At 39.1% G+C, this 70,161-nt stretch overlaps 5 pseudogenes; all 5 read left to right on the top strand.

The window, feature by feature from the left end:
* Positions 1 to 39,205: 39,205 nt before the first annotated feature.
* LOC131846914 (uncharacterized) lies at positions 39,206 to 39,719 on the top strand (annotated as a pseudogene).
* A 4,098-nt stretch (positions 39,720 to 43,817) lies between these two features.
* On the top strand, positions 43,818 to 44,331 carry LOC131846913 (uncharacterized; annotated as a pseudogene).
* Positions 44,332 to 48,428: 4,097 nt separating this feature from the next.
* LOC131846912 (uncharacterized) lies at positions 48,429 to 48,942 on the top strand (annotated as a pseudogene).
* Positions 48,943 to 53,039: 4,097 nt separating this feature from the next.
* On the top strand, positions 53,040 to 53,553 carry LOC131846911 (uncharacterized; annotated as a pseudogene).
* Positions 53,554 to 61,690: 8,137 nt separating this feature from the next.
* On the top strand, positions 61,691 to 62,204 carry LOC131846910 (uncharacterized; annotated as a pseudogene).
* Positions 62,205 to 70,161: the final 7,957 nt, after the last annotated feature.

The raw sequence follows: 70,161 nt of genomic DNA, 5'->3' as shown, positions 1-70,161 counted from the left end.
CCCCCCCCCCCCCCCCCCCCCCCCCCCCCCCCCCCCCCCCCCCCCCCCCCCCCCCCCCCCCCCCCCCCCCCCCCCCCCCCCCCCCCCCCCCCCCCCCCCCCCCCCCCCCCCCCCCCCCCCTTATTCTGGAATGGAGAACGATCCCGAGCTAAGACATCCAAGTGAGCCAGACTTGGAGCTAGTTCAAATATCGTAGTACGCTTAGTTAGGTCCATACCAAAGAATAAAAATTACAAATTATTCTTTGATAATTATTATACATCACCAGAATTGATTGCTCATTTGGCCAAACAGGGACCAACTATTACACCTATATCTTGAGATATGTTAGGCACAATGTAAGCCTTTAAATCTTTACACATGGCTTCATCAGCTTTTATAGTAATCAAAACCTCGCCAAGAGGTGTAACAATTGATCCACCGAAACCTTTATTACATTATTTTCTGCACACGGTTGAATGTCCAGCAATAGTTGATTAGCCACCGACTCCGTTATCGTAATGCATGTACTTCCAAAATCTATAAAAGCATTTACTTTTATGTCATTAATAATTATGGGCATAAAATACTTTGAACCTTCATCACGATCAGTAATCAATTGTACCTTTTGCGGAGGCATAGAGTTTTTTGTATTACGACTTTTAAGTTTGAAGCATTCCTCCTTAATGTGACCCATTTTATTACAATATGAACATTTACGTATTTTTTAAAAAAACAATTATTTTCATTATGTCCCTTTTTACTACAAAACGAACAATTACTTACTAATTTTTCACGCATTTTATAAGTACAACGATTGGCAGTATGACCGCGCCTTTGCAAGTGTGACATTTAACATTATTAGAATACCTAACGTCCGTACTCTCATATTTGTGAGACACTGGAACGGCTAAAGCTGAGGTTCTCAATGATGACAAATAATTTAATAATGAATTTGGTTCACGACAACCCGCCGATATCGCTCCTATTTCTACCAACTCGTTACCTATCGTACCTATAATTGCCTCTGTTATTAACGATGGTTGTATGTTACATGCATTACCTAGCGCCAGTTTATCATAGTAAAATGGTAAATAATCCATATCGGGACGCCTAATGGTATTTACTAAATCACGTAACATACTTAATTTACTTTTATGGGACGGAAAAGCTGTTAACAATTTATTTTTAAATTCCGCCCAAGGGCGGTTTATATCTTGCAGTTGTAATTGATTATACCAACTACGAGCATAACCTTTTAATTTTGAAGCGCAATTAAATAGTAATGTTTTCTCATCCCAGCCATACATGTTGGAAATGCCCTCTACCTTACGGAGCCACAACTCCATGGTTATTAACGACGTTTGAGGGTCGTATTCAGGTACTGGGTCACTCCGACCTACATAACGAATATTAGTATTGAAAGAACTATTATTACAATGTTCATCATACGTAAATCCCTCTTGAGATGACAGCTGTGGTCTGCCTGTGATAGTCGTTGAGTCCTGTGCGACTACAACAGGCAGCGAACCAATTGTGCACGAAGGAGTCTGCACTGTAGACTGTGAGTGCGCGGCCCGCTCACTAACAATCACAGACGGCATGGCCTGTAATGTAATGAGGTCGACTGCAACCCTCCGTCAATTGGAACATGCCGAGCTTTGTAAATTTCATTTTCCAAATTATGTAACCGTTGTGCCAACCGACGGTTTTCTATTTCGGCAAGCAACCGACGACGTAAACGCTTTTCCCGTCTTGCACTTGATTTGTCTTTTTTTGACTTCGACCCCATAGTCACAATATTAGTACTATAAATATCACAGTTACGTCGTAAACAAACACAATAACAAGCGTTCTTCGGCTAACTACGCAGTTAAATTGTCTATCCCGGAAACACAAGAACAAGCGTTCATCGGTTAACTACGCAGTTAAATTGTCCATCGCACTTCTGAACTGTAAGAGTATATAATAAAATTAAACTATAGTTCATTCTATTAATTTATGAACACAGTTTATCACTCGTATATATATTAACAAAAAAACAATAAAACATAATTGTGGACGAGTAGCAAGAACGCAAAAGTAGTAGATTTGGGGTGTCCTTCACACCGGGCGACGGATGTCGAACTAACTCGGCTCACCAAGGACGTGCGTAGCAAGCGCCGATTCGGATACTCGAGAACAATAGGTGTTAGGCTGCCATCCCCACTATGGTCGCGTCCTCGTTCACTATAAACTCGCATTAAATATGTCATCGTTTGCAAAGTTATTGCATATCATAGTTCATATATACCGCTTTTTAAATAAATTATCAAATAAGAAATGCATGTCATCTGGAGCAAGTTCAGAAATGTTACCTGAAGCTGCTAAATCAATCAATTTTAAGCCTTCGCCTAACTTTAAATACATAAGAAAGTAATTAAAATCTAAGTTTGAGGAAGCAGATAAGATAGCGTCAACGTCTAGTGTACCGTCAGGGTCTGCGCCTTCGTCTGTGTCAAATGAAATAACTGAAAACGACAGTAAGATAAAAATGACGGTACAACCACCTCTACCACCAAATTCTCCACCACCAATCCTTTGAATTTTGAAATTAAGACCGAAGTTGTGGATGATATGTATGAAGTTAACACAGAAGAAAGACCAAATAGGGGACAGACAGTAGAATATTCTATAGAGTTTGAGTCCTAAGCAGAAAACCTAAAAAAACAATGTGCAATGCAAGGATTTCATTCGTGGTACATGCAAGAGAGGAGAAACCTGCAATTATGTGCATGTGCTGGATTTGGACAACTACTTTTGAAAAGGAAAGCTTCTTTAGAACTGGTTATTTGCCACCACATACGTTACGCCATTTGAAATAATGCATCCAGTTTATCCTACCCTACCAACGGAAATGCAAGCTGGATCCTATTCGGGACCACCAGGATCAAGAAACGAAAGACGAGACAGTCCTGTTCAAAACGGGACTTGTGGTCATGTTGCATATACACCATTCCGTGCGGCTGTCTCTCCGCCTACTTATGCTTGGTGTTGAAAATACAGACCAACCGGTATACAAGAAATGTCTGAATTGTGAATTCCATAAGGTCAGATACCAATAAAATCAAGCAAAGATAGACATATCGATAAAATCCACTAAAACATTGGATGAAAATATTGCAAAATTGTTGAATAAGAAGAACTGGCTTACCACTGTGCTCAAAGTTATATTGTCCTGTCCAGACACTTATTACAATAGCGATGTAACTGCCTGAATTTATACTACTAATATACGGTATAATATTTTTTGTAAACATACCATTACGTACATGAAAATATACTGTACTTATTTTAATTTTATGCCTTGCTGTGCGATGGTTCTTTTACGATGATTATGATTTCAGTATTTTATAATTTTAAATATATTAACCCTACAAGAGAACCATAGAAGAACCATATGCGGAACACCGACTTTAATCGTTCCTGTAGCTATAAAAGTATTAGTAGCGACATCTTTTGACTTGACTTGATAGAAGCTACTGATTTTTAGCAATATAGTAATACGATCCATTACCGAAAGATGTTGTTCGTGTTTTTGTTATAGTGAACTCAGGGTGAAATTTGAATGAAAGTGTTGCGTTAGTAAGTTGTTTTTTATATTACAATAGTAAACGTATCAGTAAATCATATTTTTATATATGTTGTTGTTTTATATGTGTTGCTGTCCTTGTGAATACTTTGATTTTATTATAGATAATGTCGCGAAGAAGATTGTGTGATGCAGATATTGAGGGTTTCTTGAATATTCCTCCTGGAAGCGAAGATGAACAAGATTTCTATGACGCTGAAAGTGATGATGACATCGAAAAAGTTCAATCAATCCGAAACATTTTATCCGAGGCGCTTAGCGACGTGGAAACTTCCTCATCTCCGCAGAAACGTCAGTGTTCGTCTCCTGTTAACGAGGTTGTTACGAATATTGAAAATTATCAACCAGAAATATTAGAGCCTCAGTCTAGTACATCAGGAATGACTTCCGGGACAACTACAGGTACCATTACACAATGTCGGGCATCTAGACGATCATGGAGTATGAGTAACACAATCGGTCATAGATCTAGAATCCCTGGCTCTGTCACTCAAAGAAAAAAGAGGAGATTTATTTGGAAGAAAACTTCTTTCCAATCACTTCCTTTATCATGTACTGGAAACACAAATTTACAGTCACCGATTATAGACTTCGAAACTCCCCTGCAATATTTTTCATGGTTTTTTGATAATGAATTATTTCAACATATCGTAGAAGAAATGCACAAATTTAGTATACAAAAAATCCATCAAAGCCGTATATAATAACAACTAATGAATTGGAAAAGTTTACAGGTATCTGTGTGATTATGAGTCTGGCGCCACTGCCAAATATTCGAATGTATTGGGCATCTGAATTAGGTATTCCTTTGATTATAAAGACGATGTCGCTAAATCAATTCAAAAAAATCTGTCAATTCCTACATTTTAACGATAATTCTACGCAACCGCCATCAGATAGTCCAGGGTATGACCGTTTGCATAAAATTAGGCCCATATTGGAAACATTAAAAAAAATGTCAAAGCGTGCCGAAAAGAGAAGCACTATCAGTCGACGAGCAAATGTGCGCGACAAAAGCCTGTAATCTTCTTCGACAATACCTACCTAATAAGCCACACAAACGGGGCTATAAACTGCTTATTCTCTGCGACGATCGTGGCTTTGCTTACGATTTTGAAATTTATTCTGGAATGGAGAACGATCCCGAGCTAAGACATCCAAGTGAGCCAGACTTAGGAGCTAGTTCAAATATCGTAGTACGCTTAGTTAGGTCCATACCAAAGAATAAAAATTACAAATTATTCTTTGATAATTATTATACATCACCAGAATTGATTGCTCATTTGGCCAAACAGGGACCAACTATTACACCTATATCTTGAGATATGTTAGGCACAATGTAAGCCTTTAAATCTTTACACATGGCTTCATCAGCTTTTATAGTAATCAAAACCTCGCCAAGAGGTGTAACAATTGATCCACCGAAACCTTTTATTACATTATTTTCTGCACACGGTTGAATGTCCAGCAATAGTTGATTAGCCACCGACTCCGTTATCGTAATGCATGTACTTCCAAAATCTATAAAAGCATTTACTTTTATGTCATTAATAATTATGGGCATAAAATACTTTGAACCTTCATCACGATCAGTAATCAATTGTACCTTTTGCGGAGGCATAGAGTTTTTTGTATTACGACTTTTAAGTTTGAAGCATTCCTCCTTAATGTGACCCATTTTATTACAATATGAACATTTACGTATTTTTAAAAAACAATTATTTTCATTATGTCCCTTTTTACTACAAAACGAACAATTACTTACTAATTTTTCACGCATTTTATAAGTACAACGATTGGCAGTATGACCGCGCCTTTTGCAAGTGTGACATTTAACATTATTAGAATACCTAACGTCCGTACTCTCATATTTGTGAGACACTGGAACGGCTAAAGCTGAGGTTCTCAATGATGACAAATAATTTAATAATGAATTTGGTTCACGACAACCCGCCGATATCGCTCCTATTTCTACCAACTCGTTACCTATCGTACCTATAATTGCCTCTGTTATTAACGATGGTTGTATGTTACATGCATTACCTAGCGCCAGTTTATCATAGTAAAATGGTAAATAATCCATATCGGGACGCCTAATGGTATTTACTAAATCACGTAACATACTTAATTTACTTTTATGGGACGGAAAAGCTGTTAACAATTTATTTTTAAATTCCGCCCAAGGGCGGTTTATATCTTGCAGTTGTAATTGATTATACCAACTACGAGCATAACCTTTTAATTTTGAAGCGCAATTAAATAGTAATGTTTTCTCATCCCAGCCATACATGTTGGAAATGCCCTCTACCTTACGGAGCCACAACTCCATGGTTATTAACGACGTTTGAGGGTCGTATTCAGGTACTGGGTCACTCCGACCTACATAACGAATATTAGTATTGAAAGAACTATTATTACAATGTTCATCATACGTAAATCCCTCTTGAGATGACAGCTGTGGTCTGCCTGTGATAGTCGTTGAGTCCTGTGCGACTACAACAGGCAGCGAACCAATTGTGCACGAAGGAGTCTGCACTGTAGACTGTGAGTGCGCGGCCCGCTCACTAACAATCACAGACGGCATGGCCTGTAATGTAATGAGGTCGACTGCAACCCTCCGTCAATTGGAACATGCCGAGCTTTGTAAATTTCATTTTCCAAATTATGTAACCGTTGTGCCAACCGACGGTTTTCTATTTCGGCAAGCAACCGACGACGTAAACGCTTTTCCCGTCTTGCACTTGATTTGTCTTTTTTTGACTTCGACCCCATAGTCACAATATTAGTACTATAAATATCACAGTTACGTCGTAAACAAACACAATAACAAGCGTTCTTCGGCTAACTACGCAGTTAAATTGTCTATCCCGGAAACACAAGAACAAGCGTTCATCGGTTAACTACGCAGTTAAATTGTCCATCGCACTTCTGAACTGTAAGAGTATATAATAAAATTAAACTATAGTTCATTCTATTAATTTATGAACACAGTTTATCACTCGTATATATATTAACAAAAAAACAATAAAACATAATTGTGGACGAGTAGCAAGAACGCAAAAGTAGTAGCCGTGAGGTGTCCTTCACACCGGGCGACGGATGTCGAACTAACTCGGCTCACCAAGGACGTGCGTAGCAAGCGCCGATTCGGATACTCGAGAACAATAGGTGTTAGGCTGCCATCCCCACTATGGTCGCGTCCTCGTTCACTATAAACTCGCATTAAATATGTCATCGTTTGCAAAGTTATTGCATATCATAGTTCATATATACCGCTTTTTAAATAAATTATCAAATAAGAAATGCATGTCATCTGGAGCAAGTTCAGAAATGTTACCTGAAGCTGCTAAATCAATCAATTTTAAGCCTTCGCCTAACTTTAAATACATAAGAAAGTAATTAAAATCTAAGTTTGAGGAAGCAGATAAGATAGCGTCAACGTCTAGTGTACCGTCAGGGTCTGCGCCTTCGTCTGTGTCAAATGAAATAACTGAAAACGACAGTAAGATAAAAATGACGGTACAACCACCTCTACCACCAAATTCTCCACCACCAATCCTTTGAATTTTGAAATTAAGACCGAAGTTGTGGATGATATGTATGAAGTTAACACAGAAGAAAGACCAAATAGGGGACAGACAGTAGAATATTCTATAGAGTTTGAGTCCTAAGCAGAAAACCTAAAAAAACAATGTGCAATGCAAGGATTTCATTCGTGGTACATGCAAGAGAGGAGAAACCTGCAATTATGTGCATGTGCTGGATTTGGACAACTACTTTTGAAAAGGAAAGCTTCTTTAGAACTGGTTATTTGCCACCACATACGTTACGCCATTTGAAATAATGCATCCAGTTTATCCTACCCTACCAACGGAAATGCAAGCTGGATCCTATTCGGGACCACCAGGATCAAGAAACGAAAGACGAGACAGTCCCGTTCAAAACGGGACTTGTGGTCATGTTGCATATACACCATTCCGTGCGGCTGTCTCTCCGCCTACTTATGCTTGGTGTTGAAAATACAGACCAACCGGTATACAAGAAATGTCTGAATTGTGAATTCCATAAGGTCAGATACCAATAAAATCAAGCAAAGATAGACATATCGATAAAATCCACTAAAACATTGGATGAAAATATTGCAAAATTGTTGAATAAGAAGAACTGGCTTACCACTGTGCTCAAAGTTATATTGTCCTGTCCAGACACTTATTACAATAGCGATGTAACTGCCTGAATTTATACTACTAATATACGGTATAATATTTTTTGTAAACATACCATTACGTACATGAAAATATACTGTACTTATTTTAATTTTATGCCTTGCTGTGCGATGGTTCTTTTACGATGATTATGATTTCAGTATTTTATAATTTTAAATATATTAACCCTACAAGAGAACCATAGAAGAACCATATGCGGAACACCGACTTTAATCGTTCCTGTAGCTATAAAAGTATTAGTAGCGACATCTTTTGACTTGACTTGATAGAAGCTACTGATTTTTAGCAATATAGTAATACGATCCATTACCGAAAGATGTTGTTCGTGTTTTTGTTATAGTGAACTCAGGGTGAAATTTGAATGAAAGTGTTGCGTTAGTAAGTTGTTTTTTATATTACAATAGTAAACGTATCAGTAAATCATATTTTTATATATGTTGTTGTTTTATATGTGTTGCTGTCCTTGTGAATACTTTGATTTTATTATAGATAATGTCGCGAAGAAGATTGTGTGATGCAGATATTGAGGGTTTCTTGAATATTCCTCCTGGAAGCGAAGATGAACAAGATTTCTATGACGCTGAAAGTGATGATGACATCGAAAAAGTTCAATCAATCCGAAACATTTTATCCGAGGCGCTTAGCGACGTGGAAACTTCCTCATCTCCGCAGAAACGTCAGTGTTCGTCTCCTGTTAACGAGGTTGTTACGAATATTGAAAATTATCAACCAGAAATATTAGAGCCTCAGTCTAGTACATCAGGAATGACTTCCGGGACAACTACAGGTACCATTACACAATGTCGGGCATCTAGACGATCATGGAGTATGAGTAACACAATCGGTCATAGATCTAGAATCCCTGGCTCTGTCACTCAAAGAAAAAAGAGGAGATTTATTTGGAAGAAAACTTCTTTCCAATCACTTCCTTTATCATGTACTGGAAACACAAATTTACAGTCACCGATTATAGACTTCGAAACTCCCTGCAATATTTTTCATGGTTTTTTGATAATGAATTATTTCAACATATCGTAGAAGAAATGCACAAATTTAGTATACAAAAAATCCATCAAAGCCGTATATAATAACAACTAATGAATTGGAAAAGTTTACAGGTATCTGTGTGATTATGAGTCTGGCGCCACTGCCAAATATTCGAATGTATTGGGCATCTGAATTAGGTATTCCTTTGATTATAAAGACGATGTCGCTAAATCAATTCAAAAAAATCTGTCAATTCCTACATTTTAACGATAATTCTACGCAACCGCCATCAGATAGTCCAGGGTATGACCGTTTGCATAAAATTAGGCCCATATTGGAAACATTAAAAAAAATGTCAAAGCGTGCCGAAAAGAGAAGCACTATCAGTCGACGAGCAAATGTGCGCGACAAAAGCCTGTAATCTTCTTCGACAATACCTACCTAATAAGCCACACAAACGGGGCTATAAACTGCTTATTCTCTGCGACGATCGTGGCTTTGCTTACGATTTTGAAATTTATTCTGGAATGGAGAACGATCCCGAGCTAAGACATCCAAGTGAGCCAGACTTAGGAGCTAGTTCAAATATCGTAGTACGCTTAGTTAGGTCCATACCAAAGAATAAAAATTACAAATTATTCTTTGATAATTATTATACATCACCAGAATTGATTGCTCATTTGGCCAAACAGGGACCAACTATTACACCTATATCTTGAGATATGTTAGGCACAATGTAAGCCTTTAAATCTTTACACATGGCTTCATCAGCTTTTATAGTAATCAAAACCTCGCCAAGAGGTGTAACAATTGATCCACCGAAACCTTTTATTACATTATTTTCTGCACACGGTTGAATGTCCAGCAATAGTTGATTAGCCACCGACTCCGTTATCGTAATGCATGTACTTCCAAAATCTATAAAAGCATTTACTTTTATGTCATTAATAATTATGGGCATAAAATACTTTGAACCTTCATCACGATCAGTAATCAATTGTACCTTTTGCGGAGGCATAGAGTTTTTGTATTACGACTTTTAAGTTTGAAGCATTCCTCCTTAATGTGACCCATTTTATTACAATATGAACATTTACGTATTTTTAAAAAACAATTATTTTCATTATGTCCCTTTTTACTACAAAACGAACAATTACTTACTAATTTTTCACGCATTTTATAAGTACAACGATTGGCAGTATGACCGCGCCTTTTGCAAGTGTGACATTTAACATTATTAGAATACCTAACGTCCGTACTCTCATATTTGTGAGACACTGGAACGGCTAAAGCTGAGGTTCTCAATGATGACAAATAATTTAATAATGAATTTGGTTCACGACAACCCGCCGATATCGCTCCTATTTCTACCAACTCGTTACCTATCGTACCTATAATTGCCTCTGTTATTAACGATGGTTGTATGTTACATGCATTACCTAGCGCCAGTTTATCATAGTAAAATGGTAAATAATCCATATCGGGACGCCTAATGGTATTTACTAAATCACGTAACATACTTAATTTACTTTTATGGGACGGAAAAGCTGTTAACAATTTATTTTTAAATTCCGCCCAAGGGCGGTTTATATCTTGCAGTTGTAATTGATTATACCAACTACGAGCATAACCTTTTAATTTTGAAGCGCAATTAAATAGTAATGTTTTCTCATCCCAGCCATACATGTTGGAAATGCCCTCTACCTTACGGAGCCACAACTCCATGGTTATTAACGACGTTTGAGGGTCGTATTCAGGTACTGGGTCACTCCGACCTACATAACGAATATTAGTATTGAAAGAACTATTATTACAATGTTCATCATACGTAAATCCCTCTTGAGATGACAGCTGTGGTCTGCCTGTGATAGTCGTTGAGTCCTGTGCGACTACAACAGGCAGCGAACCAATTGTGCACGAAGGAGTCTGCACTGTAGACTGTGAGTGCGCGGCCCGCTCACTAACAATCACAGACGGCATGGCCTGTAATGTAATGAGGTCGACTGCAACCCTCCGTCAATTGGAACATGCCGAGCTTTGTAAATTTCATTTTCCAAATTATGTAACCGTTGTGCCAACCGACGGTTTTCTATTTCGGCAAGCAACCGACGACGTAAACGCTTTTCCCGTCTTGCACTTGATTTGTCTTTTTTTGACTTCGACCCCATAGTCACAATATTAGTACTATAAATATCACAGTTACGTCGTAAACAAACACAATAACAAGCGTTCTTCGGCTAACTACGCAGTTAAATTGTCTATCCCGGAAACACAAGAACAAGCGTTCATCGGTTAACTACGCAGTTAAATTGTCCATCGCACTTCTGAACTGTAAGAGTATATAATAAAATTAAACTATAGTTCATTCTATTAATTTATGAACACAGTTTATCACTCGTATATATATTAACAAAAAAACAATAAAACATAATTGTGGACGAGTAGCAAGAACGCAAAAGTAGTAGATTTGGGGTGTCCTTCACACCGGGCGACGGATGTCCAGCTAACTCGGCTCACCAAGGACGTGCGTAGCAAGCGCCGATTCGGATACGCGAGAACAATAGGTGTTAGGCTGGCATCCCCACTATGGTCGCGTCCTCGTTCACTATAAACTCGCATTAAATATGTCATCGTTTGCAAAGTTATTGCATATCATAGTTCATATATACCGCTTTTTAAATAAATTATCAAATAAGAAATGCATGTCATCTGGAGCAAGTTCAGAAATGTTACCTGAAGCTGCTAAATCAATCAATTTTAAGCCTTCGCCTAACTTTAAATACATAAGAAAGTAATTAAAATCTAAGTTTGAGGAAGCAGATAAGATAGCGTCAACGTCTAGTGTACCGTCAGGGTCTGCGCCTTCGTCTGTGTCAAATGAAATAACTGAAAACGACAGTAAGATAAAAATGACGGTACAACCACCTCTACCACCAAATTCTCCACCACCAATCCTTTGAATTTTGAAATTAAGACCGAAGTTGTGGATGATATGTATGAAGTTAACACAGAAGAAAGACCAAATAGGGGACAGACAGTAGAATATTCTATAGAGTTTGAGTCCTAAGCAGAAAACCTAAAAAAACAATGTGCAATGCAAGGATTTCATTCGTGGTACATGCAAGAGAGGAGAAACCTGCAATTATGTGCATGTGCTGGATTTGGACAACTACTTTTGAAAAGGAAAGCTTCTTTAGAACTGGTTATTTGCCACCACATACGTTACGCCATTTGAAATAATGCATCCAGTTTATCCTACCCTACCAACGGAAATGCAAGCTGGATCCTATTCGGGACCACCAGGATCAAGAAACGAAAGACGAGACAGTCCCGTTCAAAACGGGACTTGTGGTCATGTTGCATATACACCATTCCGTGCGGCTGTCTCTCCGCCTACTTATGCTTGGTGTTGAAAATACAGACCAACCGGTATACAAGAAATGTCTGAATTGTGAATTCCATAAGGTCAGATACCAATAAAATCAAGCAAAGATAGACATATCGATAAAATCCACTAAAACATTGGATGAAAATATTGCAAAATTGTTGAATAAGAAGAACTGGCTTACCACTGTGCTCAAAGTTATATTGTCCTGTCCAGACACTTATTACAATAGCGATGTAACTGCCTGAATTTATACTACTAATATACGGTATAATATTTTTTGTAAACATACCATTACGTACATGAAAATATACTGTACTTATTTTAATTTTATGCCTTGCTGTGCGATGGTTCTTTTACGATGATTATGATTTCAGTATTTTATAATTTTAAATATATTAACCCTACAAGAGAACCATAGAAGAACCATATGCGGAACACCGACTTTAATCGTTCCTGTAGCTATAAAAGTATTAGTAGCGACATCTTTTGACTTGACTTGATAGAAGCTACTGATTTTTAGCAATATAGTAATACGATCCATTACCGAAAGATGTTGTTCGTGTTTTTGTTATAGTGAACTCAGGGTGAAATTTGAATGAAAGTGTTGCGTTAGTAAGTTGTTTTTTATATTACAATAGTAAACGTATCAGTAAATCATATTTTTATATATGTTGTTGTTTTATATGTGTTGCTGTCCTTGTGAATACTTTGATTTTATTATAGATAATGTCGCGAAGAAGATTGTGTGATGCAGATATTGAGGGTTTCTTGAATATTCCTCCTGGAAGCGAAGATGAACAAGATTTCTATGACGCTGAAAGTGATGATGACATCGAAAAAGTTCAATCAATCCGAAACATTTTATCCGAGGCGCTTAGCGACGTGGAAACTTCCTCATCTCCGCAGAAACGTCAGTGTTCGTCTCCTGTTAACGAGGTTGTTACGAATATTGAAAATTATCAACCAGAAATATTAGAGCCTCAGTCTAGTACATCAGGAATGACTTCCGGGACAACTACAGGTACCATTACACAATGTCGGGCATCTAGACGATCATGGAGTATGAGTAACACAATCGGTCATAGATCTAGAATCCCTGGCTCTGTCACTCAAAGAAAAAAGAGGAGATTTATTTGGAAGAAAACTTCTTTCCAATCACTTCCTTTATCATGTACTGGAAACACAAATTTACAGTCACCGATTATAGACTTCGAAACTCCCCTGCAATATTTTTCATGGTTTTTTGATAATGAATTATTTCAACATATCGTAGAAGAAATGCACAAATTTAGTATACAAAAAATCCATCAAAGCCGTATATAATAACAACTAATGAATTGGAAAAGTTTACAGGTATCTGTGTGATTATGAGTCTGGCGCCACTGCCAAATATTCGAATGTATTGGGCATCTGAATTAGGTATTCCTTTGATTATAAAGACGATGTCGCTAAATCAATTCAAAAAAATCTGTCAATTCCTACATTTTAACGATAATTCTACGCAACCGCCATCAGATAGTCCAGGGTATGACCGTTTGCATAAAATTAGGCCCATATTGGAAACATTAAAAAAAATGTCAAAGCGTGCCGAAAAGAGAAGCACTATCAGTCGACGAGCAAATGTGCGCGACAAAAGCCTGTAATCTTCTTCGACAATACCTACCTAATAAGCCACACAAACGGGGCTATAAACTGCTTATTCTCTGCGACGATCGTGGCTTTGCTTACGATTTTGAAATTTATTCTGGAATGGAGAACGATCCCGAGCTAAGACATCCAAGTGAGCCAGACTTAGGAGCTAGTTCAAATATCGTAGTACGCTTAGTTAGGTCCATACCAAAGAATAAAAATTACAAATTATTCTTTGATAATTATTATACATCACCAGAATTGATTGCTCATTTGGCCAAACAGGGACCAACTATTACACCTATATCTTGAGATATGTTAGGCACAATGTAAGCCTTTAAATCTTTACACATGGCTTCATCAGCTTTTATAGTAATCAAAACCTCGCCAAGAGGTGTAACAATTGATCCACCGAAACCTTTTATTACATTATTTTCTGCACACGGTTGAATGTCCAGCAATAGTTGATTAGCCACCGACTCCGTTATCGTAATGCATGTACTTCCAAAATCTATAAAAGCATTTACTTTTATGTCATTAATAATTATGGGCATAAAATACTTTGAACCTTCATCACGATCAGTAATCAATTGTACCTTTTGCGGAGGCATAGAGTTTTTTGTATTACGACTTTTAAGTTTGAAGCATTCCTCCTTAATGTGACCCATTTTATTACAATATGAACATTTACGTATTTTTAAAAAACAATTATTTTCATTATGTCCCTTTTTACTACAAAACGAACAATTACTTACTAATTTTTCACGCATTTTATAAGTACAACGATTGGCAGTATGACCGCGCCTTTTGCAAGTGTGACATTTAACATTATTAGAATACCTAACGTCCGTACTCTCATATTGTGAGACACTGGAACGGCTAAAGCTGAGATTCTCAATGATGACAAATAATTTAATAATGAATTTGGTTCACAACTCGCCGATATCGCTTCTATTTCTACCAACTCGTTACCTATCGTACCTATAATTGCCTCTGTTATTAACGATGGTTGTATGTTACATGCATTACCTAGCGCCAGTTTATCATAGTAAAATGGTAAATAATCCATATCGGGACGCCTAATGGTATTTACTAAATCACGTAACATACTTAATTTACTTTTATGGGACGGAAAAGCTGTTAACAATTTATTTTTAAATTCCGCCCAAGGGCGGTTTATATCTTGCAGTTGTAATTGATTATACCAACTACGAGCATAACCTTTTAATTTTGAAGCGCAATTAAATAGTAATGTTTTCTCATCCCAGCCATACATGTTGGAACTGCCGTCTACCTTACGGAGCCACAACTCCATGGTTATTAACGACGTTTGAGGGTCGTATTCAGGTACTGGGTCACTCCGACCTACATAACGAATATTAGTATTGAAAGAACTATTATTACAATGTTCATCATACGTAAATCCCTCTTGAGATGACAGCTGTGGTCTGCCTGTGATAGTCGTTGAGTCCTGTGCGACTACAACAGGCAGCGAACCAATTGTGCACGAAGGAGTCTGCACTGTAGACTGTGAGTGCGCGGCCCGCTCACTAACAATCACAGACGGCATGGCCTGTAATGTAATGAGGTCGACTGCAACCCTCCGTCAATTGGAACATGCCGAGCTTTGTAAATTTCATTTTCCAAATTATGTAACCGTTGTGCCAACCGACGGTTTTCTATTTCGGCAAGCAACCGACGACGTAAACGCTTTTCCCGTCTTGCACTTGATTTGTCTTTTTTTGACTTCGACCCCATAGTCACAATATTAGTACTATAAATATCACAGTTACGTCGTAAACAAACACAATAACAAGCGTTCTTCGGCTAACTACGCAGTTAAATTGTCTATCCCGGAAACACAAGAACAAGCGTTCATCGGTTAACTACGCAGTTAAATTGTCCATCGCACTTCTGAACTGTAAGAGTATATAATAAAATTAAACTATAGTTCATTCTATTAATTTATGAACACAGTTTATCACTCGTATATATATTAACAAAAAAACAATAAAACATAATTGTGGACGAGTAGCAAGAACGCAAAAGTAGTAGATTTGGGGTGTCCTTCACACCGGGCGACGGATGTCCAGCTAACTCGGCTCACCAAGGACGTGCGTAGCAAGCGCCGATTCGGATACGCGAGAACAATAGGTGTTAGGCTGGCATCCCCACTATGGTCGCGTCCTCGTTCACTATAAACTCGCATTAAATATGTCATCGTTTGCAAAGTTATTGCATATCATAGTTCATATATACCGCTTTTTAAATAAATTATCAAATAAGAAATGCATGTCATCTGGAGCAAGTTCAGAAATGTTACCTGAAGCTGCTAAATCAATCAATTTTAAGCCTTCGCCTAACTTTAAATACATAAGAAAGTAATTAAAATCTAAGTTTGAGGAAGCAGATAAGATAGCGTCAACGTCTAGTGTACCGTCAGGGTCTGCGCCTTCGTCTGTGTCAAATGAAATAACTGAAAACGACAGTAAGATAAAAATGACGGTACAACCACCTCTACCACCAAATTCTCCACCACCAATCCTTTGAATTTTGAAATTAAGACCGAAGTTGTGGATGATATGTATGAAGTTAACACAGAAGAAAGACCAAATAGGGGACAGACAGTAGAATATTCTATAGAGTTTGAGTCCTAAGCAGAAAACCTAAAAAAACAATGTGCAATGCAAGGATTTCATTCGTGGTACATGCAAGAGAGGAGAAACCTGCAATTATGTGCATGTGCTGGATTTGGACAACTACTTTTGAAAAGGAAAGCTTCTTTAGAACTGGTTATTTGCCACCACATACGTTACGCCATTTGAAATAATGCATCCAGTTTATCCTACCCTACCAACGGAAATGCAAGCTGGATCCTATTCGGGACCACCAGGATCAAGAAACGAAAGACGAGACAGTCCCGTTCAAAACGGGACTTGTGGTCATGTTGCATATACACCATTCCGTGCGGCTGTCTCTCCGCCTACTTATGCTTGGTGTTGAAAATACAGACCAACCGGTATACAAGAAATGTCTGAATTGTGAATTCCATAAGGTCAGATACCAATAAAATCAAGCAAAGATAGACATATCGATAAAATCCACTAAAACATTGGATGAAAATATTGCAAAATTGTTGAATAAGAAGAACTGGCTTACCACTGTGCTCAAAGTTATATTGTCCTGTCCAGACACTTATTACAATAGCGATGTAACTGCCTGAATTTATACTACTAATATACGGTATAATATTTTTTGTAAACATACCATTACGTACATGAAAATATACTGTACTTATTTTAATTTTATGCCTTGCTGTGCGATGGTTCTTTTACGATGATTATGATTTCAGTATTTTATAATTTTAAATATATTAACCCTACAAGAGAACCATAGAAGAACCATATGCGGAACACCGACTTTAATCGTTCCTGTAGCTATAAAAGTATTAGTAGCGACATCTTTTGACTTGACTTGATAGAAGCTACTGATTTTTAGCAATATAGTAATACGATCCATTACCGAAAGATGTTGTTCGTGTTTTTGTTATAGTGAACTCAGGGTGAAATTTGAATGAAAGTGTTGCGTTAGTAAGTTGTTTTTTATATTACAATAGTAAACGTATCAGTAAATCATATTTTTATATATGTTGTTGTTTTATATGTGTTGCTGTCCTTGTGAATACTTTGATTTTATTATAGATAATGTCGCGAAGAAGATTGTGTGATGCAGATATTGAGGGTTTCTTGAATATTCCTCCTGGAAGCGAAGATGAACAAGATTTCTATGACGCTGAAAGTGATGATGACATCGAAAAAGTTCAATCAATCCGAAACATTTTATCCGAGGCGCTTAGCGACGTGGAAACTTCCTCATCTCCGCAGAAACGTCAGTGTTCGTCTCCTGTTAACGAGGTTGTTACGAATATTGAAAATTATCAACCAGAAATATTAGAGCCTCAGTCTAGTACATCAGGAATGACTTCCGGGACAACTACAGGTACCATTACACAATGTCGGGCATCTAGACGATCATGGAGTATGAGTAACACAATCGGTCATAGATCTAGAATCCCTGGCTCTGTCACTCAAAGAAAAAAGAGGAGATTTATTTGGAAGAAAACTTCTTTCCAATCACTTCCTTTATCATGTACTGGAAACACAAATTTACAGTCACCGATTATAGACTTCGAAACTCCCCTGCAATATTTTTCATGGTTTTTTGATAATGAATTATTTCAACATATCGTAGAAGAAATGCACAAATTTAGTATACAAAAAATCCATCAAAGCCGTATATAATAACAACTAATGAATTGGAAAAGTTTACAGGTATCTGTGTGATTATGAGTCTGGCGCCACTGCCAAATATTCGAATGTATTGGGCATCTGAATTAGGTATTCCTTTGATTATAAAGACGATGTCGCTAAATCAATTCAAAAAAATCTGTCAATTCCTACATTTTAACGATAATTCTACGCAACCGCCATCAGATAGTCCAGGGTATGACCGTTTGCATAAAATTAGGCCCATATTGGAAACATTAAAAAAAATGTCAAAGCGTGCCGAAAAGAGAAGCACTATCAGTCGACGAGCAAATGTGCGCGACAAAAGCCTGTAATCTTCTTCGACAATACCTACCTAATAAGCCACACAAACGGGGCTATAAACTGCTTATTCTCTGCGACGATCGTGGCTTTGCTTACGATTTTGAAATTTATTCTGGAATGGAGAACGATCCCGAGCTAAGACATCCAAGTGAGCCAGACTTAGGAGCTAGTTCAAATATCGTAGTACGCTTAGTTAGGTCCATACCAAAGAATAAAAATTACAAATTATTCTTTGATAATTATTATACATCACCAGAATTGATTGCTCATTTGGCCAAACAGGGACCAACTATTACACCTATATCTTGAGATATGTTAGGCACAATGTAAGCCTTTAAATCTTTACACATGGCTTCATCAGCTTTTATAGTAATCAAAACCTCGCCAAGAGGTGTAACAATTGATCCACCGAAACCTTTTATTACATTATTTTCTGCACACGGTTGAATGTCCAGCAATAGTTGATTAGCCACCGACTCCGTTATCGTAATGCATGTACTTCCAAAATCTATAAAAGCATTTACTTTTATGTCATTAATAATTATGGGCATAAAATACTTTGAACCTTCATCACGATCAGTAATCAATTGTACCTTTTGCGGAGGCATAGAGTTTTTGTATTACGACTTTTAAGTTTGAAGCATTCCTCCTTAATGTGACCCATTTTATTGCAATATGAACATTTACGTATTTTTAAAAAACAATTATTTTCATTATGTCCCTTTTTACTACAAAACGAACAATTACTTACTAATTTTTCACGCATTTTATAAGTACAACGATTGGCAGTATGACCGCGCCTTTTGCAAGTGTGACATTTAACATTATTAGAATACCTAACGTCCGTACTCTCATATTTGTGAGACACTGGAACGGCTAAAGCTGAGGTTCTCAATGATGACAAATAATTTAATAATGAATTTGGTTCACGACAACCCGCCGATATCGCTCCTATTTCTACCAACTCGTTACCTATCGTACCTATAATTGCCTCTGTTATTAACGATGGTTGTATGTTACATGCATTACCTAGCGCCAGTTTATCATAGTAAAATGGTAAATAATCCATATCGGGACGCCTAATGGTATTTACTAAATCACGTAACATACTTAATTTACTTTTATGGGACGGAAAAGCTGTTAACAATTTATTTTTAAATTCCGCCCAAGGGCGGTTTATATCTTGCAGTTGTAATTGATTATACCAACTACGAGCATAACCTTTTAATTTTGAAGCGCAATTAAATAGTAATGTTTTCTCATCCCAGCCATACATGTTGGAAATGCCCTCTACCTTACGGAGCCACAACTCCATGGTTATTAACGACGTTTGAGGGTCGTATTCAGGTACTGGGTCACTCCGACCTACATAACGAATATTAGTATTGAAAGAACTATTATTACAATGTTCATCATACGTAAATCCCTCTTGAGATGACAGCTGTGGTCTGCCTGTGATAGTCGTTGAGTCCTGTGCGACTACAACAGGCAGCGAACCAATTGTGCACGAAGGAGTCTGCACTGTAGACTGTGAGTGCGCGGCCCGCTCACTAACAATCACAGACGGCATGGCCTGTAATGTAATGAGGTCGACTGCAACCCTCCGTCAATTGGAACATGCCGAGCTTTGTAAATTTCATTTTCCAAATTATGTAACCGTTGTGCCAACCGACGGTTTTCTATTTCGGCAAGCAACCGACGACGTAAACGCTTTTCCCGTCTTGCACTTGATTTGTCTTTTTTTGACTTCGACCCCATAGTCACAATATTAGTACTATAAATATCACAGTTACGTCGTAAACAAACACAATAACAAGCGTTCTTCGGCTAACTACGCAGTTAAATTGTCTATCCCGGAAACACAAGAACAAGCGTTCATCGGTTAACTACGCAGTTAAATTGTCCATCGCACTTCTGAACTGTAAGAGTATATAATAAAATTAAACTATAGTTCATTCTATTAATTTATGAACACAGTTTATCACTCGTATATATATTAACAAAAAAACAATAAAACATAATTGTGGACGAGTAGCAAGAACGCAAAAGTAGTAGCCGTGAGGTGTCCTTCACACCGGGCGACGGATGTCGAACTTACTCGGCTCACCAAGGACGTGCGTAGCAAGCGCCGATTCGGATACGCGAGAACAATAGGTGTTAGGCTGGCATCCCCACTATGGTCGCGTCCTCGTTCACTATAAACTCGCATTAAATATGTCATCGTTTGCAAAGTTATTGCATATCATAGTTCATATATACCGCTTTTTAAATAAATTATCAAATAAGAAATGCATGTCATCTGGAGCAAGTTCAGAAATGTTACCTGAAGCTGCTAAATCAATCAATTTTAAGCCTTCGCCTAACTTTAAATACATAAGAAAGTAATTAAAATCTAAGTTTGAGGAAGCAGATAAGATAGCGTCAACGTCTAGTGTACCGTCAGGGTCTGCGCCTTCGTCTGTGTCAAATGAAATAACTGAAAACGACAGTAAGATAAAAATGACGGTACAACCACCTCTACCACCAAATTCTCCACCACCAATCCTTTGAATTTTGAAATTAAGACCGAAGTTGTGGATGATATGTATGAAGTTAACACAGAAGAAAGACCAAATAGGGGACAGACAGTAGAATATTCTATAGAGTTTGAGTCCTAAGCAGAAAACCTAAAAAAACAATGTGCAATGCAAGGATTTCATTCGTGGTACATGCAAGAGAGGAGAAACCTGCAATTATGTGCATGTGCTGGATTTGGACAACTACTTTTGAAAAGGAAAGCTTCTTTAGAACTGGTTATTTGCCACCACATACGTTACGCCATTTGAAATAATGCATCCAGTTTATCCTACCCTACCAACGGAAATGCAAGCTGGATCCTATTCGGGACCACCAGGATCAAGAAACGAAAGACGAGACAGTCCCGTTCAAAACGGGACTTGTGGTCATGTTGCATATACACCATTCCGTGCGGCTGTCTCTCCGCCTACTTATGCTTGGTGTTGAAAATACAGACCAACCGGTATACAAGAAATGTCTGAATTGTGAATTCCATAAGGTCAGATACCAATAAAATCAAGCAAAGATAGACATATCGATAAAATCCACTAAAACATTGGATGAAAATATTGCAAAATTGTTGAATAAGAAGAACTGGCTTACCACTGTGCTCAAAGTTATATTGTCCTGTCCAGACACTTATTACAATAGCGATGTAACTGCCTGAATTTATACTACTAATATACGGTATAATATTTTTGTAAACATACCATTACGTACATGAAAATATACTGTACTTATTTTAATTTTATGCCTTGCTGTGCGATGGTTCTTTTACGATGATTATGATTTCAGTATTTTATAATTTTAAATATATTAACCCTACAAGAGAACCATAGAAGAACCATATGCGGAACACCGACTTTAATCGTTCCTGTAGCTATAAAAGTATTAGTAGCGACATCTTTTGACTTGACTTGATAGAAGCTACTGATTTTTAGCAATATAGTAATACGATCCATTACCGAAAGATGTTGTTCGTGTTTTTGTTATAGTGAACTCAGGGTGAAATTTGAATGAAAGTGTTGCGTTAGTAAGTTGTTTTTTATATTACAATAGTAAACGTATCAGTAAATCATATTTTTATATATGTTGTTGTTTTATATGTGTTGCTGTCCTTGTGAATACTTTGATTTTATTATAGATAATGTCGCGAAGAAGATTGTGTGATGCAGATATTGAGGGTTTCTTGAATATTCCTCCTGGAAGCGAAGATGAACAAGATTTCTATGACGCTGAAAGTGATGATGACATCGAAAAAGTTCAATCAATCCGAAACATTTTATCCGAGGCGCTTAGCGACGTGGAAACTTCCTCATCTCCGCAGAAACGTCAGTGTTCGTCTCCTGTTAACGAGGTTGTTACGAATATTGAAAATTATCAACCAGAAATATTAGAGCCTCAGTCTAGTACATCAGGAATGACTTCCGGGACAACTACAGGTACCATTACACAATGTCGGGCATCTAGACGATCATGGAGTATGAGTAACACAATCGGTCATAGATCTAGAATCCCTGGCTCTGTCACTCAAAGAAAAAAGAGGAGATTTATTTGGAAGAAAACTTCTTTCCAATCACTTCCTTTATCATGTACTGGAAACACAAATTTACAGTCACCGATTATAGACTTCGAAACTCCCCTGCAATATTTTTCATGGTTTTTTGATAATGAATTATTTCAACATATCGTAGAAGAAATGCACAAATTTAGTATACAAAAAATCCATCAAAGCCGTATATAATAACAACTAATGAATTGGAAAAGTTTACAGGTATCTGTGTGATTATGAGTCTGGCGCCACTGCCAAATATTCGAATGTATTGGGCATCTGAATTAGGTATTCCTTTGATTATAAAGACGATGTCGCTAAATCAATTCAAAAAAATCTGTCAATTCCTACATTTTAACGATAATTCTACGCAACCGCCATCAGATAGTCCAGGGTATGACCGTTTGCATAAAATTAGGCCCATATTGGAAACATTAAAAAAAATGTCAAAGCGTGCCGAAAAGAGAAGCACTATCAGTCGACGAGCAAATGTGCGCGACAAAAGCCTGTAATCTTCTTCGACAATACCTACCTAATAAGCCACACAAACGGGGCTATAAACTGCTTATTCTCTGCGACGATCGTGGCTTTGCTTACGATTTTGAAATTTATTCTGGAATGGAGAACGATCCCGAGCTAAGACATCCAAGTGAGCCAGACTTAGGAGCTAGTTCAAATATCGTAGTACGCTTAGTTAGGTCCATACCAAAGAATAAAAATTACAAATTATTCTTTGATAATTATTATACATCACCAGAATTGATTGCTCATTTGGCCAAACAGGGACCAACTATTACACCTATATCTTGAGATATGTTAGGCACAATGTAAGCCTTTAAATCTTTACACATGGCTTCATCAGCTTTTATAGTAATCAAAACCTCGCCAAGAGGTGTAACAATTGATCCACCGAAACCTTTTATTACATTATTTTCTGCACACGGTTGAATGTCCAGCAATAGTTGATTAGCCACCGACTCCGTTATCGTAATGCATGTACTTCCAAAATCTATAAAAGCATTTACTTTTATGTCATTAATAATTATGGGCATAAAATACTTTGAACCTTCATCACGATCAGTAATCAATTGTACCTTTTGCGGAGGCATAGAGTTTTTTGTATTACGACTTTTAAGTTTGAAGCATTCCTCCTTAATGTGACCCATTTTATTACAATATGAACATTTACGTATTTTTAAAAAACAATTATTTTCATTATGTCCCTTTTTACTACAAAACGAACAATTACTTACTAATTTTTCACGCATTTTATAAGTACAACGATTGGCAGTATGACCGCGCCTTTTGCAAGTGTGACATTTAACATTATTAGAATACCTAACGTCCGTACTCTCATATTTGTGAGACACTGGAACGGCTAAAGCTGAGGTTCTCAATGATGACAAATAATTTAATAATGAATTTGGTTCACGACAACCCGCCGATATCGCTCCTATTTCTACCAACTCGTTACCTATCGTACCTATAATTGCCTCTGTTATTAACGATGGTTGTATGTTACATGCATTACCTAGCGCCAGTTTATCATAGTAAAATGGTAAATAATCCATATCGGGACGCCTAATGGTATTTACTAAATCACGTAACATACTTAATTTACTTTTATGGGACGGAAAAGCTGTTAACAATTTATTTTTAAATTCCGCCCAAGGGCGGTTTATATCTTGCAGTTGTAATTGATTATACCAACTACGAGCATAACCTTTTAATTTTGAAGCGCAATTAAATAGTAATGTTTTCTCATCCCAGCCATACATGTTGGAAATGCCCTCTACCTTACGGAGCCACAACTCCATGGTTATTAACGACGTTTGAGGGTCGTATTCAGGTACTGGGTCACTCCGACCTACATAACGAATATTAGTATTGAAAGAACTATTATTACAATGTTCATCATACGTAAATCCCTCTTGAGATGACAGCTGTGGTCTGCCTGTGATAGTCGTTGAGTCCTGTGCGACTACAACAGGCAGCGAACCAATTGTGCACGAAGGAGTCTGCACTGTAGACTGTGAGTGCGCGGCCCGCTCACTAACAATCACAGACGGCATGGCCTGTAATGTAATGAGGTCGACTGCAACCCTCCGTCAATTGGAACATGCCGAGCTTTGTAAATTTCATTTTCCAAATTATGTAACCGTTGTGCCAACCGACGGTTTTCTATTTCGGCAAGCAACCGACGACGTAAACGCTTTTCCCGTCTTGCACTTGATTTGTCTTTTTTTGACTTCGACCCCATAGTCACAATATTAGTACTACAAATATCACAGTTACGTCGTAAACAAACACAATAACAAGCGTTCTTCGGCTAACTACGCAGTTAAATTGTCTATCCCGGAAACACAAGAACAAGCGTTCATCGGTTAACTACGCAGTTAAATTGTCCATCGCACTTCTGAACTGTAAGAGTATATAATAAAATTAAACTATAGTTCATTCTATTAATTTATGAACACAGTTTATCACTCGTATATATATTAACAAAAAAACAATAAAACATAATTGTGGACGAGTAGCAAGAACGCAAAAGTAGTAGCCGTGAGGTGTCCTTCACACCGGGCGACGGATGTCGAACTAACTCGGCTCACCAAGGACGTGCGTAGCAAGCGCCGATTCGGATACTCGAGAACAATAGGTGTTAGGCTGGCATCCCCACTATGGTCGCGTCCTCGTTCACTATAAACTCGCATTAAATATGTCATCGTTTGCAAAGTTATTGCATATCATAGTTCATATATACCGCTTTTTAAATAAATTATCAAATAAGAAATGCATGTCATCTGGAGCAAGTTCAGAAATGTTACCTGAAGCTGCTAAATCAATCAATTTTAAGCCTTCGCCTAACTTTAAATACATAAGAAAGTAATTAAAATCTAAGTTTGAGGAAGCAGATAAGATAGCGTCAACGTCTAGTGTACCGTCAGGGTCTGCGCCTTCGTCTGTGTCAAATGAAATAACTGAAAACGACAGTAAGATAAAAATGACGGTACAACCACCTCTACCACCAAATTCTCCACCACCAATCCTTTGAATTTTGAAATTAAGACCGAAGTTGTGGATGATATGTATGAAGTTAACACAGAAGAAAGACCAAATAGGGGACAGACAGTAGAATATTCTATAGAGTTTGAGTCCTAAGCAGAAAACCTAAAAAAACAATGTGCAATGCAAGGATTTCATTCGTGGTACATGCAAGAGAGGAGAAACCTGCAATTATGTGCATGTGCTGGATTTGGACAACTACTTTTGAAAAGGAAAGCTTCTTTAGAACTGGTTATTTGCCACCACATACGTTACGCCATTTGAAATAATGCATCCAGTTTATCCTACCCTACCAACGGAAATGCAAGCTGGATCCTATTCGGGACCACCAGGATCAAGAAACGAAAGACGAGACAGTCCCGTTCAAAACGGGACTTGTGGTCATGTTGCATATACACCATTCCGTGCGGCTGTCTCTCCGCCTACTTATGCTTGGTGTTGAAAATACAGACCAACCGGTATACAAGAAATGTCTGAATTGTGAATTCCATAAGGTCAGATACCAATAAAATCAAGCAAAGATAGACATATCGATAAAATCCACTAAAACATTGGATGAAAATATTGCAAAATTGTTGAATAAGAAGAACTGGCTTACCACTGTGCTCAAAGTTATATTGTCCTGTCCAGACACTTATTACAATAGCGATGTAACTGCCTGAATTTATACTACTAATATACGGTATAATATTTTTTGTAAACATACCATTACGTACATGAAAATATACTGTACTTATTTTAATTTTATGCCTTGCTGTGCGATGGTTCTTTTACGATGATTATGATTTCAGTATTTTATAATTTTAAATATATTAACCCTACAAGAGAACCATAGAAGAACCATATGCGGAACACCGACTTTAATCGTTCCTGTAGCTATAAAAGTATTAGTAGCGACATCTTTTGACTTGACTTGATAGAAGCTACTGATTTTTAGCAATATAGTAATACGATCCATTACCGAAAGATGTTGTTCGTGTTTTTGTTATAGTGAACTCAGGGTGAAATTTGAATGAAAGTGTTGCGTTAGTAAGTTGTTTTTTATATTACAATAGTAAACGTATCAGTAAATCATATTTTTATATATGTTGTTGTTTTATATGTGTTGCTGTCCTTGTGAATACTTTGATTTTATTATAGATAATGTCGCGAAGAAGATTGTGTGATGCAGATATTGAGGGTTTCTTGAATATTCCTCCTGGAAGCGAAGATGAACAAGATTTCTATGACGCTGAAAGTGATGATGACATCGAAAAAGTTCAATCAATCCGAAACATTTTATCCGAGGCGCTTAGCGACGTGGAAACTTCCTCATCTCCGCAGAAACGTCAGTGTTCGTCTCCTGTTAACGAGGTTGTTACGAATATTGAAAATTATCAACCAGAAATATTAGAGCCTCAGTCTAGTACATCAGGAATGACTTCCGGGACAACTACAGGTACCATTACACAATGTCGGGCATCTAGACGATCATGGAGTATGAGTAACACAATCGGTCATAGATCTAGAATCCCTGGCTCTGTCACTCAAAGAAAAAAGAGGAGATTTATTTGGAAGAAAACTTCTTTCCAATCACTTCCTTTATCATGTACTGGAAACACAAATTTACAGTCACCGATTATAGACTTCGAAACTCCCCTGCAATATTTTTCATGGTTTTTTGATAATGAATTATTTCAACATATCGTAGAAGAAATGCACAAATTTAGTATACAAAAAATCCATCAAAGCCGTATATAATAACAACTAATGAATTGGAAAAGTTTACAGGTATCTGTGTGATTATGAGTCTGGCGCCACTGCCAAATATTCGAATGTATTGGGCATCTGAATTAGGTATTCCTTTGATTATAAAGACGATGTCGCTAAATCAATTCAAAAAAATCTGTCAATTCCTACATTTTAACGATAATTCTACGCAACCGCCATCAGATAGTCCAGGGTATGACCGTTTGCATAAAATTAGGCCCATATTGGAAACATTAAAAAAAATGTCAAAGCGTGCCGAAAAGAGAAGCACTATCAGTCGACGAGCAAATGTGCGCGACAAAAGCCTGTAATCTTCTTCGACAATACCTACCTAATAAGCCACACAAACGGGGCTATAAACTGCTTATTCTCTGCGACGATCGTGGCTTTGCTTACGATTTTGAAATTTATTCTGGAATGGAGAACGATCCCGAGCTAAGACATCCAAGTGAGCCAGACTTAGGAGCTAGTTCAAATATCGTAGTACGCTTAGTTAGGTCCATACCAAAGAATAAAAATTACAAATTATTCTTTGATAATTATTATACATCACCAGAATTGATTGCTCATTTGGCCAAACAGGGACCAACTATTACACCTATATCTTGAGATATGTTAGGCACAATGTAAGCCTTTAAATCTTTACACATGGCTTCATCAGCTTTTATAGTAATCAAAACCTCGCCAAGAGGTGTAACAATTGATCCACCGAAACCTTTTATTACATTATTTTCTGCACACGGTTGAATGTCCAGCAATAGTTGATTAGCCACCGACTCCGTTATCGTAATGCATGTACTTCCAAAATCTATAAAAGCATTACTTTTATGTCATTAATAATTATGGGCATAAAATACTTTGAACCTTCATCACGATCAGTAATCAATTGTACCTTTTGCGGAGGCATAGAGTTTTTGTATTACGACTTTTAAGTTTGAAGCATTCCTCCTTAATGTGACCCATTTTATTACAATATGAACATTTACGTATTTTTAAAAAACAATTATTTTCATTATGTCCCTTTTTACTACAAAACGAACAATTACTTACTAATTTTTCACGCATTTTATAAGTACAACGATTGGCAGTATGACCGCGCCTTTTGCAAGTGTGACATTTAACATTATTAGAATACCTAACGTCCGTACTCTCATATTTGTGAGACACTGGAACGGCTAAAGCTGAGGTTCTCAATGATGACAAATAATTTAATAATGAATTTGGTTCACGACAACCCGCCGATATCGCTCCTATTTCTACCAACTCGTTACCTATCGTACCTATAATTGCCTCTGTTATTAACGATGGTTGTATGTTAATGCATTACCTAGCGCCAGTTTATCATAGTAAAATGGTAAATAATCCATATCGGGACGCCTAATGGTATTTACTAAATCACGTAACATACTTAATTTACTTTTATGGGACGGAAAAGCTGTTAACAATTTATTTTTAAATTCCGCCCAAGGGCGGTTTATATCTTGCAGTTGTAATTGATTATACCAACTACGAGCATAACCTTTTAATTTTGAAGCGCAATTAAATAGTAATGTTTTCTCATCCCAGCCATACATGTTGGAAATGCCCTCTACCTTACGGAGCCACAACTCCATGGTTATTAACGACGTTTGAGGGTCGTATTCAGGTACTGGGTCACTCCGACCTACATAACGAATATTAGTATTGAAAGAACTATTATTACAATGTTCATCATACGTAAATCCCTCTTGAGATGACAGCTGTGGTCTGCCTGTGATAGTCGTTGAGTCCTGTGCGACTACAACAGGCAGCGAACCAATTGTGCACGAAGGAGTCTGCACTGTAGACTGTGAGTGCGCGGCCCGCTCACTAACAATCACAGACGGCATGGCCTGTAATGTAATGAGGTCGACTGCAACCCTCCGTCAATTGGAACATGCCGAGCTTTGTAAATTTCATTTTCCAAATTATGTAACCGTTGTGCCAACCGACGGTTTTCTATTTCGGCAAGCAACCGACGACGTAAACGCTTTTCCCGTCTTGCACTTGATTTGTCTTTTTTTGACTTCGACCCCATAGTCACAATATTAGTACTATAAATATCACAGTTACGTCGTAAACAAACACAATAACAAGCGTTCTTCGGCTAACTACGCAGTTAAATTGTCTATCCCGGAAACACAAGAACAAGCGTTCATCGGTTAACTACGCAGTTAAATTGTCCATCGCACTTCTGAACTGTAAGAGTATATAATAAAATTAAACTATAGTTCATTCTATTAATTTATGAACACAGTTTATCACTCGTATATATATTAACAAAAAAACAATAAAACATAATTGTGGACGAGTAGCAAGAACGCAAAAGTAGTAGCCGTGAGGTGTCCTTCACACCGGGCGACGGATGTCCAGCTAACTCGGCTCACCAAGGACGTGCGTAGCAAGCGCCGATTCGGATACGCGAGAACAATAGGTGTTAGGCTGGCATCCCCACTATGGTCGCGTCCTCGTTCACTATAAACTCGCATTAAATATGTCATCGTTTGCAAAGTTATTGCATATCATAGTTCATATATACCGCTTTTTAAATAAATTATCAAATAAGAAATGCATGTCATCTGGAGCAAGTTCAGAAATGTTACCTGAAGCTGCTAAATCAATCAATTTTAAGCCTTCGCCTAACTTTAAATACATAAGAAAGTAATTAAAATCTAAGTTTGAGGAAGCAGATAAGATAGCGTCAACGTCTAGTGTACCGTCAGGGTCTGCGCCTTCGTCTGTGTCAAATGAAATAACTGAAAACGACAGTAAGATAAAAATGACGGTACAACCACCTCTACCACCAAATTCTCCACCACCAATCCTTTGAATTTTGAAATTAAGACCGAAGTTGTGGATGATATGTATGAAGTTAACACAGAAGAAAGACCAAATAGGGGACAGACAGTAGAATATTCTATAGAGTTTGAGTCCTAAGCAGAAAACCTAAAAAAACAATGTGCAATGCAAGGATTTCATTCGTGGTACATGCAAGAGAGGAGAAACCTGCAATTATGTGCATGTGCTGGATTTGGACAACTACTTTTGAAAAGGAAAGCTTCTTTAGAACTGGTTATTTGCCACCACATACGTTACGCCATTTGAAATAATGCATCCAGTTTATCCTACCCTACCAACGGAAATGCAAGCTGGATCCTATTCGGGACCACCAGGATCAAGAAACGAAAGACGAGACAGTCCCGTTCAAAACGGGACTTGTGGTCATGTTGCATATACACCATTCCGTGCGGCTGTCTCTCCGCCTACTTATGCTTGGTGTTGAAAATACAGACCAACCGGTATACAAGAAATGTCTGAATTGTGAATTCCATAAGGTCAGATACCAATAAAATCAAGCAAAGATAGACATATCGATAAAATCCACTAAAACATTGGATGAAAATATTGCAAAATTGTTGAATAAGAAGAACTGGCTTACCACTGTGCTCAAAGTTATATTGTCCTGTCCAGACACTTATTACAATAGCGATGTAACTGCCTGAATTTATACTACTAATATACGGTATAATATTTTTTGTAAACATACCATTACGTACATGAAAATATACTGTACTTATTTTAATTTTATGCCTTGCTGTGCGATGGTTCTTTTACGATGATTATGATTTCAGTATTTTATAATTTTAAATATATTAACCCTACAAGAGAACCATAGAAGAACCATATGCGGAACACCGACTTTAATCGTTCCTGTAGCTATAAAAGTATTAGTAGCGACATCTTTTGACTTGACTTGATAGAAGCTACTGATTTTTAGCAATATAGTAATACGATCCATTACCGAAAGATGTTGTTCGTGTTTTTGTTATAGTGAACTCAGGGTGAAATTTGAATGAAAGTGTTGCGTTAGTAAGTTGTTTTTTATATTACAATAGTAAACGTATCAGTAAATCATATTTTTATATATGTTGTTGTTTTATATGTGTTGCTGTCCTTGTGAATACTTTGATTTTATTATAGATAATGTCGCGAAGAAGATTGTGTGATGCAGATATTGAGGGTTTCTTGAATATTCCTCCTGGAAGCGAAGATGAACAAGATTTCTATGACGCTGAAAGTGATGATGACATCGAAAAAGTTCAATCAATCCGAAACATTTTATCCGAGGCGCTTAGCGACGTGGAAACTTCCTCATCTCCGCAGAAACGTCAGTGTTCGTCTCCTGTTAACGAGGTTGTTACGAATATTGAAAATTATCAACCAGAAATATTAGAGCCTCAGTCTAGTACATCAGGAATGACTTCCGGGACAACTACAGGTACCATTACACAATGTCGGGCATCTAGACGATCATGGAGTATGAGTAACACAATCGGTCATAGATCTAGAATCCCTGGCTCTGTCACTCAAAGAAAAAAGAGGAGATTTATTTGGAAGAAAACTTCTTTCCAATCACTTCCTTTATCATGTACTGGAAACACAAATTTACAGTCACCGATTATAGACTTCGAAACTCCCCTGCAATATTTTTCATGGTTTTTTGATAATGAATTATTTCAACATATCGTAGAAGAAATGCACAAATTTAGTATACAAAAAATCCATCAAAGCCGTATATAATAACAACTAATGAATTGGAAAAGTTTACAGGTATCTGTGTGATTATGAGTCTGGCGCCACTGCCAAATATTCGAATGTATTGGGCATCTGAATTAGGTATTCCTTTGATTATAAAGACGATGTCGCTAAATCAATTCAAAAAAATCTGTCAATTCCTACATTTTAACGATAATTCTACGCAACCGCCATCAGATAGTCCAGGGTATGACCGTTTGCATAAAATTAGGCCCATATTGGAAACATTAAAAAAAATGTCAAAGCGTGCCGAAAAGAGAAGCACTATCAGTCGACGAGCAAATGTGCGCGACAAAAGCCTGTAATCTTCTTCGACAATACCTACCTAATAAGCCACACAAACGGGGCTATAAACTGCTTATTCTCTGCGACGATCGTGGCTTTGCTTACGATTTTGAAATTTATTCTGGAATGGAGAACGATCCCGAGCTAAGACATCCAAGTGAGCCAGACTTAGGAGCTAGTTCAAATATCGTAGTACGCTTAGTTAGGTCCATACCAAAGAATAAAAATTACAAATTATTCTTTGATAATTATTATACATCACCAGAATTGATTGCTCATTTGGCCAAACAGGGACCAACTATTACACCTATATCTTGAGATATGTTAGGCACAATGTAAGCCTTTAAATCTTTACACATGGCTTCATCAGCTTTTATAGTAATCAAAACCTCGCCAAGAGGTGTAACAATTGATCCACCGAAACCTTTTATTACATTATTTTCTGCACACGGTTGAATGTCCAGCAATAGTTGATTAGCCACCGACTCCGTTATCGTAATGCATGTACTTCCAAAATCTATAAAAGCATTTACTTTTATGTCATTAATAATTATGGGCATAAAATACTTTGAACCTTCATCACGATCAGTAATCAATTGTACCTTTTGCGGAGGCATAGAGTTTTTGTATTACGACTTTTAAGTTTGAAGCATTCCTCCTTAATGTTACCCATTTTATTACAATATGAACATTTACGTATTTTTAAAAAACAATTATTTTCATTATGTCCCTTTTTACTACAAAACGAACAATTACTTACTAATTTTTCACGCATTTTATAAGTACAACGATTGGCAGTATGACCGCGCCTTTTGCAAGTGTGACATTTAACATTATTAGAATACCTAACGTCCGTACTCTCATATTTGTGAGACACTGGAACGGCTAAAGCTGAGGTTCTCAATGATGACAAATAATTTAATAATGAATTTGGTTCACGACAACCCGCCGATATCGCTCCTATTTCTACCAACTCGTTACCTATCGTACCTATAATTGCCTCTGTTATTAACGATGGTTGTATGTTACATGCATTACCTAGCGCCAGTTTATCATAGTAAAATGGTAAATAATCCATATCGGGACGCCTAATGGTATTTACTAAATCACGTAACATACTTAATTTACTTTTATGGGACGGAAAAGCTGTTAACAATTTATTTTTAAATTCCGCCCAAGGGCGGTTTATATCTTGCAGTTGTAATTGATTATACCAACTACGAGCATAACCTTTTAATTTTGAAGCGCAATTAAATAGTAATGTTTTCTCATCCCAGCCATACATGTTGGAAATGCCCTCTACCTTACGGAGCCACAACTCCATGGTTATTAACGACGTTTGAGGGTCGTATTCAGGTACTGGGTCACTCCGACCTACATAACGAATATTAGTATTGAAAGAACTATTATTACAATGTTCATCATACGTAAATCCCTCTTGAGATGACAGCTGTGGTCTGCCTGTGATAGTCGTTGAGTCCTGTGCGACTACAACAGGCAGCGAACCAATTGTGCACGAAGGAGTCTGCACTGTAGACTGTGAGTGCGCGGCCCGCTCACTAACAATCACAGACGGCATGGCCTGTAATGTAATGAGGTCGACTGCAACCCTCCGTCAATTGGAACATGCCGAGCTTTGTAAATTTCATTTTCCAAATTATGTAACCGTTGTGCCAACCGACGGTTTTCTATTTCGGCAAGCAACCGACGACGTAAACGCTTTTCCCGTCTTGCACTTGATTTGTCTTTTTTTGACTTCGACCCCATAGTCACAATATTAGTACTATAAATATCACAGTTACGTCGTAAACAAACACAATAACAAGCGTTCTTCGGCTAACTACGCAGTTAAATTGTCTATCCCGGAAACACAAGAACAAGCGTTCATCGGTTAACTACGCAGTTAAATTGTCCATCGCACTTCTGAACTGTAAGAGTATATAATAAAATTAAACTATAGTTCATTCTATTAATTTATGAACACAGTTTATCACTCGTATATATATTAACAAAAAAACAATAAAACATAATTGTGGACGAGTAGCAAGAACGCAAAAGTAGTAGCCGTGAGGTGTCCTTCACACCGGGCGACGGATGTCGAACTAACTCGGCTCACCAAGGACGTGCGTAGCAAGCGCCGATTCGGATACGCGAGAACAATAGGTGTTAGGCTGGCATCCCCACTATGGTCGCGTCCTCGTTCACTATAAACTCGCATTAAATATGTCATCGTTTGCAAAGTTATTGCATATCATAGTTCATATATACCGCTTTTTAAATAAATTATCAAATAAGAAATGCATGTCATCTGGAGCAAGTTCAGAAATGTTACCTGAAGCTGCTAAATCAATCAATTTTAAGCCTTCGCCTAACTTTAAATACATAAGAAAGTAATTAAAATCTAAGTTTGAGGAAGCAGATAAGATAGCGTCAACGTCTAGTGTACCGTCAGGGTCTGCGCCTTCGTCTGTGTCAAATGAAATAACTGAAAACGACAGTAAGATAAAAATGACGGTACAACCACCTCTACCACCAAATTCTCCACCACCAATCCTTTGAATTTTGAAATTAAGACCGAAGTTGTGGATGATATGTATGAAGTTAACACAGAAGAAAGACCAAATAGGGGACAGACAGTAGAATATTCTATAGAGTTTGAGTCCTAAGCAGAAAACCTAAAAAAACAATGTGCAATGCAAGGATTTCATTCGTGGTACATGCAAGAGAGGAGAAACCTGCAATTATGTGCATGTGCTGGATTTGGACAACTACTTTTGAAAAGGAAAGCTTCTTTAGAACTGGTTATTTGCCACCACATACGTTACGCCATTTGAAATAATGCATCCAGTTTATCCTACCCTACCAACGGAAATGCAAGCTGGATCCTATTCGGGACCACCAGGATCAAGAAACGAAAGACGAGACAGTCCCGTTCAAAACGGGACTTGTGGTCATGTTGCATATACACCATTCCGTGCGGCTGTCTCTCCGCCTACTTATGCTTGGTGTTGAAAATACAGACCAACCGGTATACAAGAAATGTCTGAATTGTGAATTCCATAAGGTCAGATACCAATAAAATCAAGCAAAGATAGACATATCGATAAAATCCACTAAAACATTGGATGAAAATATTGCAAAATTGTTGAATAAGAAGAACTGGCTTACCACTGTGCTCAAAGTTATATTGTCCTGTCCAGACACTTATTACAATAGCGATGTAACTGCCTGAATTTATACTACTAATATACGGTATAATATTTTTTGTAAACATACCATTACGTACATGAAAATATACTGTACTTATTTTAATTTTATGCCTTGCTGTGCGATGGTTCTTTTACGATGATTATGATTTCAGTATTTTATAATTTTAAATATATTAACCCTACAAGAGAACCATAGAAGAACCATATGCGGAACACCGACTTTAATCGTTCCTGTAGCTATAAAAGTATTAGTAGCGACATCTTTTGACTTGACTTGATAGAAGCTACTGATTTTTAGCAATATAGTAATACGATCCATTACCGAAAGATGTTGTTCGTGTTTTTGTTATAGTGAACTCAGGGTGAAATTTGAATGAAAGTGTTGCGTTAGTAAGTTGTTTTTTATATTACAATAGTAAACGTATCAGTAAATCATATTTTTATATATGTTGTTGTTTTATATGTGTTGCTGTCCTTGTGAATACTTTGATTTTATTATAGATAATGTCGCGAAGAAGATTGTGTGATGCAGATATTGAGGGTTTCTTGAATATTCCTCCTGGAAGCGAAGATGAACAAGATTTCTATGACGCTGAAAGTGATGATGACATCGAAAAAGTTCAATCAATCCGAAACATTTTATCCGAGGCGCTTAGCGACGTGGAAACTTCCTCATCTCCGCAGAAACGTCAGTGTTCGTCTCCTGTTAACGAGGTTGTTACGAATATTGAAAATTATCAACCAGAAATATTAGAGCCTCAGTCTAGTACATCAGGAATGACTTCCGGGACAACTACAGGTACCATTACACAATGTCGGGCATCTAGACGATCATGGAGTATGAGTAACACAATCGGTCATAGATCTAGAATCCCTGGCTCTGTCACTCAAAGAAAAAAGAGGAGATTTATTTGGAAGAAAACTTCTTTCCAATCACTTCCTTTATCATGTACTGGAAACACAAATTTACAGTCACCGATTATAGACTTCGAAACTCCCCTGCAATATTTTTCATGGTTTTTTGATAATGAATTATTTCAACATATCGTAGAAGAAATGCACAAATTTAGTATACAAAAAATCCATCAAAGCCGTATATAATAACAACTAATGAATTGGAAAAGTTTACAGGTATCTGTGTGATTATGAGTCTGGCGCCACTGCCAAATATTCGAATGTATTGGGCATCTGAATTAGGTATTCCTTTGATTATAAAGACGATGTCGCTAAATCAATTCAAAAAAATCTGTCAATTCCTACATTTTAACGATAATTCTACGCAACCGCCATCAGATAGTCCAGGGTATGACCGTTTGCATAAAATTAGGCCCATATTGGAAACATTAAAAAAAATGTCAAAGCGTGCCGAAAAGAGAAGCACTATCAGTCGACGAGCAAATGTGCGCGACAAAAGCCTGTAATCTTCTTCGACAATACCTACCTAATAAGCCACACAAACGGGGCTATAAACTGCTTATTCTCTGCGACGATCGTGGCTTTGCTTACGATTTTGAAATTTATTCTGGAATGGAGAACGATCCCGAGCTAAGACATCCAAGTGAGCCAGACTTAGGAGCTAGTTCAAATATCGTAGTACGCTTAGTTAGGTCCATACCAAAGAATAAAAATTACAAATTATTCTTTGATAATTATTATACATCACCAGAATTGATTGCTCATTTGGCCAAACAGGGACCAACTATTACACCTATATCTTGAGATATGTTAGGCACAATGTAAGCCTTTAAATCTTTACACATGGCTTCATCAGCTTTTATAGTAATCAAAACCTCGCCAAGAGGTGTAACAATTGATCCACCGAAACCTTTTATTACATTATTTTCTGCACACGGTTGAATGTCCAGCAATAGTTGATTAGCCACCGACTCCGTTATCGTAATGCATGTACTTCCAAAATCTATAAAAGCATTTACTTTTATGTCATTAATAATTATGGGCATAAAATACTTTGAACCTTCATCACGATCAGTAATCAATTGTACCTTTTGCGGAGGCATAGAGTTTTTTGTATTACGACTTTTAAGTTTGAAGCATTCCTCCTTAATGTGACCCATTTTATTACAATATGAACATTTACGTATTTTTAAAAAACAATTATTTTCATTATGTCCCTTTTTACTACAAAACGAACAATTACTTACTAATTTTTCACGCATTTTATAAGTACAACGATTGGCAGTATGACCGCGCCTTTTGCAAGTGTGACATTTAACATTATTAGAATACCTAACGTCCGTACTCTCATATTTGTGAGACACTGGAACGGCTAAAGCTGAGGTTCTCAATGATGACAAATAATTTAATAATGAATTTGGTTCACGACAACCCGCCGATATCGCTCCTATTTCTACCAACTCGTTACCTATCGTACCTATAATTGCCTCTGTTATTAACGATGGTTGTATGTTACATGCATTACCTAGCGCCAGTTTATCATAGTAAAATGGTAAATAATCCATATCGGGACGCCTAATGGTATTTACTAAATCACGTAACATACTTAATTTACTTTTATGGGACGGAAAAGCTGTTAACAATTTATTTTTAAATTCCGCCCAAGGGCGGTTTATATCTTGCAGTTGTAATTGATTATACCAACTACGAGCATAACCTTTTAATTTTGACGCGCAATTAAATAGTAATGTTTTCTCATCCCAGCCATACATGTTGGAAATGCCCTCTACCTTACGGAGCCACAACTCCATGGTTATTAACGACGTTTGAGGGTCGTATTCAGGTACTGGGTCACTCCGACCTACATAACGAATATTAGTATTGAAAGAACTATTATTACAATGTTCATCATACGTAAATCCCTCTTGAGATGACAGCTGTGGTCTACCTGTGATAGTCGTTGAGTCCTGTGCGACTACAACAGGCAGCGAACCAATTGTGCACGAAGGAGTCTGCACTGTAGACTGTGAGTGCGCGGCCCGCTCACTAACAATCACAGACGGCATGGCCTGTAATGTAATGAGGTCGACTGCAACCCTCCGTCAATTGGAACATGCCGAGCTTTGTAAATTTCATTTTCCAAATTATGTAACCGTTGTGCCAACCGACGGTTTTCTATTTCGGCAAGCAACCGACGACGTAAACGCTTTTCCCGTCTTGCACTTGATTTGTCTTTTTTTGACTTCGACCCCATAGTCACAATATTAGTACTATAAATATCACAGTTACGTCGTAAACAAACACAATAACAAGCGTTCTTCGGCTAACTACGCAGTTAAATTGTCTATCCCGGAAACACAAGAACAAGCGTTCATCGGTTAACTACGCAGTTAAATTGTCCATCGCACTTCTGAACTGTAAGAGTATATAATAAAATTAAACTATAGTTCATTCTATTAATTTATGAACACAGTTTATCACTCGTATATATATTAACAAAAAAACAATAAAACATAATTGTGGACGAGTAGCAAGAACGCAAAAGTAGTAGCCGTGAGGTGTCCTTCACACCGGGCGACGGATGTCGAACTAACTCGGCTCACCAAGGACGTGCGTAGCAAGCGCCGATTCGGATACGCGAGAACAATAGGTGTTAGGCTGGCATCCCCACTATGGTCGCGTCCTCGTTCACTATAAACTCGCATTAAATATGTCATCGTTTGCAAAGTTATTGCATATCATAGTTCATATATACCGCTTTTTAAATAAATTATCAAATAAGAAATGCATGTCATCTGGAGCAAGTTCAGAAATGTTACCTGAAGCTGCTAAATCAATCAATTTTAAGCCTTCGCCTAACTTTAAATACATAAGAAAGTAATTAAAATCTAAGTTTGAGGAAGCAGATAAGATAGCGTCAACGTCTAGTGTACCGTCAGGGTCTGCGCCTTCGTCTGTGTCAAATGAAATAACTGAAAACGACAGTAAGATAAAAATGACGGTACAACCACCTCTACCACCAAATTCTCCACCACCAATCCTTTGAATTTTGAAATTAAGACCGAAGTTGTGGATGATATGTATGAAGTTAACACAGAAGAAAGACCAAATAGGGGACAGACAGTAGAATATTCTATAGAGTTTGAGTCCTAAGCAGAAAACCTAAAAAAACAATGTGCAATGCAAGGATTTCATTCGTGGTACATGCAAGAGAGGAGAAACCTGCAATTATGTGCATGTGCTGGATTTGGACAACTACTTTTGAAAAGGAAAGCTTCTTTAGAACTGGTTATTTGCCACCACATACGTTACGCCATTTGAAATAATGCATCCAGTTTATCCTACCCTACCAACGGAAATGCAAGCTGGATCCTATTCGGGACCACCAGGATCAAGAAACGAAAGACGAGACAGTCCCGTTCAAAACGGGACTTGTGGTCATGTTGCATATACACCATTCCGTGCGGCTGTCTCTCCGCCTACTTATGCTTGGTGTTGAAAATACAGACCAACCGGTATACAAGAAATGTCTGAATTGTGAATTCCATAAGGTCAGATACCAATAAAATCAAGCAAAGATAGACATATCGATAAAATCCACTAAAACATTGGATGAAAATATTGCAAAATTGTTGAATAAGAAGAACTGGCTTACCACTGTGCTCAAAGTTATATTGTCCTGTCCAGACACTTATTACAATAGCGATGTAACTGCCTGAATTTATACTACTAATATACGGTATAATATTTTTTGTAAACATACCATTACGTACATGAAAATATACTGTACTTATTTTAATTTTATGCCTTGCTGTGCGATGGTTCTTTTACGATGATTATGATTTCAGTATTTTATAATTTTAAATATATTAACCCTACAAGAGAACCATAGAAGAACCATATGCGGAACACCGACTTTAATCGTTCCTGTAGCTATAAAAGTATTAGTAGCGACATCTTTTGACTTGACTTGATAGAAGCTACTGATTTTTAGCAATATAGTAATACGATCCATTACCGAAAGATGTTGTTCGTGTTTTTGTTATAGTGAACTCAGGGTGAAATTTGAATGAAAGTGTTGCGTTAGTAAGTTGTTTTTTATATTACAATAGTAAACGTATCAGTAAATCATATTTTTATATATGTTGTTGTTTTATATGTGTTGCTGTCCTTGTGAATACTTTGATTTTATTATAGATAATGTCGCGAAGAAGATTGTGTGATGCAGATATTGAGGGTTTCTTGAATATTCCTCCTGGAAGCGAAGATGAACAAGATTTCTATGACGCTGAAAGTGATGATGACATCGAAAAAGTTCAATCAATCCGAAACATTTTATCCGAGGCGCTTAGCGACGTGGAAACTTCCTCATCTCCGCAGAAACGTCAGTGTTCGTCTCCTGTTAACGAGGTTGTTACGAATATTGAAAATTATCAACCAGAAATATTAGAGCCTCAGTCTAGTACATCAGGAATGACTTCCGGGACAACTACAGGTACCATTACACAATGTCGGGCATCTAGACGATCATGGAGTATGAGTAACACAATCGGTCATAGATCTAGAATCCCTGGCTCTGTCACTCAAAGAAAAAAGAGGAGATTTATTTGGAAGAAAACTTCTTTCCAATCACTTCCTTTATCATGTACTGGAAACACAAATTTACAGTCACCGATTATAGACTTCGAAACTCCCCTGCAATATTTTTCATGGTTTTTTGATAATGAATTATTTCAACATATCGTAGAAGAAATGCACAAATTTAGTATACAAAAAATCCATCAAAGCCGTATATAATAACAACTAATGAATTGGAAAAGTTTACAGGTATCTGTGTGATTATGAGTCTGGCGCCACTGCCAAATATTCGAATGTATTGGGCATCTGAATTAGGTATTCCTTTGATTATAAAGACGATGTCGCTAAATCAATTCAAAAAAATCTGTCAATTCCTACATTTTAACGATAATTCTACGCAACCGCCATCAGATAGTCCAGGGTATGACCGTTTGCATAAAATTAGGCCCATATTGGAAACATTAAAAAAAATGTCAAAGCGTGCCGAAAAGAGAAGCACTATCAGTCGACGAGCAAATGTGCGCGACAAAAGCCTGTAATCTTCTTCGACAATACCTACCTAATAAGCCACACAAACGGGGCTATAAACTGCTTATTCTCTGCGACGATCGTGGCTTTGCTTACGATTTTGAAATTTATTCTGGAATGGAGAACGATCCCGAGCTAAGACATCCAAGTGAGCCAGACTTAGGAGCTAGTTCAAATATCGTAGTACGTACGCTTAGTTAGGTCCATACCAAAGAATAAAAATTACAAATTATTCTTTGATAATTATTATACATCACCAGAATTGATTGCTCATTTGGCCAAACAGGGACCAACTATTACACCTATATCTTGAGATATGTTAGGCACAATGTAAGCCTTTAAATCTTTACACATGGCTTCATCAGCTTTTATAGTAATCAAAACCTCGCCAAGAGGTGTAACAATTGATCCACCGAAACCTTTTATTACATTATTTTCTGCACACGGTTGAATGTCCAGCAATAGTTGATTAGCCACCGACTCCGTTATCGTAATGCATGTACTTCCAAAATCTATAAAAGCATTTACTTTTATGTCATTAATAATTATGGGCATAAAATACTTTGAACCTTCATCACGATCAGTAATCAATTGTACCTTTTGCGGAGGCATAGAGTTTTTTGTATTACGACTTTTAAGTTTGAAGCATTCCTCCTTAATGTGACCCATTTTATTACAATATGAACATTTACGTATTTTTAAAAAACAATTATTTTCATTATGTCCCTTTGTACTACAAAACGAACAATTACTTACTAATTTTTCACGCATTTTATAAGTACAACGATTGGCAGTATGACCGCGCCTTTTGCAAGTGTGACATTTAACATTATTAGAATACCTAACGTCCGTACTCTCATATTTGTGAGACACTGGAACGGCTAAAGCTGAGATTCTCAATGATGACAAATAATTTACTACTGAATTTGGTTCACAACTCGCCGATATCGCTTCTATTTCTACCAACTCGTTACCTATCGTACCTATAATTGCCTCTGTTATTAACGATGGTTGTATGTTACATGCATTACCTAGCGCCAGTTTATCATAGTAAAATGGTAAATAATCCATATCGGGACGCCTAATGGTATTTACTAAATCACGTAACATACTTAATTTACTTTTATGGGACGGAAAAGCTGTTAACAATTTATTTTTAAATTCCGCCCAAGGGCGGTTTATATCTTGCAGTTGTAATTGATTATACCAACTACGAGCATAACCTTTTAATTTTGAAGCGCAATTAAATAGTAATGTTTTCTCATCCCAGCCATACATGTTGGAAATGCCCTCTACCTTACGGAGCCACAACTCCATGGTTATTAACGACGTTTGAGGGTCGTATTCAGGTACTGGGTCACTCCGACCTACATAACGAATATTAGTATTGAAAGAACTATTATTACAATGTTCATCATACGTAAATCCCTCTTGAGATGACAGCTGTGGTCTGCCTGTGATAGTCGTTGAGTCCTGTGCGACTACAACAGGCAGCGAACCAATTGTGCACGAAGGAGTCTGCACTGTAGACTGTGAGTGCGCGGCCCGCTCACTAACAATCACAGACGGCATGGCCTGTAATGTAATGAGGTCGACTGCAACCCTCCGTCAATTGGAACATGCCGAGCTTTGTAAATTTCATTTTCCAAATTATGTAACCGTTGTGCCAACCGACGGTTTTCTATTTCGGCAAGCAACCGACGACGTAAACGCTTTTCCCGTCTTGCACTTGATTTGTCTTTTTTTGACTTCGACCCCATAGTCACAATATTAGTACTATAAATATCACAGTTACGTCGTAAACAAACACAATAACAAGCGTTCTTCGGCTAACTACGCAGTTAAATTGTCTATCCCGGAAACACAAGAACAAGCGTTCATCGGTTAACTACGCAGTTAAATTGTCCATCGCACTTCTGAACTGTAAGAGTATATAATAAAATTAAACTATAGTTCATTCTATTAATTTATGAACACAGTTTATCACTCGTATATATATTAACAAAAAAACAATAAAACATAATTGTGGACGAGTAGCAAGAACGCAAAAGTAGTAGCCGTGAGGTGTCCTTCACACCGGGCGACGGATGTCGAACTTACTCGGCTCACCAAGGACGTGCGTAGCAAGCGCCGATTCGGATACGCGAGAACAATAGGTGTTAGGCTGGCATCCCCACTATGGTCGCGTCCTCGTTCACTATAAACTCGCATTAAATATGTCATCGTTTGCAAAGTTATTGCATATCATAGTTCATATATACCGCTTTTTAAATAAATTATCAAATAAGAAATGCATGTCATCTGGAGCAAGTTCAGAAATGTTACCTGAAGCTGCTAAATCAATCAATTTTAAGCCTTCGCCTAACTTTAAATACATAAGAAAGTAATTAAAATCTAAGTTTGAGGAAGCAGATAAGATAGCGTCAACGTCTAGTGTACCGTCAGGGTCTGCGCCTTCGTCTGTGTCAAATGAAATAACTGAAAACGACAGTAAGATAAAAATGACGGTACAACCACCTCTACCACCAAATTCTCCACCACCAATCCTTTGAATTTTGAAATTAAGACCGAAGTTGTGGATGATATGTATGAAGTTAACACAGAAGAAAGACCAAATAGGGGACAGACAGTAGAATATTCTATAGAGTTTGAGTCCTAAGCAGAAAACCTAAAAAAACAATGTGCAATGCAAGGATTTCATTCGTGGTACATGCAAGAGAGGAGAAACCTGCAATTATGTGCATGTGCTGGATTTGGACAACTACTTTTGAAAAGGAAAGCTTCTTTAGAACTGGTTATTTGCCACCACATACGTTACGCCATTTGAAATAATGCATCCAGTTTATCCTACCCTACCAACGGAAATGCAAGCTGGATCCTATTCGGGACCACCAGGATCAAGAAACGAAAGACGAGACAGTCCCGTTCAAAACGGGACTTGTGGTCATGTTGCATATACACCATTCCGTGCGGCTGTCTCTCCGCCTACTTATGCTTGGTGTTGAAAATACAGACCAACCGGTATACAAGAAATGTCTGAATTGTGAATTCCATAAGGTCAGATACCAATAAAATCAAGCAAAGATAGACATATCGATAAAATCCACTAAAACATTGGATGAAAATATTGCAAAATTGTTGAATAAGAAGAACTGGCTTACCACTGTGCTCAAAGTTATATTGTCCTGTCCAGACACTTATTACAATAGCGATGTAACTGCCTGAATTTATACTACTAATATACGGTATAATATTTTTTGTAAACATACCATTACGTACATGAAAATATACTGTACTTATTTTAATTTTATGCCTTGCTGTGCGATGGTTCTTTTACGATGATTATGATTTCAGTATTTTATAATTTTAAATATATTAACCCTACAAGAGAACCATAGAAGAACCATATGCGGAACACCGACTTTAATCGTTCCTGTAGCTATAAAAGTATTAGTAGCGACATCTTTTGACTTGACTTGATAGAAGCTACTGATTTTTAGCAATATAGTAATACGATCCATTACCGAAAGATGTTGTTCGTGTTTTTGTTATAGTGAACTCAGGGTGAAATTTGAATGAAAGTGTTGCGTTAGTAAGTTGTTTTTTATATTACAATAGTAAACGTATCAGTAAATCATATTTTTATATATGTTGTTGTTTTATATGTGTTGCTGTCCTTGTGAATACTTTGATTTTATTATAGATAATGTCGCGAAGAAGATTGTGTGATGCAGATATTGAGGGTTTCTTGAATATTCCTCCTGGAAGCGAAGATGAACAAGATTTCTATGACGCTGAAAGTGATGATGACATCGAAAAAGTTCAATCAATCCGAAACATTTTATCCGAGGCGCTTAGCGACGTGGAAACTTCCTCATCTCCGCAGAAACGTCAGTGTTCGTCTCCTGTTAACGAGGTTGTTACGAATATTGAAAATTATCAACCAGAAATATTAGAGCCTCAGTCTAGTACATCAGGAATGACTTCCGGGACAACTACAGGTACCATTACACAATGTCGGGCATCTAGACGATCATGGAGTATGAGTAACACAATCGGTCATAGATCTAGAATCCCTGGCTCTGTCACTCAAAGAAAAAAGAGGAGATTTATTTGGAAGAAAACTTCTTTCCAATCACTTCCTTTATCATGTACTGGAAACACAAATTTACAGTCACCGATTATAGACTTCGAAACTCCCCTGCAATATTTTTCATGGTTTTTTGATAATGAATTATTTCAACATATCGTAGAAGAAATGCACAAATTTAGTATACAAAAAATCCATCAAAGCCGTATATAATAACAACTAATGAATTGGAAAAGTTTACAGGTATCTGTGTGATTATGAGTCTGGCGCCACTGCCAAATATTCGAATGTATTGGGCATCTGAATTAGGTATTCCTTTGATTATAAAGACGATGTCGCTAAATCAATTCAAAAAAATCTGTCAATTCCTACATTTTAACGATAATTCTACGCAACCGCCATCAGATAGTCCAGGGTATGACCGTTTGCATAAAATTAGGCCCATATTGGAAACATTAAAAAAAATGTCAAAGCGTGCCGAAAAGAGAAGCACTATCAGTCGACGAGCAAATGTGCGCGACAAAAGCCTGTAATCTTCTTCGACAATACCTACCTAATAAGCCACACAAACGGGGCTATAAACTGCTTATTCTCTGCGACGATCGTGGCTTTGCTTACGATTTTGAAATTTATTCTGGAATGGAGAACGATCCCGAGCTAAGACATCCAAGTGAGCCAGACTTAGGAGCTAGTTCAAATATCGTAGTACGCTTAGTTAGGTCCATACCAAAGAATAAAAATTACAAATTATTCTTTGATAATTATTATACATCACCAGAATTGATTGCTCATTTGGCCAAACAGGGACCAACTATTACACCTATATCTTGAGATATGTTAGGCACAATGTAAGCCTTTAAATCTTTACACATGGCTTCATCAGCTTTTATAGTAATCAAAACCTCGCCAAGAGGTGTAACAATTGATCCACCGAAACCTTTTATTACATTATTTTCTGCACACGGTTGAATGTCCAGCAATAGTTGATTAGCCACCGACTCCGTTATCGTAATGCATGTACTTCCAAAATCTATAAAAGCATTTACTTTTATGTCATTAATAATTATGGGCATAAAATACTTTGAACCTTCATCACGATCAGTAATCAATTGTACCTTTTGCGGAGGCATAGAGTTTTTTGTATTACGACTTTTAAGTTTGAAGCATTCCTCCTTAATGTGACCCATTTTATTACAATATGAACATTTACGTATTTTTAAAAAACAATTATTTTCATTATGTCCCTTTTTACTACAAAACGAACAATTACTTACTAATTTTTCACGCATTTTATAAGTACAACGATTGGCAGTATGACCGCGCCTTTTGCAAGTGTGACATTTAACATTATTAGAATACCTAACGTCCGTACTCTCATATTTGTGAGACACTGGAACGGCTAAAGCTGAGGTTCTCAATGATGACAAATAATTTAATAATGAATTTGGTTCACGACAACCCGCCGATATCGCTCCTATTTCTACCAACTCGTTACCTATCGTACCTATAATTGCCTCTGTTATTAACGATGGTTGTATGTTACATGCATTACCTAGCGCCAGTTTATCATAGTAAAATGGTAAATAATCCATATCGGGACGCCTAATGGTATTTACTAAATCACGTAACATACTTAATTTACTTTTATGGGACGGAAAAGCTGTTAACAATTTATTTTTAAATTCCGCCCAAGGGCGGTTTATATCTTGCAGTTGTAATTGATTATACCAACTACGAGCATAACCTTTTAATTTTGAAGCGCAATTAAATAGTAATGTTTTCTCATCCCAGCCATACATGTTGGAAATGCCCTCTACCTTACGGAGCCACAACTCCATGGTTATTAACGACGTTTGAGGGTCGTATTCAGGTACTGGGTCACTCCGACCTACATAACGAATATTAGTATTGAAAGAACTATTATTACAATGTTCATCATACGTAAATCCCTCTTGAGATGACAGCTGTGGTCTGCCTGTGATAGTCGTTGAGTCCTGTGCGACTACAACAGGCAGCGAACCAATTGTGCACGAAGGAGTCTGCACTGTAGACTGTGAGTGCGCGGCCCGCTCACTAACAATCACAGACGGCATGGCCTGTAATGTAATGAGGTCGACTGCAACCCTCCGTCAATTGGAACATGCCGAGCTTTGTAAATTTCATTTTCCAAATTATGTAACCGTTGTGCCAACCGACGGTTTTCTATTTCGGCAAGCAACCGACGACGTAAACGCTTTTCCCGTCTTGCACTTGATTTGTCTTTTTTTGACTTCGACCCCATAGTCACAATATTAGTACTATAAATATCACAGTTACGTCGTAAACAAACACAATAACAAGCGTTCTTCGGCTAACTACGCAGTTAAATTGTCTATCCCGGAAACACAAGAACAAGCGTTCATCGGTTAACTACGCAGTTAAATTGTCCATCGCACTTCTGAACTGTAAGAGTATATAATAAAATTAAACTATAGTTCATTCTATTAATTTATGAACACAGTTTATCACTCGTATATATATTAACAAAAAAACAATAAAACATAATTGTGGACGAGTAGCAAGAACGCAAAAGTAGTAGCCGTGAGGTGTCCTTCACACCGGGCGACGGATGTCGAACTAACTCGGCTCACCAAGGACGTGCGTAGCAAGCGCCGATTCGGATACGCGAGAACAATAGGTGTTAGGCTGGCATCCCCACTATGGTCGCGTCCTCGTTCACTATAAACTCGCATTAAATATGTCATCGTTTGCAAAGTTATTGCATATCATAGTTCATATATACCGCTTTTTAAATAAATTATCAAATAAGAAATGCATGTCATCTGGAGCAAGTTCAGAAATGTTACCTGAAGCTGCTAAATCAATCAATTTTAAGCCTTCGCCTAACTTTAAATACATAAGAAAGTAATTAAAATCTAAGTTTGAGGAAGCAGATAAGATAGCGTCAACGTCTAGTGTACCGTCAGGGTCTGCGCCTTCGTCTGTGTCAAATGAAATAACTGAAAACGACAGTAAGATAAAAATGACGGTACAACCACCTCTACCACCAAATTCTCCACCACCAATCCTTTGAATTTTGAAATTAAGACCGAAGTTGTGGATGATATGTATGAAGTTAACACAGAAGAAAGACCAAATAGGGGACAGACAGTAGAATATTCTATAGAGTTTGAGTCCTAAGCAGAAAACCTAAAAAAACAATGTGCAATGCAAGGATTTCATTCGTGGTACATGCAAGAGAGGAGAAACCTGCAATTATGTGCATGTGCTGGATTTGGACAACTACTTTTGAAAAGGAAAGCTTCTTTAGAACTGGTTATTTGCCACCACATACGTTACGCCATTTGAAATAATGCATCCAGTTTATCCTACCCTACCAACGGAAATGCAAGCTGGATCCTATTCGGGACCACCAGGATCAAGAAACGAAAGACGAGACAGTCCCGTTCAAAACGGGACTTGTGGTCATGTTGCATATACACCATTCCGTGCGGCTGTCTCTCCGCCTACTTATGCTTGGTGTTGAAAATACAGACCAACCGGTATACAAGAAATGTCTGAATTGTGAATTCCATAAGGTCAGATACCAATAAAATCAAGCAAAGATAGACATATCGATAAAATCCACTAAAACATTGGATGAAAATATTGCAAAATTGTTGAATAAGAAGAACTGGCTTACCACTGTGCTCAAAGTTATATTGTCCTGTCCAGACACTTATTACAATAGCGATGTAACTGCCTGAATTTATACTACTAATATACGGTATAATATTTTTTGTAAACATACCATTACGTACATGAAAATATACTGTACTTATTTTAATTTTATGCCTTGCTGTGCGATGGTTCTTTTACGATGATTATGATTTCAGTATTTTATAATTTTAAATATATTAACCCTACAAGAGAACCATAGAAGAACCATATGCGGAACACCGACTTTAATCGTTCCTGTAGCTATAAAAGTATTAGTAGCGACATCTTTTGACTTGACTTGATAGAAGCTACTGATTTTTAGCAATATAGTAATACGATCCATTACCGAAAGATGTTGTTCGTGTTTTTGTTATAGTGAACTCAGGGTGAAATTTGAATGAAAGTGTTGCGTTAGTAAGTTGTTTTTTATATTACAATAGTAAACGTATCAGTAAATCATATTTTTATATATGTTGTTGTTTTATATGTGTTGCTGTCCTTGTGAATACTTTGATTTTATTATAGATAATGTCGCGAAGAAGATTGTGTGATGCAGATATTGAGGGTTTCTTGAATATTCCTCCTGGAAGCGAAGATGAACAAGATTTCTATGACGCTGAAAGTGATGATGACATCGAAAAAGTTCAATCAATCCGAAACATTTTATCCGAGGCGCTTAGCGACGTGGAAACTTCCTCATCTCCGCAGAAACGTCAGTGTTCGTCTCCTGTTAACGAGGTTGTTACGAATATTGAAAATTATCAACCAGAAATATTAGAGCCTCAGTCTAGTACATCAGGAATGACTTCCGGGACAACTACAGGTACCATTACACAATGTCGGGCATCTAGACGATCATGGAGTATGAGTAACACAATCGGTCATAGATCTAGAATCCCTGGCTCTGTCACTCAAAGAAAAAAGAGGAGATTTATTTGGAAGAAAACTTCTTTCCAATCACTTCCTTTATCATGTACTGGAAACACAAATTTACAGTCACCGATTATAGACTTCGAAACTCCCCTGCAATATTTTTCATGGTTTTTTGATAATGAATTATTTCAACATATCGTAGAAGAAATGCACAAATTTAGTATACAAAAAATCCATCAAAGCCGTATATAATAACAACTAATGAATTGGAAAAGTTTACAGGTATCTGTGTGATTATGAGTCTGGCGCCACTGCCAAATATTCGAATGTATTGGGCATCTGAATTAGGTATTCCTTTGATTATAAAGACGATGTCGCTAAATCAATTCAAAAAAATCTGTCAATTCCTACATTTTAACGATAATTCTACGCAACCGCCATCAGATAGTCCAGGGTATGACCGTTTGCATAAAATTAGGCCCATATTGGAAACATTAAAAAAAATGTCAAAGCGTGCCGAAAAGAGAAGCACTATCAGTCGACGAGCAAATGTGCGCGACAAAAGCCTGTAATCTTCTTCGACAATACCTACCTAATAAGCCACACAAACGGGGCTATAAACTGCTTATTCTCTGCGACGATCGTGGCTTTGCTTACGATTTTGAAATTTATTCTGGAATGGAGAACGATCCCGAGCTAAGACATCCAAGTGAGCCAGACTTAGGAGCTAGTTCAAATATCGTAGTACGCTTAGTTAGGTCCATACCAAAGAATAAAAATTACAAATTATTCTTTGATAATTATTATACATCACCAGAATTGATTGCTCATTTGGCCAAACAGGGACCAACTATTACACCTATATCTTGAGATATGTTAGGCACAATGTAAGCCTTTAAATCTTTACACATGGCTTCATCAGCTTTTATAGTAATCAAAACCTCGCCAAGAGGTGTAACAATTGATCCACCGAAACCTTTTATTACATTATTTTCTGCACACGGTTGAATGTCCAGCAATAGTTGATTAGCCACCGACTCCGTTATCGTAATGCATGTACTTCCAAAATCTATAAAAGCATTTACTTTTATGTCATTAATAATTATGGGCATAAAATACTTTGAACCTTCATCACGATCAGTAATCAATTGTACCTTTTGCGGAGGCATAGAGTTTTTTGTATTACGACTTTTAAGTTTGAAGCATTCCTCCTTAATGTGACCCATTTTATTACAATATGAACATTTACGTATTTTTAAAAAACAATTATTTTCATTATGTCCCTTTTTACTACAAAACGAACAATTACTTACTAATTTTTCACGCATTTTATAAGTACAACGATTGGCAGTATGACCGCGCCTTTTGCAAGTGTGACATTTAACATTATTAGAATACCTAACGTCCGTACTCTCATATTTGTGAGACACTGGAACGGCTAAAGCTGAGATTCTCAATGATGACAAATAATTTAATAATGAATTTGGTTCACGACAACCCGCCGATATCGCTTCTATTTCTACCAACTCGTTACCTATCGTACCTATAATTGCCTCTGTTATTAACGATGGTTGTATGTTACATGCATTACCTAGCGCCAGTTTATCATAGTAAAATGGTAAATAATCCATATCGGGACGCCTAATGGTATTTACTAAATCACGTAACATACTTAATTTACTTTTATGGGACGGAAAAGCTGTTAACAATTTATTTTTAAATTCCGCCCAAGGGCGGTTTATATCTTGCAGTTGTAATTGATTATACCAACTACGAGCATAACCTTTTAATTTTGAAGCGCAATTAAATAGTAATGTTTTCTCATCCCAGCCATACATGTTGGAAATGCCCTCTACCTTACGGAGCCACAACTCCATGGTTATTAACGACGTTTGAGGGTCGTATTCAGGTACTGGGTCACTCCGACCTACATAACGAATATTAGTATTGAAAGAACTATTATTACAATGTTCATCATACGTAAATCCCTCTTGAGATGACAGCTGTGGTCTGCCTGTGATAGTCGTTGAGTCCTGTGCGACTACAACAGGCAGCGAACCAATTGTGCACGAAGGAGTCTGCACTGTAGACTGTGAGTGCGCGGCCCGCTCACTAACAATCACAGACGGCATGGCCTGTAATGTAATGAGGTCGACTGCAACCCTCCGTCAATTGGAACATGCCGAGCTTTGTAAATTTCATTTTCCAAATTATGTAACCGTTGTGCCAACCGACGGTTTTCTATTTCGGCAAGCAACCGACGACGTAAACGCTTTTCCCGTCTTGCACTTGATTTGTCTTTTTTTGACTTCGACCCCATAGTCACAATATTAGTACTATAAATATCACAGTTACGTCGTAAACAAACACAATAACAAGCGTTCTTCGGCTAACTACGCAGTTAAATTGTCTATCCCGGAAACACAAGAACAAGCGTTCATCGGTTAACTACGCAGTTAAATTGTCCATCGCACTTCTGAACTGTAAGAGTATATAATAAAATTAAACTATAGTTCATTCTATTAATTTATGAACACAGTTTATCACTCGTATATATATTAACAAAAAAACAATAAAACATAATTGTGGACGAGTAGCAAGAACGCAAAAGTAGTAGCCGTGAGGTGTCCTTCACACCGGGCGACGGATGTCGAACTAACTCGGCTCACCAAGGACGTGCGTAGCAAGCGCCGATTCGGATACGCGAGAACAATAGGTGTTAGGCTGGCATCCCCACTATGGTCGCGTCCTCGTTCACTATAAACTCGCATTAAATATGTCATCGTTTGCAAAGTTATTGCATATCATAGTTCATATATACCGCTTTTTAAATAAATTATCAAATAAGAAATGCATGTCATCTGGAGCAAGTTCAGAAATGTTACCTGAAGCTGCTAAATCAATCAATTTTAAGCCTTCGCCTAACTTTAAATACATAAGAAAGTAATTAAAATCTAAGTTTGAGGAAGCAGATAAGATAGCGTCAACGTCTAGTGTACCGTCAGGGTCTGCGCCTTCGTCTGTGTCAAATGAAATAACTGAAAACGACAGTAAGATAAAAATGACGGTACAACCACCTCTACCACCAAATTCTCCACCACCAATCCTTTGAATTTTGAAATTAAGACCGAAGTTGTGGATGATATGTATGAAGTTAACACAGAAGAAAGACCAAATAGGGGACAGACAGTAGAATATTCTATAGAGTTTGAGTCCTAAGCAGAAAACCTAAAAAAACAATGTGCAATGCAAGGATTTCATTCGTGGTACATGCAAGAGAGGAGAAACCTGCAATTATGTGCATGTGCTGGATTTGGACAACTACTTTTGAAAAGGAAAGCTTCTTTAGAACTGGTTATTTGCCACCACATACGTTACGCCATTTGAAATAATGCATCCAGTTTATCCTACCCTACCAACGGAAATGCAAGCTGGATCCTATTCGGGACCACCAGGATCAAGAAACGAAAGACGAGACAGTCCCGTTCAAAACGGGACTTGTGGTCATGTTGCATATACACCATTCCGTGCGGCTGTCTCTCCGCCTACTTATGCTTGGTGTTGAAAATACAGACCAACCGGTATACAAGAAATGTCTGAATTGTGAATTCCATAAGGTCAGATACCAATAAAATCAAGCAAAGATAGACATATCGATAAAATCCACTAAAACATTGGATGAAAATATTGCAAAATTGTTGAATAAGAAGAACTGGCTTACCACTGTGCTCAAAGTTATATTGTCCTGTCCAGACACTTATTACAATAGCGATGTAACTGCCTGAATTTATACTACTAATATACGGTATAATATTTTTTGTAAACATACCATTACGTACATGAAAATATACTGTACTTATTTTAATTTTATGCCTTGCTGTGCGATGGTTCTTTTACGATGATTATGATTTCAGTATTTTATAATTTTAAATATATTAACCTTACAAGAGAACCATAGAAGAACCATATGCGGAACACCGACTTTAATCGTTCCTGTAGCTATAAAAGTATTAGTAGCGACATCTTTTGACTTGACTTGATAGAAGCTACTGATTTTTAGCAATATAGTAATACGATCCATTACCGAAAGATGTTGTTCGTGTTTTTGTTATAGTGAACTCAGGGTGAAATTTGAATGAAAGTGTTGCGTTAGTAAGTTGTTTTTTATATTACAATAGTAAACGTATCAGTAAATCATATTTTTATATATGTTGTTGTTTTATATGTGTTGCTGTCCTTGTGAATACTTTGATTTTATTATAGATAATGTCGCGAAGAAGATTGTGTGATGCAGATATTGAGGGTTTCTTGAATATTCCTCCTGGAAGCGAAGATGAACAAGATTTCTATGACGCTGAAAGTGATGATGACATCGAAAAAGTTCAATCAATCCGAAACATTTTATCCGAGGCGCTTAGCGACGTGGAAACTTCCTCATCTCCGCAGAAACGTCAGTGTTCGTCTCCTGTTAACGAGGTTGTTACGAATATTGAAAATTATCAACCAGAAATATTAGAGCCTCAGTCTAGTACATCAGGAATGACTTCCGGGACAACTACAGGTACCATTACACAATGTCGGGCATCTAGACGATCATGGAGTATGAGTAACACAATCGGTCATAGATCTAGAATCCCTGGCTCTGTCACTCAAAGAAAAAAGAGGAGATTTATTTGGAAGAAAACTTCTTTCCAATCACTTCCTTTATCATGTACTGGAAACACAAATTTACAGTCACCGATTATAGACTTCGAAACTCCCCTGCAATATTTTTCATGGTTTTTTGATAATGAATTATTTCAACATATCGTAGAAGAAATGCACAAATTTAGTATACAAAAAATCCATCAAAGCCGTATATAATAACAACTAATGAATTGGAAAAGTTTACAGGTATCTGTGTGATTATGAGTCTGGCGCCACTGCCAAATATTCGAATGTATTGGGCATCTGAATTAGGTATTCCTTTGATTATAAAGACGATGTCGCTAAATCAATTCAAAAAAATCTGTCAATTCCTACATTTTAACGATAATTCTACGCAACCGCCATCAGATAGTCCAGGGTATGACCGTTTGCATAAAATTAGGCCCATATTGGAAACATTAAAAAAAATGTCAAAGCGTGCCGAAAAGAGAAGCACTATCAGTCGACGAGCAAATGTGCGCGACAAAAGCCTGTAATCTTCTTCGACAATACCTACCTAATAAGCCACACAAACGGGGCTATAAACTGCTTATTCTCTGCGACGATCGTGGCTTTGCTTACGATTTTGAAATTTATTCTGGAATGGAGAACGATCCCGAGCTAAGACATCCAAGTGAGCCAGACTTAGGAGCTAGTTCAAATATCGTAGTACGCTTAGTTAGGTCCATACCAAAGAATAAAAATTACAAATTATTCTTTGATAATTATTATACATCACCAGAATTGATTGCTCATTTGGCCAAACAGGGAATACGGTCGCTGGGAACTGTCAACAAAGGTCGTTTAGGTAGAGACCTAAAAATACCTTCCATAAAAGACCTAAAAAAGGAAAAGCTTCAGAGAGGTTATTCAGAGCAATGGGTAGCAGATGTTTTGTTTAACAAGTGTAAAAATTATAGTCAGAAGCAGAAAATGCCTGTTTCTCAGGTAAACATACTGTCCCGTAAAATATCAACAACAACTCAAAGCATTCTACAATATAATTAAACTTACAAATAATTCCACCGAACGCAAAATAATAAAAATTATACAAACAAAAAGAGAAAAACAATACTTGATCATAAAAAGTGTTTGAGAAAAGTACGCATATGAGTCTACTGTAATATACTAATGTAACAAGGACCACTCATAATTTAATTATTACAAATTTAATTCTACTGCAATAGTAGTAATAACAATAACATATTATAAAATAATTTAACAGACCAAAAATCAAAGTATACTTTATGGACTCTCAAATATATGGTATATACGAGTGGTCCCAAAAGGACCCGACCAAACTTATGAATACAAGTAGTTTTAAAAAAACAATTACTGCAATTGACAATACAACTTTTCAACGACTTAATGTGTTAAATTTCGAAAAGTGCGGTGCATCGCATTTGGACCGAAAATCTGAACATGAGAAAGCTGTGCGCAATATGGGTGCCGCGTTTATTCACAATGGAGAATACAAAGCGTCGTGAGGATGTTTCCATCGTGTCTTTGGCAATGTTTCGCACCAATAAAGCCGAGTTTTTGCGTCGATTAATAACCATGGACGAAACATGGGTTCATCATTTTATACCTGAGTCCACTGTGCAAACAAAGCTATGGACTGAAAAGGGAGAATCGGCTCCAAAGAATACAAAGACAGTTCAGTCAGCGGGCAAGGTCATGGTATCCGTTTTTTGGCATGCGCGTGAAATAATATTTATTGATTATCTCGAAAAAGGAAAAACAATCATTAGCGCATATTATGCAGTCTTATTGTAGCGTTTAAGTGATGAAATCAAGAAAAAAGTGGCCCCATCTGACGGAAAAGAAAGTGTTGTTTCAAAACGACAACGCACCAGTCCATACGTGCGTCATTGCGTTGGCTAAATTCCATGAGTTGAAGTTCGACTTGCTTCCTCACGCACCCTATTCGCCAGATCTGGTTCCCTCGGATTATATACTTTTTCTAAATTTGAAAAAATGGCTCGGTGGCGGCTAAAGATTTGCCAACAATGAAAAGGTAGTGTCTGCGGTTATTAGCTATTTTGAGGACCTCGATGGTTCTTACTATAAAGCAGGTAACGAAGCTAGTGTATCGACTTGAAAAGAGAATATGTTGGATGAATGAAAACATTTTTGGAATTTTTTTACTGTTTTCTTTGTCTACTATTGAATTTGATACAACGGTTCCGCATAAAATTTTAGGCCTTCGTTGGGACATGTCAACTGATTGTTTTCGCGTGTAGGTCGCAGAACTTGACGATGCATGTACCAAACGTCATATGTTATCCATAGTGGCACGTTTTAAGACTGGTGGCTCCCGTCACATTGTTCGCCAAGCTCCTTATTAAGGATAAATGTGACTGGGATGACACCCCGCCCGCGCACATAGTATCCACCTGAAGACAATTTTGTTCCACACTACCGCAATTAAATAAATTATACTTACCACGACACCTGGATGTCGTCGCTGGCGCGACTGTCAACCTCATAGGTTTTGCCGACGCTAGAGAGTATGGTGGAGTTGTATATTTACAAGTGTATACAAGTAATAATACATAGTAAATCTCGTTTGTGTAAAGTCAAAGCTTTCCCCCATGAAACCAATGTCCGCCGCACGGCTTGAGCTCTGTGCAGTTGTATTATTATCTAGCAGTAGAATAAAAAAACTTGACTTTATACAGGGTGTAACGGAAAGGGTATATCAAGCGAAAAGGATCGGATACAGCTAGTTATTTAAAACCTTTGTGCATAGGTTTCTGATCAAATGTAATGAACTTGAATAATATTAAATTATTATTTCTTTTTTTTAACTAATTTAGTGTCACATCAAAACAAACGTGTGCCCCCAACACTATGCAGTCATTAATCTCATCGCAACATCAATGTCACTCCTTCCGCGCTCTCTTCCGCCTACTCATGTGCACCTAGTACTCGCCACGTCACAATAAGGCCATGCGTCCGACAATAGATTTTATTGCAAATTAATGTTGTTCGTAAGTAGAGAGTTATTAGGTAAGTAGATTTACTTACCTACTTAAAGGAGGGGTTCAAAGTGCCTTCCCTCCTGCTATATACACAAGGCTGTACGCTTGTACAGGGAGCTTCGCACATTACACAACATCTCTGACGTCACCGGCCTGAAGCAAGCTTCAATACGCATTATCATTTCCTCAGATGTCGCACACTCCACTGAGTATGCCGTATTTTTTACAAAACCCCACAAAAAGAAGTCTAGTGGAGTGAGGTCTGGAGATCGTGCTGGCCAGGCGACACGACCTCCTCGTCCTATCCACTGAGGGAAGCGCGCATTCAAGTGTTCTCGTACGTCGCGAGCAAAATGTGCTGGTGCACCGTCGTGCTGATATATCATTTCATTATTCATTACGAGACTGCAAGGGCGTCATCCAATTCATTCCTCAAAAAATTTAAGTAATTTTGTCCATTCAGCCTGTACGGCAGGAAAACTGGTCCCACGAGAACGTCTCCGATAATACCAGCCCAGACGTTTAAACGCCATTGGTGTTGAAATGACGAATTAGTCGAAGCATGCGGATTTGTACGTGACCAACTATGCTCGTTATGCACGTTACTTATTCCTGCCCTTGTGAATGACGCCTCATCGGTCCATAGCACTTTGGAGCCAAAGTCAGCTGATATCGTCGACCTGCCGTCGGTACCAGTCGCAGAAAGTAACACGTGAACCAAAATCGGCGGCCGTCAACTCTTGAGTGCGCTATAAGTGATAAGGATGTTGGCCATCATCCCGCAGCACTCGCCACACTTCGCCAGCATGTGGCTCTCAGCACCCAACACTAAGGCAGTACGACGAGTGCTCGTCCCCGGTTTTCCTCGAAGTGCTCTAGTACAGCATCAGAAAACAACTCAGTATCTTGCCTGGTCGCACGACCTTCCGAAGCTGGTGCACGAAAAGAGCCGGTTTCATACAGGCGGTGTGTCATCCGACGGAAACATGCTATCGAAGGGAGCATCCGAGCCTCAGTAGCAGGCCTGCCAGAGATAAAACGCTGACGGTAAAGTTCACGAGCACCACTTAAATTACCATCCGTAGCTCCTACACAGTGCATCATTTCGTAATATTCACTATTACTTAAAGACATTTTTAAAAAGAAATTTCACACTAAACAAAAACAACTTAACGTGTTAATGCCTAGACAATGACTGAGCCGACAAACGTTTACAATTTCAAAGTATGTATTGTTAAATCTATCGCATATATCTAGTGCAATACTGGTGTAATTCAAAATTGGAAATTATTGAAATTAGACTTTAATACCACAGTAATAAAGTGGACTTTACAAAATTTGTAATTTTTTAATTAAGCCAGTATTACAATAAGTGTGTGGTAATATGTTCGCCTGGTATAATAGGGTGACCATTTTACACGTGTCTTAATTTCGACAACGAAAAATGTCAATTCTTAGAAATAGTAATGAATACCTATTTAGGTGTGTATGTGTTTTATTTGTGATAAGCAAGTATTTGACTACTATCACGATGTCACGTCGTCACTTTCCGTTACGTGGTAAATTGTTAACAATACGGATACGGATATATAATTATTTCGGATTATCCGTTAGTTTCGGATAATTTCGGTTACGGATATGATTTTTTTAAGGAATTTCAAAAGGAAAATACAAATAGCTAATAAAATGGTTATATAACGTGTCTCAATTAGGCTCCGTCCCTATCCGATATTGTCCGAAACTATTATTTCGGATTCGGTTACGGTCAAGAATATTTTTTATATCGGATATCCGATAGTTTCGGTTACAGTTCCGGAGCTCCCTATCATTCCTGGTAAATTGTTACTAACAATTACTTTCTTTACAATTCAATACAATTACTACTAACAGTTTATTAACATATCCCTTCTACCATATTCTAATATCATCAAGAATATTTCACTAAAAAATAATTAAACACTACTTGCAAAGATTAAAAAAATACACTTCTCGTAAATTGAATTAGTCCACACCCTAGGGGTTGCCCTACGTTATTACCTACTTACGTGGAGTTCCCCTAAAATTAGAAATCAGAGTTCCGTTTTAATTTTACAAAACCTTATTAGGACAGTTTATCGTCGTTGTCATGATCTCCTAGTGGTTTTCAATATGATTTATGTATTTGTAATGAATTATTTATTTATGAATGAGGTTGTTGTGCAGTAGAATTAAGCTGCTGGATAATCTTTTCTCCACTGAACTGCTCGTGTGAACTACGGGTTGACATGAATTTTTCAACGCCAATTGCCTGAGTTAACTACTGCCCTGACATGCCATGTGGACGCTAGTATGTCCGTGTCAAAATAATATTAAATACAAGACGCGCTTTAAATCGTACTCACTCAAACTTCGGAACAACAAAATATAACATTGTTTATTTTAACTCGTAGTCAACATAAAAACATGACACTTAGCAAAACAGTGTCTTAGAAAAACAGTTCTACGAAACGATTATGTGAAATGTGAGGAGCATCGCATCAACAAAAAGCGGCATTATTCCTTATCACTAGCGTGCACTTCAGTAACAAAAGGACGGGGACGGCTTAGATTGTTTTAAGGTTTTTTATTTTCACAAAGTTAAATAATTTTATCATAATTTTTAAGTTTATCATTCAATCATACTTACATATCCTACATACACTTGACTGATGAGTAATGATATTGAATTTTAAATAATTTGTAATAACATAATCAGAACATGTTTGCAGTAATTTATTGAAGAGTTTAGTATTAATTCTTCTCCTTTAATTGGCTGTCTATTGCTGAATCGAATGTTACTCCAAGGGTATAGTAGGATATACCCTTGGAATAGTAAGGGTATCGAACCATCGGAGTAAAGTTCTGTTCAGAGTAGACGTGGGTTACATTCCATTATCATCTTTTAAAAAAATCGCAGTAGACTGCATAGGCAATCGTAATGTGACAAATATTCTGAAAAAAAAAATTACTATCTACTGGCCGGCTACTATAATGGAATGGTTTGCATGTCAATATTTCTTTGGTGTGACTGCAACAGTAACATTGGAATGGAATTAAAATTTATTTTTATCCGGAACCCAAAATGTAATAAAAATACCCAGGAGCAATATGAAGAGGTCTTTTATTCCAGTAAGTTTGTGTTATTTTAGGTATTGTGATGTCAATGATCGGAAGAGCTGCTTGGGGCTCTAGTGTTGTGCAAAGTAACATAATTCTAAATTAGTTTTGGATGTAGGCATGGTGGTAAATGCCTTTCAAGTGTAGTTATACTTCAAAAAACCATCGGAGGTGCTATATAACCATGGGCAGGCCCCGTGGTTTTTGCATTGATATAGCCTTTCCGTTACACCCTATATATTAAGTTTATTTGAATAAATTTTTCGCAATCATACAAAATAACTAAAGTATTCGCAATCACCGACTCAAAGGTGGTATTGAGTTGGTTAAATGCATCGCCGCAACGCTGGCACACATTTGTAGCCAATCGTGTTGTTAAAATTATTGATAATATTCCCGCGTCTTGTTTTCATCATACCGCAGGTAGTGATAACCCCGCCGATTGTTTGTCCCGCGGATTGGCCCAGGACAAGCTTATCCGCTGTGGTTTCACGGGCCGTCTTGGCTTATTCGCGATCCGTGTGAGTGGCCTTTCGATGATACTCCCGAACAGAAAACTCTTGTGCACCCGGTTACTGTGATAGATCACACGAAAACTATAATCTATAAACTCGCATTAAATATGTCATCGTTTGCAAAGTTATTGCATATCATAGTTCATATATAACGCTTTTTAAATAAATTATCAAATAAGAAATGCATGTCATCTGGAGCAAGTTCAGAAATGTTACCTGAAGCTGCTAAATCAATCAATTTTAAGCCTTCGCCTAACTTTAAATACATAAGAAAGTAATTAAAATCTAAGTTTGAGGAAGCAGATAAGATAGCGTCAACGTCTAGTGTACCGTCAGGGTCTGCGCCTTCGTCTGTGTCAAATGAAATAACTGAAAACGACAGTAAGATAAAAATGACGGTACAACCACCTCTACCACCAAATTCTCCACCACCAATCCTTTGAATTTTGAAATTAAGACCGAAGTTGTGGATGATATGTATGAAGTTAACACAGAAGAAAGACCAAATAGGGGACAGACAGTAGAATATTCTATAGAGTTTGAGTCCTAAGCAGAAAACCTAAAAAAACAATGTGCAATGCAAGGATTTCATTCGTGGTACATGCAAGAGAGGAGAAACCTGCAATTATGTGCATGTGCTGGATTTGGACAACTACTTTTGAAAAGGAAAGCTTCTTTAGAACTGGTTATTTGCCACCACATACGTTACGCCATTTGAAATAATGCATCCAGTTTATCCTACCCTACCAACGGAAATGCAAGCTGGATCCTATTCGGGACCACCAGGATCAAGAAACGAAAGACGAGACAGTCCCGTTCAAAACGGGACTTGTGGTCATGTTGCATATACACCATTCCGTGCGGCTGTCTCTCCGCCTACTTATGCTTGGTGTTGAAAATACAGACCAACCGGTATACAAGAAATGTCTGAATTGTGAATTCCATAAGGTCAGATACCAATAAAATCAAGCAAAGATGGACATATCGATAAAATCCACTAAAACATTGGATGAAAATATTGCAAAATTGTTGAATAAGAAGAACTGGCTTACCACTGTGCTCAAAGTTATATTGTCCTGTCCAGACACTTATTACAATAGCGATGTAACTGCCTGAATTTATACTACTAATATACGGTATAATATTTTTTGTAAACATACCATTACGTACATGAAAATATACTGTACTTATTTTAATTTTATGCCTTGCTGTGCGATGGTTCTTTTACGATGATTATGATTTCAGTATTTTATAATTTTAAATATATTAACCCTACAAGAGAACCATAGAAGAACCATATGCGGAACACCGACTTTAATCGTTCCTGTAGCTATAAAAGTATTAGTAGCGACATCTTTTGACTTCTTGATAGAAGCTACTGATTTTTAGCAATATAGTAATACGATCCATTACCGAAAGATGTTGTTCGTGTTTTTGTTATAGTGAACTCAGGGTCACGAAACGACGTTGTGTCTTCGCGGTTGTATTTTGGCGACTGATTGTAATGTACACAGGCGGTGGCCGGCCGACAGAAACACACATAACTGTAACTGCGGTCCGACATAGACCAACCAATATTAAAGTGTGATATTAAGTATATTAGTGAGAGTGTTATCTTTGTACGAAATCAAGGATTAAGTTATTAAAAGTAATTTGGAAAACATTTACAAACTCGCAGCACAAACCAGTGAGTCACAAGATATATGAAGAATTAATATAATACATAAACTTATGTTAGGGTTCACATCGATATTGTCGAAAAATCTGATATTTTATATTAAAAGAAGGTAGTTTCATTATTACTCGGTATCGTTAAACTAGTTGCATATATAACCCCCACTCATATCTTCTGTGTATAAAAGAGAGGGTTTTTGTAGGCCGCGGCATTCGGTCTTTGAGCACAGGATGTGCTGGTTGTATTTTAATTGCTGAAGTGAATTGTGTTAGAGACATAGTTAAATTAATGTTATATAGTTGTTATTTTATTATAATACATACTTGTACTAGTACATAGAGTTGATATATCTAACATATCAGAAGTGTGAAAAACCTAAAACTTATAATTTCGAAACATCTAATGAGTCATCGCACGTCCAGATCACGTGTCACCGAAGATGCCGTAATTGAAGCTGTAGGTGCAGAAGTGGTGCCAGAACGACATGCTGAGCGACGGTACAACGCGGGAGCATACTTAAGTTACGTAGTCTTTCTTTATCTATATAAATACTATTAGAAATTGTGAAGAATACAATAGAAAACCCTTTGTTTAAATGGGCTTGGTTTGGTATGTACTTTTGAATAGTTATGGCTATTTTTTTACCGCTCTTTCGGTTGCCTTATCGCGGATAGAGCGAGCAAGAGGCTTGCTCTTTTAAATAATCGTTGTGACTTTGCATTTTTAAGTTTAAATGTGTGAATGCAAATTACCAGCCAGCACTAAATTGTTAGTCAAAATATTATATACACAATAAGATTAAAACAGTTGGTAGTAATTAGAAGTCCTTCGAATGTGGTTTTATATCACAAACGTATTCTCAAAATACACAAAAGTTACATTAATTTAGTACCTTCTATCAATCAGTAAAAAAAAAAAAATAAGTGGAAGATATGTTTAAAAGGAAAAGCAGTTTTAACCCCATCGATTTATATTATTATGAAATTAACCTTAATCAGTGTAATACTGCAGAGAAGTGAGGCAGTAGTCTAATGTTTTTTTTTTTTTTTTTTTAATTTATTTAGGTCAACAAACAGTTACACATTATATATATGACTTATGGCTATTTACTAATAAATTTTAACAAATGTGTCACCCACTACGTTAACCACTGATTACCATAATTATACAATACTGCCTAAGGCATGTTACAGAGATTATGTTACTGCTCAAAATCTACCCTGTATCATCGTAAGCACAGATTATTATATTAGAGTCCGTTAGTTTTCTGTTCCCGCGCTTTTACTTCCCTTCTCTTACCTAGTACTGAACTGAACGTACTGCGGCCTTGACGCGCGCGCGCATTGTGTTGTGAATTAAAATAAATTAGAACTGTGTTAAACCTATTGTGAAACCTACTGTGAAACCTACTATATATATAGTATTTTCACTAACATTTTGGTAGCAGAGAGTATTTTCCCTAACATTTTGGTAGCAGAGCGTAGTTTGGAAACCTCTGATTACATTTGATCTGGCCTGTTCCGTACCCGGAACTGTTTATTCCAAATAAATCTGTGCTTAGTTTGCCTTAAATTAAATTAATACTATTGCATTACTCGTCTTGACCTTTGACCTTTACCTATAACTTGTGATCGTGTTTAACATCGTAAATTAAAAGTACTATTTGCGTATATAAACCTAGTATTTTGTTGAGTAGGTGTTTATTAATAATTAATACCTTTTTAATAAAAGTTATAAATGTATCATTGCATATTAGCGTAATGTATTGATTGATATAAATTGAGTGAATTCTTAACGGTTACATCTACCTACTAAGTTGTCAATATAAAGCGGCCTGCTAGAATTGTTTCGCTTGGTTAAGTAATGTTTAGGTACATTCTTGATTAGGTTGAAAATATAGTTGATTGTTGATAATATAATAATAATCTTTATTATTATATTTTATTTGGCCTTTATAAATACTCGTGAGTTATATCTTTATATTTTATTAAATATTTCTTTTGTTTGTGGTAATTAATATTTAAAATAAAGATGTCGAATCCTAATGATATGGTGAGAGCGTGTTTATTCAGTGAGACTGTTGAGTATCGTCAGTCATTGGGTACTGTTCGATTGATCAGTGACTGGATTACGGATGCTTGTGCTTTGCTGCCTTCTGCGTCACGTTATAGGCTTATCGCGCGGCTTTCTGAACTGAATGAGAACTATGCTAAATTTAATGAAGCGTGTTCTTGTCTCCTTGGCGGTTTGGACCCGGTGATTGATACAAAGGAGTATAAAGATACCCTAACCTTATCTTTTTTTTTTTTTTTTTTAACGTGTGGAAAATATTCAAAAGACCGTCACCCCCCCGGAGGGGGGGCGGGGCGGTGTGTGAGATCTGTACTCACCAAAAACCACACGGCGTATCTACGAGTGCCTATGCCGGAGCCAGGGGATTCGCAGGTGCATTCTACCCCAGCTCCGACGGCGACGGCCCGCCCTGTAGATGTTGTAGGGCAGGCCCCATCTCGTTTTGTGGTTAGGGCGACCTATTTCGCCCTACTCCATTGTGGAGGCGTGTGGGTACACACGCACACCTCCGGGGCCTTTGGATTGGGGGACTGCCTCCCTCAAGGCAGTCACCCCGGCCCCAGTGGGGGATCGAGGGGGGCGGAGTTGGGTACGCCCCCACCTCTAGGCCTGGCTCTTCTGCGGCGGAGGGAAGCGGGACGATCTGACTCCCGCTCCCTTTCCGCCGCCTCCTTCCGCGAGATAACTTCCTCGCAGAAGGAGCTCACCGCCAGCCACGATCTCTCGCTACTGACCATCCTCCGAACTAAATTCGGCAGCGAGAGATCGTCCCCCACTATTCGTGTGAGGACACGGCGCTCACTCTCGAACGCTGGACATTCGTCCAGCGTGTGTTGCGCCGTGTCCTCAACACCTCCGCACTCGTGGCAGCCGGTCGTCGGCTCCTTCCTCGCCACATGACACAGATACCGCCCAAAGCAGCCGTGCCCGGACAGTATCTGTGTCATGCGGTACGTCAGTGGCCATCTCCTATTCATCCACCTTTTGAGGGTGGGACGGACAGCCTCGATGGTCCTCAGGCCGGCTGACGGGCTCATCAACCTCGCCCGCCATTCGATCCTGAGGATCCGCCGAGAGTCGGACCTCCGCGCTTCAATCTCGTGACCAGCGGGTGCCTCACCCATGGAACGTCGCTCCGCGCGCCAGTGATACACTGACGCGTGGAGCTCCGCTACCAAGTCCCACGGAGGAGACCCCGCCAGCAGACCCGCCGCTTCCCCGGATATGGTGCGGTAGCCTCTTATGGCCCGTATGGCCATGACCCTGTGTGGCCTGTTGAGGCAGGCCACATTTTCCCTACCTAGGGCCCCCACCCAGATGGGGGCCCCGTACAGGGCCATGGACCGCACCACGCCGAGGTATAGGCGGCGGGAACCTTCTCCCGGGCCCCTCACATTTGGCAGCAGCCAGCTAAGAGCGCCGGCGGCTGCCATAAGGCGAGGGACCAGGTTCCGGAAGTGAGCGCGGAAGCTCCAACGACTGTCCAGGTCAAGCCCCAAGTATCGAATACAGGGCTTGACCCCCACCCTCTGGCCACTGACGACCAGCTGGGCATCCGGAGGTGGCGCACGCCGAGGCCCATGAAAACACAGGACCTCGGTCTTCTCCAGCGCCACCTGGAGCCCAAGCCTTCTTATACGACCGACGACCAGCGCCACGCATGCCGTGGCAAAGCGGGTAGCCTCCCGTAGGTCCCGCCCCCGGGCAGTGACCAAGGTGTCATCCGCGTAACACACGAGGTCAGTGCCCGTTACAAGGGCGCCCCGCAGGTTCCAATCATACCCTATGTTCCACAGGATCGGGCCCAGAACCGACCCCTGTGGAACACCGCGTTGCATTTCCCTCGGCACTACAACGCCGTTCCGCCCCGTGCATAGCACAGACCTGTCTTCGAGATAGGCCCCGATCACGTCCCGAATGTAGGGAGGCGCGCGATGGTACTTCAGCGCCTCCCTAATAGTCGCAAAGGGCAGGGTGTTGAAGGCGTTCTTAATGTCTAGAGAGACCGCCAACAACACCCCACCCCGGGACGTCGCCTCTTCCGAGAGGGAGCGCACACGCGAGATCGCGTCGATCGTCGAGCGCCCCTCTCGGAACCCGAACTGCTTCGGGCTGAGATCGGGACCTACCTGAGACAGGTGTTGGACGAGTCGGCCCGCCAAGATTCGCTCGAAGAGCTTGCCGATCTCGTCCAACAGTACTATGGGGCGGAACGCCGAGGGAACCACCGAACCTGCGGGGTGCTCCGCTTTGCGGAGCAGGACCACTCTACCCGCTTTCCACTGATTGGGAAACCGTCCCGACTCCAGACACGCATTGAACAAGCGCCGGAGTCGGTCCCCTAGGGTGTTTAGGGCCAAGGCCAGGACGCAGCCGTGGATACCATCCGGACCCGGGGCGACATTCTTGCCCCGGAGTTTATCCACGGCCGCGGCGAACTCCTCCTCGGTAATGGCAGGAACCGCAGCAGCGCTGACGCCGCTGGCCTCTCCATCACTGCCACGCGGCATCATCGGAGGAGGTGTGAAGGGGGGCTGTCTCGGGAACAGCTCCTCCAACACCCCCTCCAGCTGCTGCGGCTGGAGACCCTCTGCCACGGGGGGCGCCCAGGGGCGTAATTTGCCCCTGACGAACCTATAAGGGCGCCCCCATGGATCCCTGTCCAGGGTCTCCAGGAGTTCTTCCCTGGCTGTCTCCTTGGCCCTGCTGATGGACAGCTGCAGAGCTTTCTTCCTCTCTTTGTATTGCTCGTACAGCTGTGCTTCCTCGTCGGCATCGCGGCCCCGCCTGAGTCGGCGGTGCCTGGTGTACCGGCGGCGGGCTGCGGAGCACTCCTCCCTCAACGAAGCTATCTCCTCCGACCACCAGTACACCTGACGCCTAGGAGGTCGAGGGCCGGCTCGGGGCATCGCCGCGTCGCAGATGTGCGACAGAGCCTCGCCGAACCAGCCCACCTCTGCGTCGACCTCCACAGGCCCCTCCGGCATGGGAACCCAGGCCTGGACGATGGAAGCCTCCATCAGCACGTCTTTATTCAGACGTTTCAACACCCATCTGGGGAGTTGTGGGACATTCCTCTCCTGGCGACCGGGGTGCGGAGCTACGGGTGAGGGGAGAACGTCTATCCGAATGTAACGATGATCGGATAGCGTCTCCACCTCATCCAACACCTGCCAGCTCCGCACCCTCTGTGCGATCGCTGGACTGCAGAGGGATACGTCGACATGCGACTCCCCCTGCTGTCTCACGCACGTGGCGGCCGACCCTCGGTTTAACACCACCAGGCCGGCCGCGGCCGCCCAGTCTTCCAGGACCCTGCCTCGAGAGTCGGTGATGGGGGAGCCCCATGCCGTGGATTTGGCATTGAAGTCCCCCATCACCATCATTGGACGGGCCGAGTATAGCTCCAGAGCGGCCCCCAGCCCGTCCATGAACTGCTCGAACTCGGCGAGAGTCCTGTTCGGAGAGAAATATGTCCCGACAACGACGGTTTCCCCCCAACTCACTCCTATGTACCCCGCTCCGCCGAATAGGCGGCTGACGAGCGGGGTCGCGGGGTTGCCCGCGCCGACAATGGCCACCAGGCCAGAGGGGTCGCCGAACCAATGGTCGCTTCGTGGGACGCGATATGGTTCGGCGACCACTGCAAGGTCAACTCCCCACTGCACCGCGCTCTGCAGAAGCAGATCCTGGGCGCGCGCGCAGTGGTTCAGATTCCCCTGCAGGAGGCGATGGACTGCCATTATTAACCGGTGTCCATCACCTCAGCCTCTCCCCGGCGGCCATTGCCGCGGGCCGACGACAGTGCGGATCCCCTCGCTCTCTTGGACCGGGATTGGGGGCACTTTTTGGCCCCCACCCGGTGATCGGCTGGGCGACCCGCCGCTGCGCAAACCACGCAGTGTGGGGCCGCCGAACATCCGGCCGCTTTGTGGCCGGGAGCCCCACACCGGTAGCAAAGGCCACTCCGGTCCTCCTCGTGCGAGCACCTCGCCACCACGTGCCCGCTCTCGAGGCACTTGTAACACCGGAGTGGCTTCTGCCGCAGCAGCTCCACAGCGGCTGAGACCCAGCCGATCCGGATCCGCCCTGCCGTCGTGACCTTCTTGACCGCGGCCAATGGGGCCCGCACCCAGCAGGTGCCCAGGCCCGACGCGCCGCGCCGAATCTCCCCGACGTTGACGGCGTCCGCCGTGCACTCGCCGTGCTGTGCCACGGCGGCCGCCACCTCCTCCCGGTCGGTACCGTCATCCAGGCCCATGACCCTCATTTCGGCCGTCTTGGTGGGCCTGGCGATTCGGACTGTACCTTCCGGGAAGACGTCCCGGAACTTCGACGCGAGCGCGTCGGCCTGATCACCCGTCTGAGACCCTGGGATCTCCAGGATCCGGGCCCCAGTGGCCGCGGTCTTAAAACGCAGGCTGTTTATGCCCAAGGAGGCGAGGTCAATCTTGTCCTTCGCCTCCTTGAGGACCTTTGAGTAGGTCATTCCCGCCGCTTCCGCCTCCGGACAGAGGGAGACAACTACGGCCGCCGAGCGCGGTGCGCGCAGTTTTGATGGTGAGGGCGGGGCCGGTTTGCCCTTCTTACCCTGAGAGGGGGCCCCAGAGCTCCTCTGAGTACCTTGAGTACTCTGGGTCTGCCTCTCAGGGACGTTGCGGTTTTTACCGCCCCGTCTCACCACCGTGCTCCAGCCATCGTTAGCGCGCCCCGCTCCCGACGGCCCCGGCTGTTGACTACCGGAGGTCGGCCGGCTGGTCGGTTGAGCCGCTGGAAGCGGCGGGAAACCTGCGCCTCGCGCCCCCCGTAGGTGAGGAGCGTCTCTGAAGCCCGGTCCCCCTGCGCCGGGGAGCCGGGTCAACACCTCGTACTGCCCGTCGCTTTGCAGCGGCGGGCGATAATTAGGGCGGATGGATTCAGCCGGAGAGCAGA

The sequence above is a fragment of the Achroia grisella genome, unplaced genomic scaffold (assembly GCF_030625045.1).
Source record: "Achroia grisella isolate CSIRO2021 unplaced genomic scaffold, CSIRO_AGI_Agris_v1 utg5129, whole genome shotgun sequence".
Classification (NCBI taxonomy): Eukaryota; Metazoa; Arthropoda; class Insecta; order Lepidoptera; family Pyralidae; genus Achroia; species Achroia grisella.
The sequence above is the reverse complement of the archived record's forward strand: the minus strand, read 5'-3'. Positions and strand labels throughout refer to the sequence as shown.